Source organism: Vigna umbellata, chromosome 11 (assembly GCF_029865625.1).
Source record: "Vigna umbellata cultivar VRB3 chromosome 11, Vumbellata_1.0, whole genome shotgun sequence".
Taxonomy (NCBI): domain Eukaryota; kingdom Viridiplantae; phylum Streptophyta; class Magnoliopsida; order Fabales; family Fabaceae; genus Vigna; species Vigna umbellata.
In genome coordinates, this window is record NC_142175.1 from 18,442,707 (window position 1) to 18,514,795 (window position 72,089).

The 72,089-nt window shown below is 36.8% G+C and overlaps 1 long non-coding RNA gene and 1 pseudogene across 5 annotated transcripts; one reads left to right on the plus strand and one right to left on the minus strand.

The window, feature by feature from the left end:
- Positions 1-1,011: 1,011 nt before the first annotated feature.
- Positions 1,012-41,487, plus strand: LOC148191076 (uncharacterized; annotated as a pseudogene).
- Positions 5,836-10,129, minus strand: LOC148191077 (uncharacterized). 5 transcript variants are annotated; one of them, XR_015782797.1, is made up of 8 exons: positions 9,685-10,129; positions 8,316-8,395; positions 7,744-7,810; positions 7,224-7,315; positions 7,011-7,128; positions 6,419-6,713; positions 6,242-6,280; positions 5,836-6,115 (listed from the first exon to the last, which is right to left on the minus strand). It is a non-coding gene; the product is annotated as an uncharacterized LOC148191077 (long non-coding RNA). The 5 variants fall into 5 exon arrangements; XR_015782799.1 differs by lacking the exon at positions 9,685-10,129 and adding an exon at positions 8,769-9,677; XR_015782798.1 differs by lacking the exon at positions 9,685-10,129 and having other exon boundaries at positions 6,419-6,480; positions 8,316-9,677.
- Positions 41,488-72,089: the final 30,602 nt, after the last annotated feature.

The window sequence follows — 72,089 nt, forward strand, 5'->3', positions numbered from 1 at the left end:
AAATGAAGATTTATTTTAGTAAACAATATGTGAATTGTGAATGAAGATTGCATTGTATGTGAATGCTCCCAAGTACATCAATTCCCTTCATGTCCCAGCCGGCAGCCTTCAACGTTCTATTAATGCTCTCGTGTTTAAAAGAAAAAACTAAAAATAATTAAAAAGGTAAAAACTTTTGGCTTCCAATACTACGTCTAAGCCCCTTCAAATTCGACGTAACCTTTGCAATTTATAAGAAAAAATTAATAAAAAAAGGCGTGCTGCTTTAAAAGAAAACATCGAATGATTTGGGACTTCGACGTTGTTTGCAAACATAACGTCAAATTTTTATTGTATTCGATGTGAAATTTATTTATTGAGTGTAAAAACATAACACAGTCTCACTATTTTTCGCGGTTCCATTTCTGCTTGAACTTTCTTCTTGGTGGACGACTGCAATAAAGAAAGAAGGTTATTTTTATGTCGTTTCTGTCTTTATAATGTCATTTGGTTCTCATTTCTAAGGTTGACCGATTATTTTTCGTTTATCTTTAGGCTGTTTTTCAAACGGGGTTAGCGAACTTCGTCATCTTCTCTAGTGACACCATTTGAAGTATGTTTTTTTTTCTTAAAATACTCTTACGTATGATGTATGTGCTCGTGTTTGAGTTGTGTTTGTCGATTCTGGACGTATGATATCTATATGTATAATGATACTATGATAGTTTTTTTTTTTCCGTCAACGTATGATATTTGTGTTCGTTCGTTGTCAGCGAACTTCGTTCATCTTCTCCAGTGACACCATTTCAAGTTTGTTTTTTCTTTCCTTCAACATCTCTTACGTATGATATATGTGTTCGTGTTTGTCGATTATGGACGTATGATATATGTATAACGATAGATATTTCTGTTCGTGTACATATACTATGATACTTTATTTTTTTCCTTCAACGTATGATAAGTATTTATTTTTGTTTCTCTACGTAAGTTAGTTTTTTTTTTCCGTTGATTCTTTTCGTTCAGTGTAGTAGTATGCATTGAAGCTAGATTCATCAGTGTCGTATTAGTGAAGAGTATGAGCGAGGGGTTTCTGATTTCATACAATATGTTAAAGAACACGCAAAACCAGTGAACGGGGCATATTTTTGCCCTTGTGTTCGTTGTCTCAATCAAGTATACGAAGACTTGGACAACATCCGTGACCATCTGTTCATCTATGGAATAATGAGAAGTTATACAGTTTGGACTTGGCATGGGGAAGTATTATATAAGCCAACAACTTTAAGAGGTTCATATTACGTTGATAAATGGATGAGTGATCATTTAGACGAAATGGAACGTGACGTTGACGAAGAAAATTTTGGAAGAGCTCATTTATACGATATTCTTAAGAACAATTTGGAGCAAGAGTTGTATCCAGGATGTATTAATTTTACAAGGTTATCGGCTACTTTGAAATTGTTTTGTTTGAAAGAAAGAAACGAATGGACTGATAAAAGTTTCACGGAATTGTTGGAGTTGCTGAAGGAGATGCTACCAGAAAATAACACGTTACCTATGCATAATTACGACGCGAAGAAAATTCTATGTCCAATGGGTTTGGAATAGCAAAAGATACATGCATGTCCCAATGAATGTGTATTGTATAGAGATCAGTATGCTTCAATGAAGGTGTGTCCGACGTGTGGTTCGTCACAATTTAAGAAGAAACTTGATGGAAATAACGATGAACACAATGAAGGTCCACCAGCTAAGGTCATGTGGTATTTACCTATAGTACCTAGGTTGAAACAATTGTTTTCTGTTAAAGAAGATGCGAAGAATCTTATGTGGCACGTTAATGGAAGAAAATGTGATAATCTTCTTCCACACCCAGCTGATTCCCCACAATGGAAGAACATTGACGGCACATTTCCCGAATTTAGTGCAGAGCCGAGAAACTTAAGACTTGTAGTTGCTACCGATGGTATGAATCCTTATGGCAACTTAAGTATTAAACATAGTTCATGGCCAGTTCTTTTGATGATTTACAATCTATTTCCTATGTTGTGCATGAAGAGAAAATACATGATGTTGTCTATGATGATATCGGGTCCTAGACAACCAGGAAATGACATTGATGTTTATCTAAAACCGTTAATTGACGATTTAAAAATGTTGTGGGAAGAGGGCGTTGAGGTCTTCGATTCATATTCAGAAGAAAACTTTTGTTTGCGTGCAATGTTGTTTTGCACCATAAATGATTTCCCAGCATATGGGAACTTGAGTGGTTACCGTGTTAAAGGTCATTTTGCATGTCCGATTTGTGAAGAAAATACCAGCTATCTTCAACTGAAGCATGGGCAGAAAACTGTGTACACAAGACACCGAAGATTCCTTCCTCAAAATCACCCTTACCGTAGATTGAAAAGAGCGTTTAATGGAAGTCCTGATAACAGTTGAAAAACTGTTATTTTCATGCTTAAAATTGATACTAAAAGCAACCTTTAACACTTAGAAACTAGCTTGGAATCATGTTTTTGTTTATATTTTTAGAAATAAGAGAGCTGGACAGGTTTATGCTTGATTTTAGTGTTTTATGCAGGTTTTAAGGTGAATTTGGTGAAAGAAGTGAAGAAGGATAGAGATGGAATAAGAAAAGAACTCAAAAAGTGCAAAAGGAGAAGTCGCAAGTACCGCTTAGCGACAGTTTACCGCTGAGCGGCACTCAGGAAATCAAGTTGGCTCCGCTGAGGGGTGAAAATGCCGCTGAGGGGAAGAATCAACTCACGCACTTACCGCTGAGCGGTAGTTTACCGCTGAGCGGCACTATTTTGGGCTTGGGCCTAATTTTCTGTATATTTTAGAATAGTATATAAGCTTTAGGACGTCCTAGGGTTTGTATCTTTGGCTGGAGACGAAGCAAACACTCTCTTTTCCATCCCTTGGAGGAAGATCTTGGATGCTCAGGCTACCTAGTCCTCTTTCTAGGGTTCTATCTTTCATTCTTTCATTATTGTTCATCTAGTTTCACCATGAATATGGTGAACTAAACCTTGTATTGTTGTTGGGGAATCAATGTAATCTTGTGAAACTCTCATATATGGAATTTGTGTTTAAACATCTTATTTTAAGATACATGCTTTCTTTCATCATTAGTTAGGGTTTTTCCTCTTTGCTCAAAGCATGCATTGTTTAACTCATTCGATGCCTTGATTATTGATTTTGTCGATATGGGAACATACGGGGAAATCTAGATCCGGGGAAAACCTCCCAATAGCATATTGGTTGCCTTTAAGCTTCTATGCTTCAGAATTAATTTTTAGGGATGCTAGGAATTGTATGAACTCGTAATTAAGGATAGGCCTTCTTGCAAGGTGATTTAGAGAATGAGATTAGCATTGATGAAAAGAATGATGAATTCCTAAAAGTATATGAGAGTGGCTAAGATGAAATTGATAACCCCAACAACATACTCATCCATCTAATTCATTAAAGTGTTTATATTCCTCTTTTCCATTGATCAAATTCATGCATACATGTTTAATTATTGTCTTTTGCATTTAAAACCTAAAATCAATTGTTCACAAGTCTTAAATAATCAACGAATCATATAGCTAACTAGGTCGTGAGTCCCTTGGGAGAACGATACTTGGTCTTACCGAGTTTTATTACTTGTTACGATTCGGTCACACTTGCAGAGGGTTAAACAAGTTTGTGGCGCCGTTTTTCGGTGTTCATAAATTTGTCATAAGTTTTTGGCGCCGTTGCCGGGGACTCGTGGTTTAACTAGTTTATTTGTGTGGTTATTGATTATCTTTGACTTGAATTTTGAATTTTGAAATTTGAATTTCTATTTTTATTTTCTGTTTTTATTTTTCGGTTTTTATTTTATTTTATTTTATTTTATTTTATTTTCTGTTTTTATTTTTTTCGGTTATTATTTTATTTGTTTTTATTTTTTTTGTTTTTATTTATTTCTATTTTCTGTTTTTACTTTCTATTTTTATTTTTATTGTTTTAATTTTATCTTTATATCTCTGATTTTATATCTTCTTCTCTATCTTTTTGTGCTAAAAATTTTTTCTAGGGACTTGTTTTCTTGTGTATGCAGGAAGCAATTCGAACTACAAGGAAGAAAACCTCGGAACCTCTTCTTGAAGGCTTAGACTAGAGTAGACGGAGGAGAAGAATTCGTACATCTAGAGAACTTTTCCCTCCTCCGGAAGATCTCTTACAACCATCACCACAAGGTTCTTACCATAGCATTGAGGAGATGGAGAATAATAATGTCAGACGGACTCTTGCAGATTACTCTAATGTAGTTGGACCTCAGCATTTCAATAACATAACAAGACCAAGGGTCAATGCAGCTAATATGGAGGTGAAACCAACATTAATCCAACTAGTGAAGAGTAACCAATTTAATGGGTTGTCTCACGAAAGCCCATGTGAGCATCTCACAACTTTTAATGAGATTTGCAATACAGTGAAGATAAATGGGGTGCCTGACGAAGCAATCAAACTTAGCCTGTTTCCATTCTCATTAGGAGGCAACGCTAAGCTTTGGTTGAACTCTTTTCCAGAAGGAAGCTTTATAGAGTGGGAAGCTGTGGTGACAAAGTTCTTGAACAAATATTTCCCATAATCAAAAGTAAATAAAGGAAAGCAAGAGATTTCATCATTCAGGCAAGGCATGGGACAAATATAGAAGCTTATTAAGAAAGACTCCCACACATGGATTTGACGAAGTGGAAGTAGTCCTGATCTTCCTTGGAGGTCTTGGTTCACAAACCGAGATGATGCTTGACGCCTCAGCAGGAGGAAATATCAAATGGAAAACTCTAGAGGAAGCTACAAAAATAATTGAAAATATGGCTACTAGTGATAATGAACTGAACAGTGAAAGAGGGGCTCCTATTCAACAAAAAGGAGTTCTACAGTTACAAACCAATGATGCCTTGCTAGCACAGAACAAGATACTAACTCAACAGTTGGAGACTCTCACAAAAACACTTGCACAACTGCCAAAAGAGTTAAAGACTGTTGCACAGGTTCAACCACAGTTGTGTGAATTATGTGGGGTTGACCATATCAATGGTCAATGCGCCTTTCCAACAGAAGCTTTAGAGGATGTTAACTTCATGGCCAATCAATTTCCATACCGTCAGGGTGATGAGTCAATATTTTCTTGACTTCACTTAGTTTAGTGTGCTAGAATTAATCAGGGAATTTTGCTTAAATGTGCGGTATTTTTCCGTTTTTGCTAATTGTGCTTAATTTGACCAAAAATTCTTATTTCAATTAATTTGAATTATTTGAGCTAATTATTTTCATTATTACTTGTAGGAAAATTGTTGGATAATATTTGGGACATTTTGGAGATCAAAAGAAAATGTGACATCAATTGTTTAAACTAAAAAGAGAGAGAGGTGTGGATTTACATTTTGGAGGTGCATGCGGTAATTTATGTGCTTGAAAAAATAGAAGAGCTGGTCCAACCACTAGTGGAAAAATGACATTTTATAACGTACAAAAATAATCTTTTATAACGTAGTTTCTAAAATCCGTCATAATATGCGTAGTTTATTATGACAAATTTTCGTTTGTCCGTTATAATAGGTGGAAGGTAACATGACGTAGAAATTTTTGTACGTTATAATATGTGATTTATTATTACCATATATTTTTGTACGTTATAATATGTGATCAACGTATCATGACGTACATGGTTTAGTACGTTATAATATATGTTTTTTTTTTTAAAAAAAATAATTATTACATTTGAAAATTATAATAATATACTTGTATTATCATCTTATTCCATCAATTTATAATCAATATAGCTTCAAATAAAAATATTTAATGAAACTAACAAAATAAAATTCATTTCAAATATTAAATAATGTAATATTTAATACATCATTTATATTATGCATATTTAAATGATTCATATACACTTGTGTTAAATGATTCAGTAGTAGTTGATTCACATCGTCTACCCATGAACAAATCTCTACTCATTGACAACAATTTGCATCCCCAAGCAAATGCCCAGAAATGGAACACTATGTTCTCGGGCATACTTAGTCGCAAGAATTTTCCCTTGCACTCCTCCATCACCAAAACCTCTTGGAACTAGAACACCATCAACGCCCTGCAGAATAAGTCCAATTACAGAAAACCAATAAATAATATATCACTATATGAGATTTTAACATATATATCAATATTAAAGATCTGAAAATGGAATAAATATGTTTAGTCTAAATAGTAGGAATACCTTTAAAAGATTCCATGCAACTTTATATGCCTTAGGATCCTGCAACAATATATTTTAATCAATCGTCAGAGGGTTGCATAAAAGCAAAACCAAAACCAAAATAAGATAAATAAATATCTATACACATGTTTTTTCTTTTTCTTTAGATGATGCATATTTGAGATGTCTGCCACTCACAGTTTCATCACATCTGTCATAAATTTTTTTCCTTGCAGTCGACTCCTTCAAATTAGGCTCTGCTGCAACACTGTAAATGATAAAGGAATTAGTTTGAAGACCCAAACACTTTAGGATAAATTCAAAGGAAAAGGTTTAGGATATTGCATGAACTTAAACCACTTAAAATGCAAAAGTATGAAATTCAATTTTAAAAGAAAAAAGAAAAAAAGAAAACCATCAAGAAATTAACAAATTAAACTGCATAAATACGGTTCGAGTAGTGCTTCAATAAAAGGCATGGACTCAATATCCCCTGCATGAAAGAAAAGTCATTGTAAATTATTTGCTTTAAAATATAGCCGATCCCACCACCAAGTGAGAAGAAACTTGGTGGTTGCCTTAGAATATAGTACTAAAAATATGGATATGAATATTATTTTCTCCCACTGTTTGCTAAGTATAATTCATTTTCAATTTTTAGTTTTCAACTTCCAACTAACCCATAATCTTTAGAATTAAATATGGGAAAAAATTGAATGGATATAGAAATATAATATTGAAAAAGTTTTATCTTAATATTGATTGAAAGTTTTCTTTGAGTATTATTTACCTATAGTTCCACCCAATTCAATGACACAAACATCAGCTGGTCCTTCTTTCCCGTCAACTGGTATCTTTGCCACTCGTTCTATCCATTCTTGGATAGCATCTGTTATGCGTGCAACTACCTAAAAATAAAGCAAAAAACAAAAATGAAAACCAAGGCACCAACAACAATTACAAATAGCTTCAAAGGGAAAGAAGAATCAAAGACTAAGCATACCTTTTCATTAACAACAATTACCTTCCATCAATTTGCAACATCTGACTTAGACATTCTTGAGCTTTTGTTGGCTTCGATATATCTTGATAGAACTGCCAAAAACCTCATGTTCAGATTAAATCTAGCAGCCAAAATAATTTAAATTAAAAGCTTTTCCTATAACATAAAATGAAAGGCCAAAAACTCTATCCCATAGTTAATAGATAATTTTATAAATCACACACTGATAGATCCTGATCAACTACCATCACACATTCAGAACAGGGTTAGTAACAAAGTCATCAAACAAAAAAGCCACCATTAAAAGGCATGAAAGATGAAACCTGTTTTGTAGAGTTAAACCTACAAGTTACTAAAGGAAAAATGCAAATGTAAACTAAGTTACTTGGCTGACATTAAATGAAAACTTTAATTCAAGTAGAATGAGTTAGTAGTATACGGGAAAGAAATTTTATGAATGAAAGAAGTGAGGAAAGATACTATTAGAGACCAGAGAGAAGACTGTCAAAGAAAAAGATACCTCTCTCATGTAAAATATCTGCTGAGTTGGTTTCAAACTCTAAAGCCTTAGTCAAATCTTCAATAGCCTGAGATGTCCAGAAGCAGTAGTCAATGTCACATTATGAATTGTTATGTGTGCAAGAAAATCATTTATAATAAAAAGTTATTCAAGTGAGATCTTACTTAAGTAACTAAAAATTTCAATCACCTTCTTTTCAACTATATATATAATAAGATCACTAGTCAAACAGTTCCTTAACATGGCTCTACATAAGTCTTGACAACTGCACTAGTTTTGCTTAAACAATACATATTTGACCCAAGTGTTAATGCCTAAACCAAATAAGTTTCTACTCCTCATAAGTCAAATCAAACATAAGTAAAAACCAGATTTCAAGATCATTTCATTTTCTGTACCAGAAGAGATCCATTTCATTAAGGGTGGGTGTCAATGGGACATACCTAACATGAAGCATTGATTAACTAAAATACCCAGGTTAAAAAATAAATAAATAAATTCCAATCAGCAATGCAAATTGGGTAAAACTTCAAAAAAATTTACAAATACTAAGATCGAGTAAGCCACCCCACCTCAACAAACTCCCCCAAGGCTGCCCGAGCTTGACCTCTCCTCTTCCATAATCTCCTCTTCTCTCCTTCTCAATAACAAACTATAAACATCCAAAACAAAACAATTAGAAACATCTGGCTCACCTGATACATTTTTCTAGTAGTGATGTTATTGTCGCCAGTTAATTTAATGTCCAAAAATCATTCGTAGTTCCCAAGATCAAGTTCAAGCTTCCACAAACAAAAAAAATAATGAAAATGGCAATCTAAAACTTCAGAGGAAAACAAACTACAGATATCCTCTTTTACTACGACTCAGAAAGTTTTAGCTTGCACTTATGAAGTAAAATGAGAAAATGAAAAGAGCAGGGGAAAGTATAACATAACATACAACCTCAACCTTCCATTGAATTTAGAAGGAAATAAAAAATCTAATGACTGTCATCTTGTTGTAGAAAATTTTCATTTGCTTACCTCTCCGCTATCATCTAAGACGAAAACCTCCGTGATGAGAGGGTCGCACCTCATACAAAAGTTGATTGCAAAATTAATGCAGTATAAACTAGGAAGTGACTCCTAGGTCGTCTCTCCAGGACCAAATGTGGTTCGGGTCTTAGGACAAACACGTAGTGGGGGGTTTTGAAAGTGTTTTTGTGATTCGAAATGAACTAAATTAAAAACTGGAAATTAAAGACAACCAAAAATAATTGAAAGCATTGAAGTAAATTAAAACGTTAAATGCAAATTAAATACTCAACATGACAAATTAAAATGCAAGAAGTAAGCTTGTGGAACTCTCATAAAAAGGCTGAACGTGGTAGCCATGCTCTTTTTCAAAGATAAATCACTCAAATTGAATATATCAGTGTGCTTTTCCTCCCCCAATACGTAACAACACCTCCAAAGTAATGAATAAGCATTTTTTTTTACTAAAAGCAAAAGTGAACTAACACCTCTTTTTAAGGCTTCCATAACCGTGTGTGCATTTCTTAAGGAAACAAAATAAAATGCATCCTAAAGCTAATAAATAAAATGCATCCTAAAGCTAATAAATTAAATGCATGTAATAAAGGCAATGCATCCTAAAGCTAATAAATGAAACGCTAAGTTATCACCTGAAAAATATAAAGAAAAGGACATAGAAATGGAATAGAATCATGGAAAGTTAATGATGAACATTGAAAAACGTGAACGGTGATTCATAACAAATAACTTCAAAACCGGTGGCCCATTGCTTTTAGTAGTTCAACAATTGGAAATTAATATCAAATTCATTCTCAAGCAAATTGGTTCAGCGTTGCAAAGAAAAAAAACATTTAATACTAAATAAAATAAAATAAAACAATGCAAGGTTTTGACGTGACCATAATGAAAAGAGAGAAAACGTTACTTCCAATTGAAATGAGCACCCTTTTTTTTCGTTCCAGCCATGAAGTAATGACGCGCTTCGATCAAAGTGCATAGAAAATAAACAAAATGAAAAGGGCAGAGTGTGCTTCCTCCTTCCAAACTCAATCACAGTTCTCTGCCTTAGCTGTCTGGACCGTAACCCTCAATGCATGCTCCCTCAGTGTGCTTTCAATTCAGCCTATGTGTGTTTTTGAGCTAGCCGTAGCCCTCCATGAATTGATGTCTGTGTTTTCTTTCTCCAAGTTTCTTCTTCTCCCAAAAAGTGAATGAATCCTCTCTCCCTTTTTTCCCAGGTGGCGGCTGCCCTACTTCATATTAATTGGCCCACCTCCACGCTAGACGCTGCTGGACTCTCCTAGGACGCATGTTGCTGCTGTTGTCCATTGAAGAGCGAATCCTCTTCACGTGCACCCCTCTTTTTTGGACGCACCCCTCTGCTGGACCGCTTCCCTCCTGGACGTGTGAAGCTCTCCAAGTTGCTATTGGACCGTGCCTTATTCTTCAAGTTGTTGGAAAGCTTCTCATGAAGGCCTCATCCCTGCTGGGCTTGTTGCTGGAAAATGAAGATACATGTTGGGCCGTGCTGAAGATGCTGGACTGCTTTTTCGGTGCAAGTGTGAATAAAGAAAACTGCAGCACCTCTTGGAGCTCTCCCTCTGCTGGAATATAAATCGAGAATCTCATTTCCATGTGCACACCCACGCTTTGTCTCCATTCCAGCCGTAACATCACTTAACGTGCGTGCTACTGTATGCGTTTAACAGCACCACTTTTCTCAATAGTTTTCACTTTGCTGGATGTCACCCTTTTTCCAATAATAAAGCACCCCTTTCAAAGATTAAAATGACCATAATGTCCTCCTTATTGTAGACACTTCTTTAATGGAGAGTCTTAATTATGTGACAGCCTTCCAAATGTCCTAAATTATATTTCCAAAATTTTCCTACAATCCAAAATGAAAATAATAAGCTCAAATAATCCAAATTAATTAAAATAACAATTTCTGGTCAATTTAAGCACAATTAGCAAAAATAGGAAAATACTGGACATTCAAGCACAATTCCCTGATTAATTCTAGCACAATAGATTAAGTGAAGTGAAGAAAATATTGACTCATCACTCCGCATGCTCGAAAGGAGACATTGTCCCCGCATCAGTGTTCAAGTAGGGGTCTACAAATGATGGAAAAATTAAAACAAAGATAAAAACAATGAAAATAGCATTCATTACTTTACATAATATGATAATAAAAGCAAACATGTTTTATTAAAATTTCTATAAATATGAAAACTAAATTAACAGGATAAAGAGGGGAAAAGTGTTATAGAGAAGAATGTGAACTATAACTACGGTTGGAAGAGCAGCTCTGAGAAGATGACTGTAGGCGCGATGCAAATCATCGAAGCTTCTTCCAGAGAGAAGACGTAGCGAAAATATGACAAAAACTCGAAGAAGAACAAGAAACAAAGGATTAAACTTGATAGAAACCCTAGAAGAAGAAGGAAACCTATTCTGGACCGATTGATCGGTGTAAATCAAAGTTGAATCGGTGGAAAATGTTTCTGATGGTGAAAACAAGGTTTTAATCGGTGGAATCGAAGGGAAATGGTGAAAAGGAGAAGAAACCCCAACAGAGGGTTTAGCTCTATGAATGATTCGGTGAAAAATGAAGGATAGAGGAAATAGAGATGATTCTGAGTGAAGAAGCCTTTCCGTGATGATGAACGACTTGCGACGAGGAGATGTCTCTCGAGAAGGAAGACGCCAGGAAACCGAAATGGAGAGAAATGAGAGTGAGGCTCTCTGATGTGAGAAATGAAAGTGCTCTCTCGAATGTGCGAGAGGAAATGAAATGAGACCTCCAAGAGTGACAGCGAGCGAAGGAATACGCTCCACAACGTGGCTGAAGTTCTGAAAATGATGTGGCTGATGACGGAGATGCCGGGAAATGCAAGTGAGAGGGATGAGACGAAGAGGGGAAGAAAAGAACGAGAGTGAGAGTGAACTTGAAATGAAATCTAGCGAGAGGGAAATGTGAAAAATTAAAGAGGAAGAGATATTATAACTGATTTCTAAAACTCCGTTATAATACATCAATAATAGGTTTTGAACTTATTTACAAGTTTACCACCGCATTTTATATTATAACTGATTTTTAAAACTACGTTATAATATGTCTTACACTTATTTACAAGTTTGCCACCGCGTTTCATATTATAACTGATTTACAAAACTACGTTATAATATGTCCTATTTTTATTACCATCTTGCCACCGGTCAACCTAGTATGACGGATAATTTTTATACGTTATAATAGCTTCGTTATAGAAAGGTATTTTTCCACTAGTGAACAAGCTTGGGGGGTGCACACAGCAGCGGCCTTTTTGGAAGCACATGCATTAACATTCCACAGCCTGGTCCATGTGCAGGAGCTCTTGGAGTAAAGAGCATCCAGCAGCCTTCAAGAGTAGCACACATCCAGCAACGTCCAGCAGCTTGGCTTTGGAGGGAGGTGCACACGGAGATTAGGAGTGTCACGGCCTGATTCTGGAAGCGAGGCAAAAGTAGGGGGCAGGTTCATTAGGTCCAGCATTTTCCAGCAGCACACGCTACCTACATCTTCATTTTTCTAGCAAGCACACACGTCCAGTACACATTCCGTGGTCCAAAGCTTTTGAGGAAGTCCACCACGCGTCAGCACGTAAAGTCCTACAACAAAGCAGCTTCCGTTCTTCATTTTATCATGGCCCGTGCAAGCAAGTTTCGAAGGGGATTTGCTACGTCCAACACACAACAGGCCCAACAGTTTGGAGGTGCATGAAGAAGCATCACTGTCCAGCGTCCAGCAGCATCAATGACCCTGATATTTGGAGGTGTTCAGCCGAAAAAGGGGCATCATCTTTCACTTAAATAAAACACGCGAACAATGAAGAGCATCGGGTGACGGTCAGCAGTTTGGCTTGAAAAGAAAGAAACACACGGACGGCCCATGACAAGTTTTACGGAGCATCCAGCAAGGGCAGGTTTTGTTGGCTTTTAGGAAGCACATTACGGGTGGCATATATATCATCTTTTCTTGCTGCAGTAGCCGACACCGAGATGGGAAGCACACAGATACCACGCATGGAAGGCTACGCACATTGGAGGAAGAACGGACATTTTTAGCTATGGAGGGTTATGGGTGAATTTTAAATTGAAATGCAGTAGCATGTGGTGTCTCGGCTAGCGTGGTCCAGCCGCCACCTGGAAGGAAGCACACGGATTGCTCCAAAAGAAAAATCAACATTTCAGGCCACCTTCATTTTTTGGCTTTTACTGGAACATTTTTTTAGAAGATAGAAAAAAAGACTCACACGGTGATGGAATTTGGGTGATGCACATAGCTTACTTTAGCAAGGCTACATCTTGGAATTTTTATTAATTTCTTAGAAAAGATGAAGGCTATTTACTTTTGGAGCATGCGCTGATTTCAATTGGAAAACGGCGACGCACTTTTCTAGAGCGGTGCACTCATATCTTCTTTGCTTTGCTTTGCTTTTAAAAAAAAGGCAACACGTTGATTTCATATATTATCTTCATTACTATTCATCACAGAAGATGGATTTTATGATTTTACAATTTCGGTTCTAACTTCTACATTGCTGATTTATGCGTTCGTTTACTAGCTGACGCATATATGCGTTTCCTTAAGTTTATTTCCAGCAGCATGGAAGCTTTCATTTTTCTTTCTTAGAATAGGGATAGTGTTTGAAAGAAAGAGAGGCATTGAGAGAGTAGGGTAGTAGCACATGGGATTATTTCTAGAGAATAGGACGATGTTTCATTGATGGAGAAAAGGTGGAGCAAGGGGCTGTTTGAGTTGCGTTCTGGAAGAGGTGTGCACATGGTGATACTGAGAAAGCGCAGAGATTCAATTCTTTTATTGGAGCTGGAGAAGTGCAACACGGGTCTTCGTTTTACTAATGCCTGCAACGTTTTAAATTAATTTCAATGGTTTTTCATTTGGCGTATTTCAATACTTACATTCACGGCTTATGCGTTTCCTAATTGAGAAATTTCAATTCCAACTTACGCAGTTGCAGATTTGTCTTTTCAATTAGCGTTTGATTAGAATTGAAGTCTCGTTTTCGTTGCTTGTTGTTTATCCATTTAATTGGTTTATGCTTTTATTGCTTCCAAGGCTGACGTACACCGTTCGGTCTCATGGCTAGTTCTTTTATCACAGTCGGAAGGTGTTTTTAGTTACTAGTTGTTCGGTTTATTTTATTTTATTAGCTCACTCATTTTTCAAGCCCAATTTAATTAGCTGGCTGATGTGCACTGTTCAGTTTAGGATTGTTCGTGTTTTAATTTAGTTCACTCGCATTCCCAAAATCTTCAAAAACCCCCCCACTATGTGTTTGACCTAAGACTCGAACCACATTTGGTCCTTGAGAGACGACCTAGGAGTCACTTCCTAGTTTATACTGCATTAATTTTGCAATCAATTTTTGTGTGAGGTGCGACCCTTTCAACACAGGGGAATTTCAATCAAGGGTGGAAACCACTCCCAAGCATTGGTCAAGGACAAAGTGCGCAAGCTGGACAAAGTGGGCAATTTAACAAGCAACAACAACAACTAACCTTATGGCAACAGATTTCTATACTTAATGAAAGATCAATAAGGATGGAAGAAACTCTTCAGCAATTCATACAGAAAATTGAATCTTCGCAAAAGAGCACTGAAGCTGCTATTAAAAACTTGGAGATTCAAATGGGTCAGATTACTAAGCAGTTGGAAGAAAGGCCTGACAAAAATTTTGGGGCTAATACTGAGGTTAACCCCAGGGAAGAATGTAAAGTGTTGGAGAGTACAAATGATGAAACAGTTGAGTTAGACAGAGAGAAAGAAAAAGAAGAGAGAGAAAAAGAAGAGAGAAAAGAGAAAGGAGAGAGAAGAGAGATAAAGAGTGAAGATATTTTTCCTTTTCCATTAAATCATGAGAAACAATTTGATTTTACAGAATTATTCAATATGGTGGACAATGATGTACCTTGGAAGGAGATATTACAGCATATTACAGTTTATACAAAACCTGAAGAAGAAGTCTCTACAAAGAAAAGACGTAGAAATGATGATACAAAGAAGTATAAAGTTGTTAAAAAGGAGCCATTTCCTCCAAAAGCAAAAGATCCAGGAGGTTTCTCCATTCCATGCACAATAGGGAAGAAAAGGATTAAGAAGGCTTTACTTGATTTAGGATCAAGTGTTAACTTGATACCTTATTCTTTACTTGAGCAGATTGGTGATGTTGATGTGAAGCCTATAAAGGTTAATTTAGTAATGGCAGATGGATCTTCAAAGAAACCCTATGGAATAGCAGAGGATATTATAGTTTGTGTAGGCAAACTACAGTTCTTGGTAGACTTTGTGGTGATGGAGATGGAGACTGAAAAGATACCCATTATTCTCGGAAGACCGTTTATGAAAACGGCCAAAGTCATCATTGATGTGGATGAAGGTATAGTGGTGCTCCAAGACCGAGAAGAAAGAGTTGTTGTAGATGTGCTCAAAGAAAAGAGGCAGATGCAGGAGGAAGAAGCTAGTCATAAAGCTTCATTTCAAGATGTACTCATGACTAGCCCTGAAGATGAAAAGCCCAAGGTTAAAGGTAAACATTATTTGTTGTTTCAGGTACAGGAAGAAGAAAATATTGGAAGAGGAAGAAAAGTCCATGATGACTGGATGAAAAAATGACTCCAACTTGGTACACCTGTGAGATTCAAAAACAAGTTGTGGGTTGTGAAAGGCTACAAAGAAAATGAGATGATAGAGACAGAGTCTCCACATTCCAGAAGAGTCAAAAAAGTGGACAGGAAGTAGTTGATGAGTTGGTGTGATATGAACATCAACCATGAAGAAGGAACTTGAGCTTTATTGGGTCAAGCTAATGACGTTAAAAGAGCGCTTGCTGGAAGGCATTCCAGTGATTTGAGGACAATTTTTCTTTTGATTTTATTTTGGTTTTATAAATTTTTATCAGTTGGACATTACTTCTGTAAATTTTTGGGTATAGCATCTACTGAAGGATGCTAGGTGGTTAAGTATCTACTGAAAGATACTAGGTTTGTTACACCTATTGATGGGTGTTGGTGGATTTTGGGTCAGGCTCGTGACGTTAAACAAGCGCTACCTGGGAGGCAACCAAGTTGATTGATTATATTTTTGTTTGTTATACTTTAGTTGCATGATAGGGATTTGCATGAGTGATCTGAGAACTTAATTGCAGGGAGCAAGTGAGGGGCATGAGTAGAAGGCACCTAGGGTAAGCTAGGAAGAAGAAGAGCACTTCACGAAAGTGTCACAGAGCGGCAAACTACCGCTGAGCGGTGGTGTCGTAAAATGGGTTAAGTTGCCCCTTAACGGAACCCGAGCCCATTAGGGTAGTTTTATACCCCAAGTCACGCTTTGGCCTCTATTTTCATATTCTTCTCTGCACACACACTCCTAAACACTTTTCCAAAGGTTCTCTACATTTTTCCTTTCATTCCTCTTTAGAAAATCTCCCTTCCACTCACTTTCTCACTAGTTTTCCATCTAAGTTTGGGGTTGGGAGAGAGCATCATTGTTGGGGCTGAGTTTTTCAAAGCACTAGAGCAGGATTTGTTTTATCATTCACTTTTGTTTTTAGAATAGGGTTTGATGTACTCAATTGGAAATTTTGTCTGTTATGATGGTTTGCTTATGATTGTGATTGTTTGATAAGTAATGCTTGATGATGCTTTGATATTGATTGATGTTGAGATGTGCACATTACATACGTATACAGGTGGTTCACAAGCTTTATGAACAAATGCATGATGTTGTGATTGTGATTATGATACTAAGCAGGATGTGTATGTCAAATGTGAATGAGCTTATATGTGAGGTTTTGAGCTTCAGAGTTCGTGTGATTAAATGCTATTACTGTGAAATCATGAATGACTTTGCGCAGGTTTTCTATGATTGAATTACTTGCTTGTTTGCATCATATGATCAAGGCCATTTTTTGGTAATCCTTGTATTAGCCAACTTCATGAAATTAGCCACTAAAAGAGAACACTATGTGTTCTATCCTTTGAACCCTTAGCCTTGAACATGATTTGAAAACCCTCGTTGAAAAGTTTTACCTTGAGTTAAGATGAGAACATTCTGTGGTATTGATAAATGTTCAAGTTTGGGGTTGTTGGAAAATAGAAAGGGAAATTGAAAGCATTGAGCTAAGAGCTAAGAATTAAGTATGTGAAAAGAAAAAGAAAAAGAAAAGAGAAGAAAAAGCAAAGCTCAATGCAAAGGAAAGTTGGGAAAAAGTAAGAATGATTGTGTTTATATGATTCTCTTAACTCAAGGGTTTTGTGATCTAGAAAAACCAATTTTCTTGTTAGCCCAGTGATGAGTCAATATTTTCTCAATTTCACTTAGCTTATTGTGCTAGATTTAATCAGGGAATTGTGCTTAAAAGTCCGGTATTTTTTCGTTTTTGCTAATTGTGCTTAATTTGACCAAAAATTCTTATTTTAATTAATTTGAATTATTTGAGCTAATTATTTGCATTGTTAATTGTAGGGAAATTGTTGGATAATATTTTGGGACTTAAAGAGAAATGCCACATGAATTATAGTTTAACCTAAAATGATTGAGGAGGTGTGGATTTCAATTAGGGGGTGCAAACGGATGAGATGGAACGTTGGGATGAAGACGTGGTGCACAGAGCAAACCTCGGCCTAGCTTGCTTTCATGTGAAGAACATCACGTTCCAGCTGCCACCGAGAAGACTTCTTCAATTTTTATAAGTTCACTCACCGGTCCAGCAAATGGGAAGTTGCCACGGCCCAAAGAAAAAAAAAGGGGGCTGCACGTTAAGAAGAAGGTGGTGTCACGGAGTGGGCTGGACGGGTGGAAGGAAGCTTTCATTTTTGAAGAGGGGTGCACACGGGATCCCAGCAGAGGCAGCAGCCACAGCCCAATAAAAGCAAGCTCCACAGTAGCGGTGCATCCAATAGCGTCCAGCAAGCCTTCAATTCCAGCATTCCAGCACACGCCCAAGTCCACGGTCCAGCAGAGAAATGTGTGTGGCTAGAAGCATGTGAACAAAACAAGGTGGAGAATGGAATGGTGAAGGGAACCCACTCGAAGGATATTCACGTGAGTTGGAAAGAAGAGGGCCCATCTTATTTTTATTTGGCACATGGGGTTTAAAAACAAACCCTTGGAGGAAATAGGGACACACGTCCAGCCGCCACGGAGGAAGAGCTGGAGAAAGAAAAACACATATGGAGGGTTAAGGTTGAGGAAGAGAGCGTGATTGACTTTGGAGGAGAAAGCATGAGTAGAAGTGGTGCCACAGTAGATTAGAATGGAATAAAAAGAAGTGGAATATGTAGGTATCCGTGCACGGTAATGTAATGCTGGAATGGTTTAATTTCTTTTCTTTATTTTGCTGGAAGAAGTGCTTCATTATTGGAGAGCTGCCACCAGGGATGAGAGTGAAATGTTGATTCATTGGGAGAAGAGCACATGCGGTGCTTGATTTTGGGAGAGTAGCACGCTGATTTTTAAATTGTTTTTAGGTAGGAATAGCTCATTAGTTTTACTAGAAAGAATAGTATTACGGTGACAGGGAGTAGTCACATCACAATTTGCAATGAAGAACACATTTCATTTTATTACATCTTGGGATAGGGGACACATTAGGTTGATTGATAGGAGAACACAGTACCTTTTATTCACTTTGGAATTATTCACTTTGGAGCTACACACGCTTACTTCTTGTATTTTAATTTATCATGCAACTTGAGCATTTAATTTTACTTCCAAGCTACATTGCGCATTTAATGTTTTAGCTTAATGATACATTTGAATAGCATTAGAAGTGTTTCTTTATTTTCTGTTGCATTTTACTCTTCAATCTCGGTTTGCTTTTACTGATGCTTCTATTGTTGCGTTTAGACTTTAAGTTCATTTGGTGCATTTCAATTAGGTTGCTGTTATGTTTTCTGCGCGTTTACTTTTCCAGAGTTTTATTTTCAAATCCTAATGAATTCTGCATTCTTTTATTTTGGTGTCTTTTACCGTTCGGTTTTTACTGTTTTGAAATTTATTTCAACGCTTTTAATTTTGGTTACATCTTTATTTAATTTCTAGTTTTAATTTATTTCAATTGCATTCACAAAACATTTAAAAATCCCCCCACTACGTGTTTGACCTAAGACTCGAACCACATTTGGTCCTTGAGAGACGACCTAGGAGTCACTTCCTAGTTTATACTGCATTCTTTTATGCACAACTTTTGTGGGAGGTGCGACCCTCTCAACAAAATGGCGCCGCTGCCGGGGACCAATGGTTCGGTCTTAGGTCTTTTGTTGTGTGTGTTTTGTCTCGTGTTGTGATGTGATGTTCTGTTTTCTGTATGCGTGTTGTATGTGTTTTGTCTGTCATTTAAAAAAAAATTGTCTTGTGTTTTATTTGTTTCGTAATTTTTTAGTATTTTTATTTTTCCATGTCTACCAATTTTGATTATGTGAATACTGCTTATTCTGTCGATGCCTCTAGCTATGACTCTTATTCTGCATATTACTCTGATTGTAATTTATCTGACTTTTATGCTGAGAACAATATGGCTCATCCTCCAACTTCTGAGAGCTCTCTTTGGGAGCCGGTTCCACCTAATGAGGATGGTGATCATTTAGTTCTCACCACTGGACTGATGAATTTGTTGCCCAAGTTTTATGGTCTTGCAGATGAATGCCCACATGAACATTTGGATAGGTTTTATCGAATTTGCTCTTTAATGAAACTTCCAAATGTCCCGGATGATCTAGTTTTCTTAAGGGCATTCCTGCACTCATTAGAAAGAGAAGCAAAAGATTGGAAAGACTCTCTTCCTCCAGGATCCATTACCAGATGGGAAGATCTTGAGCATAAATTTCTGAGCAAATTCTCCCATGTGCAAGATGGATACAACAACGGTCCTGGATGGAATGACCCTACCTTGGGATGGTACAATGCTCCACAACATCAATATCAAGAACCACCATTCCAGAGTACTTTCATGCCTCCACCAGTCTAGCAATATCAGAGTCAGCAATATGATGCTTCTGCCGAAATAGCTCCTCAGCCTTCTACTTCTGAGCCTACATTGCAGGAGTTGTTGGAGCAGTTGACCATGCAGAACCTGCAGTTTCAGCAAGAGACCAGAGTGTCCATTCAGAGCTTGAATGACCAGATAGGGCAGATGGCTACTCAATTAAATCAGGAACAGTCTCAAGATTCAGAGTTACCATTTCAGACTGTTCAGATTCCAGATGATGATGTTAGTGTCATCAGCATAGGAGATGGGGAGCAGAGTCATGAGCTTAGTATTGCGCCACCTACTTTCCCATCGCCCTATGTCCCCACTCTTGCACCTGAGGAGACTGTTGAAGATCTTGAGGACCAGGCAGGTATAAGCAGTAATTTTGAATCAGGTAGACAATTTTCATCTTCCACCACTTTTCCAATCTTTAGGGAAGTGGAGGAAAACATACTTGATGGACAAATTTATGATCACCAAAATATGATGTCACAAACTTGTTGAACAATCGGCAAGTATGACCGAATCGTTTCAAGTAATAAACTCGGTAAGACCAAGTATCGTTCTCCCAAAGGACGCACGGCCTAGTTTAGTTATGTGATTTGTTGATTAGCTAAGACTTAAGAACAAAATAATTGGATTTTACTATGCAAAAGACGAAAATAAACATGTATGCATGAGGTTGATCAATGGCTAAAACAAAAGACAAGCACTTTCAAAGAAATATATGGATGAATATGTTGTTGGGGTTCAATTTCATCTTATCCACTCTCATATATTTTAGGAATTCAACATTCAAATCATCATTGTTAATGCCATTCTCTAAAGTACCTTTCAAGAAGGCTTCTCCCTAATTACGAGTTCATACAATTCCTAGCATTCCTAATAATTAGTTCATCAAGTGCAGGAGCTTAACGACAACCAATATAATATTGGGAGAAATTCCCCGGATCTAGACTTCCCCGTACGTTCCCGTATCGACAAAATCAATAATCATGCATTGAATGAGTTAAACAAAGCAAGCATTAGGCAAAGAGGAAAAACCCTAACTAATGATGAAGGAAAGCATAAATCTTAGATTAAGATGCAAGCACAAATTCCATATATGAGAGCTTCAAAAGATTACATTGATTCCGCAACAAACATACAAGGTTTAGTTCACCATATGCATGGTAAACCTAGATGAACAATAATGAAGGAATGAAAGATAAAACCCTAGAAAGGTGAAGAGGTAGCCTGAGCATCCAAGATCCTCCTTCAAAGGGGTGGAAGAGAGAGTGTTTGCTTCGTTTCTGCCAAAGATACAAACCCTAGGACGTCCTAAAGCTTATATACTATTCTAAAATTACAAAAAATCTAGGTCCAAGCCCATAAGTGTGCCGCTCAGCGGTAAGTGCGTGAGTCGTTTCTTCCCCTCAGCGGCCATTTTGCCCCTCAAGGGTCCTCCCGTGAGCTCCTGAGTGCCGCTCAGCGGTAAACTGCCGCTGAGCGGTACTTGCGGCTTCTCCTTTTGCACTTTTTGATGTTTTTTCTGGTTCCATCTCTCTCCTTCTTCACTTCTTTCACTAAATTCACCTTAAAACCTGCACAAAAACACTGAAATCAAGCATAAGCCTGTCCAGCTCTCTTATTTATGAAAATATGAATAAAAGCATGATTTCAAGCTAGTTTCTAAGTGTTAAAGGTTGCTTTTAGTATCAATTTAAGCATAAAAATAACAGTTTTTCAACTGTTATCACAACCCCAAACTTAGAACTTGGCTTGTCCTCAAGCAAACAAGATGTAACTCAATCTTCTACCAATTCATATGATGGTTCACTCATTCAAAAATCTTCTTTTCAAGATAAGTAAAGACTTCAATGAAACTTATGACCAAGATTTCAATCAAGATGTGCACATGCTTTAGTGTTCACAAAGTTATTTAATATCCAACAAAGGCTATTTTTCATGAATGATTAATCAATTAAGCATGGATGTTCATGTGCTCATGGAATACTTCCTCACCAGGTAAAGTGTTTCACTCACACTCAAGTGTATAAGAGGTAAAGTGTTTCGCTCATTCACTCCACTATCACAATGTTACATGAATCAACTTTGCCTTTCATTTTACCACAATCAAAAACATTCACAAGCATGCATCATCACAAGGACTTTTCAATGGCTTATAATGTGGCTGGGTTAACAAGAAAATTGGTTTTTCTGGATCACAAAATCCTTGAGTTAAGAGAATCATAACAACACAATTTTTCTTATTCTTCCCAACTTGCCTTTGCATTTGCATTGAGCTTTGCTTCTTTTTCTTTTCTTTTCTTTTTCTTTGCATATTCTTACTTTTTAGCTCTTAGCTCAATGCTTTTCCTTTTTCATGTTTTTCCCAATAACCCCAAACTTGAACACTTAACAATACCACACAATATCTTCTACTTAACTCAAGGTAAAGATTTTCAATCAAGGGTTTTCAATTTATGTTCAAGGCTAAGGGTTCAAAGGATAGAACACAAAGTGTTCTCTTTTAGTGGGCTAACTTTATGAATTTGGCCAATAAAAAGGGTTCCAACAAACGGCCTTGATCATATGATGCAAAACAAGCAATTGATTCAATCATAGAAAACCTGGGCAAAGTCATTCATGCTTTCAAAGTAATAGCATTTAACAATAACAACTCTGGAGCTCAAAACCTCACATATAAGCTCATTCACATTTGACATACACATCCTGCTTAATCTCACAATCACAATCATAATATCATGCATTTGTTCACAAAGCTTGCGAATCACCTGTATAAGCATTTTAATGTGCACATCATCTCAACATCAATCAATCACTAATCATCATCAAGCATTACTTATCAAACAACCACAGTTAATAGCAAACCATCACACAAACCAGGTTTCCAATAGAGTAAATCAAACCCTAATCTAAAAACAAAAACCAATAAGTTCAGAAAACTTAAACCAACAAACGCATAAGCATATGATAACATTCATCAGTAAATGTTATCTCAGCTCCTCATTAATCTGAGCTGTCCTCTGTATCTTCCTCTTCTTGGATCTTATAGTCTTGATTCTTTTTGCCCGACGAGGAGGCCATCCCTGCATCAAACATAATTCACAAAACCAAAAGATACATTGTTAAGCATTAGTAAACCACAATGAAGAAATTAGCCCCTTCAATGATGCTCTCTCCCAACCCCAAACTTAGATGGAAAACTAGTGAGCAAGTGAGTGGAAGGGAGATTTTCTAAAGAGGGATGAGGGAAAAGTTGTAGAGAACCTTTGAAAAGGTATGTAGGAGTGTGTGTGCAGAGAAGAGCCTGAAAATAAAAGCATTTGCGCAGCTTAGGGTATAAAAATACCCTAATGGGCTCGGGTTTCGCTAAAGGGTAACCAAATCCCACTCTGCGATAGTACCGCTCAGCGGCACTTTCGTGAAGTGCTCTTCTCCTTCTTTTCTTAACCTACGTGCCTCCTAGACATGCCCCTCACTGGTTCCCTGCAATTCAATGTTTAAAATACTTATGCAAACCCTAACAAAAATAAAACAAACAAAAACAATCAATCAACTGGGTTGCCACCCAGATAGCGCTTGTTTAACGTCACGAGCCTGACCCAAAATCCACCAACACCCATCAGTAGGTGTTACAACTTACCAACACCCATCAGTAGGTGCTAAATTTTCTCACCAACACCCATCAGTAGGTGTTACAACTTAGCATCCTTCAGTAGATGCTATGTCAAACTAGCATCCTTCAGTAGATGCTATCTCCAAAAATAATGACAAAGTAATGTTCAACAGATTAAAAATTTACAAACCAAAGAAAAATTAAAAAGTTCTTAAATCCACTGGGTTGCCTCCCAGCAAGCGCTCTTTTAACGTCATTAGCTTGACCCAATAAAGCTCATGTTCCACCTTCTTTTTCTTCTTTCTACTGAACTTCTTCAGAAATTTGATCAAACCAGGAACCTGTTGCAATGTCTTAATCATAGGAACTTTAATCTCCAATTTCTTGAAGATTTCCATGAGGCACTTAAATTTCTTTTCCGTCCTATGATACTTCTTTGGATGAGGAAGAGATTTTTCATATGATTCTTTCTTTTTTTCTCTCGTCCTCTTTTTCTTTTCTCTCACTTTCTTTTTTTCTTTTCTTTTTCTACTCACTTTCTCAATCTTCAGACAAATTTTCTCTTCTTCTTTCTCTTCTCTCTCTTTTCTCTCTTCTCTCTCTTCTTTTTCCAACTCAACCTTTTCAACATTTACACTCACTAGCACTTCACACTCTTCCCTGGGGTTAACCTCAGTATTAGCCCCAAAATTTTTGTCAGACCTTTCTTCCAATTGCTTGGTAATCTGACCCATTTGAATCTCCAAGTTCTTAATAGTGGCTTCAGTGCTCTTTTGAGAAGATTCAGTTTTCTGTATGAATTGCTGAAGAGTTTCTTCCAACCTTGTTGATCTTTCATTAAGTGTAGACATTTGTTGCCATAAGGTTGGTTGTTGCTGTTGTTGCTTGTGAAATGGCCCTGATTGTCCAGCTTGCCTACTTTGTCCTTGACCAATACTTGAGTGTGGTTTCCACCCTTGATTATAGTTCCCTTGACGGTATTGATTGGTCATGTAGTTTACATCCTCTACGGCTTCTACTGGAAAGGCACATTGACTATTAATATGGTCGCCTCCACACAATTCACACATCTGTGGTTGAACCTGTGCAACAGTCCTTAACTCTTTTGGTAGTTGTGCAAGTATCTTTGTGAGATTCTCCAATTGTTGAGTTAGTATCTTGTTCTGAGCTAGCAAGGCATCATTGGATTGCAATTGTAGAACTCCTTTTTGTTGAATAGGAGCTCCTCTTTCTCTGTTCAGCTCATTATCACTAGTAGCCATATTGTCAATGATTTCTGTAGCTTCCTCTGGAGTTTTCCATTTGATATTTCCTCCTGCTGAGGCGTCAAGCATCATCTTGGTTTGTGAACCAAGACCTCCAAGGAAGATTAGGACTACTTCCACTTCGTCAAATCCATGCGTGGGTGTCTTTCTTAATAAGCTTTTATATCTTTCCCATGCATGCCCGAGTGATTCTTCCATGCCCTGCCTGAATGAAGAAATCTCTTGCTTGCCTTTGTTGACCTTGGAAGAATTGAGTGCCCATATAGTTAAATTCTTGACCGAATTGCATCCTACATGCATTAGGCACAAAACTCTAGAAAATATTTATTAGCACAAAAAGATAGAGAAGATACAAAGAATAAAAGATAATAAGATAAATGATAGCAAGATAGAAGATACAAATAAAAACAGAAAATAGAAAAATAAAAATAGAAAACAGAAAAACATAAAAAGATAAAAAATATAAACAAAAAACGAAAAAAAATAAATAAAAATAAAAACAGAAAAAAATAAAAAATAAAAACAGAAAAGAAAAAAAAAATAAAAAATAAAAAATAAAAATAGAAAACAAAAAATAAAATAAAGAAAAACAGAAAAATAAAACAAAATAAAATAATAACAGAAAATAAAATAAAATAAAATAAAATCAAATCAAATAAAATCAAATAAAATCAAATCAAATAAAATCAAAATCAAATAAAATCAAAACAAAAAATAAAACAAAATAAAATAATAACCAAAAAATAAAAACAGAAAATAAAATAAAATAAAATCAAATAAGATAAAATAAAATAAAATCTAATCTAATCAAATAAAATAAAATAAAATAAAATCTAATCTAATCAAATCAAATAAAATCTAATCTAATAAAATAAAATAAAATTAAATCAAATCAAATCAAATAAGATAAAATAAAATAAAATAAAATCAAATAAAATAAAATCAAATAAAATCAAATAAAATATAACCAAATCAAATAAAAACCGAAAAAATAAAAATAGAAAATAAAAACAGAAATTCAAAATTAAAGTCAAAGATAATCAATAATCACACAAATTAACCAGTTAAACCAGAGTCCCCGGCAACGGCGCCAAAAACTTGATGGACAAATTTATGATCACCAAAATATGATGTCATAAACTTGTTGAACAATCGGCAAGTATGACCGAATCGTTTCAAGTAATAAACTCGGTAAGACCAAGTATCGTTCTCCCAAAGGACTCACGGCCTAGTTTAGTTATGTGATTTGTTGATTAGCTAAGACTTAAGAACAAAATAATTGGATTTTACTATACAAAAGACGAAAATAAACATGTATGCATGAGGTTGATCAATGGCTAAAACAAAAGACCAGCACTTTCAATGAAATATATGGATGAATATGTTGTTGGGGTTCAATTTCATCTTATCCACTCTCATATATTTTAGGAATTCAACATTCAAATCATCATTGTTAATGCCACTCTCTAAAGTACCTTTCAAGAAGGCTTCTCCCTAATTATGAGTTCATACAATTCCTAGCATTCCTAATAATTAGTTCATCAAGTGCAGGAGCTTAACGACAACCAATATAATATTGGGAGAAATTCCCCGGATCTAGACTTCCCCGTACGTTCCCGTATCGACAAAATCAATAATCATGCATTGAATGAGTTAAACAAAGCAAGCATTAGGCAAAGAGGAAAAACCCTAACTAATGATGAAGGAAAGCATAAATCTTAGATTAAGATGCAAGCACAAATTCCATATATGAGAGCTTCAAAAGATTACATTGATTCCCCAACAAACATACAAGGTTTAGTTCACCATATTCATGGTGAACCTAGATGAACAATAATGAAAGAATGAAAGATAAAACCCTAGAAAGGTGAAGAGGTAGCTTGAGCATCCAAGATCCTCCTTCAAAGGGGTGGAAGAGAGAGTGTTTGCTTCGTTTCTGCCAAAGATACAAACCATAGGACGTCCTAAAGCTTATATACTATTCTAAAATTACAAAAAATCTAGGTCCAAGCCCATAAGTGTGCCGCTCAGCGGTAAAGTACCGCTCAGCGGTAAAGTACCGCTCAGCGGTAAAGTACCGCTCAGCGGTAAGTGCGTGAGTCGTTTCTTCCCCTCAGCGGCCATTTTGCCCCTCAGCGGTCCTCCCGTGAGCTCCTGAGTGCCGCTCAGCGGTAAACTACCGCTGAGCGGTACTTGCGGCTTCTCCTTTTGCACTTTTTGATGTCTTTTCCGATTCCATCTCTCTCCTTCTTCACTTCTTTCACTAAATTCACCTTAAAACCTGCACAAAAACACTGAAATCAAGCATAAACCTGTCCAGCTCTCTTATTTCTGAAAATATGAATAAAAGCATGATTTCAAGCTAGTTTCTAAGTGTTAAAGGTTGCTTTTAGTATCAATTTAAGCATGAAAATAACAGTTTTTCAACTGTTATCAATACCTAAAATTGATTATTTCTTTGATGAATGTGCTATTCATGATTATGTTGTTGATAGGTATGTTGATGATTATATTGTTGATGAGCATGTTTTTAATTCTCCCTCTCTGCATGATGAGAACCAATTTTTGCTATCACATCCGAATGTTTATTCTCCATGCACTGAACTTGAATCTGAGTTTGTGGTTGATATTGTTTCTAAATTTGAAAGTGATTCATGTTCTGAGAGTATATTTGAGGTTCAGCCTGTTACACTAGGATTGGGTGTTATACCCCTGCATATCATTTCTTTGGAGACACATCGCACTAACCATGTTGCAGGAGGTACACATGAATTTGATAGACAAACACCCACAGTGGAAGAAAAAGGTGCTTACATACACAACAGTTTCAACATCAATAGGCACCAGCTGAACCCGCTCATCAACAATCACTTCTTCTTAGATCCAGCTGTGGAAGACATTTCCCTGCTTGATCAAATATGGAGGATGAAGCAGTTTTTCCTCAAAACTTCCTGGCTGGATCCTGTGGTGGAAGACATCTCCCTGATAGTCCAAAATTGGCAACTGCCACCATGACCAGGGGAGTTTTCTTTCTCTCTTCTCCCCCTTTCCGTACTTTTATTGCACTTGTCCATGATTTGTTCACTGTTCTGATTTCTGATCTTATTGTTTGTGACACATTGAGGACACTGTGTAGTTTAAGTGTGGTCTATTAGGGGAGATTTTTATTTTTCTTTGTTAGTTTTTGTTTTTCGTGTTAAATTTTTTCTTTTCTAGGTAGTTTTGTTTTATCTTGTATACAATTTTGCATGATTCTCTTCATTTCTGGACTGTGTTAAAATTGTAGACTCGTCTTTCACTTCACTTGATTGATACTTATTGGTTTGAAATCCCTTGCTTTTCTTTGCTTGGGAAGATGATTATGATGTTTGAGAGGTTGAATTGATTGTGACAATTACCTTGTGTGAGATTTGAGCCACTTTATGTTCTTTCTTGTGTGTGATATGTCTCTTGATTGCTTGCGCATATGCCTTGGTTTGACTCTTGTTGATAATTCTTGATTGATATGCATGTTTGGAAGTGATAAAGGCAGTTTTGTTCTTGAGCTTCTGTAGCCAAATAAGCTTACCTTGTTCTGATCCTTTGAAAACCCCTTTTGAGCCTATACTTTCCTCATTTCTTTGTTTTGAAGTTCATACACTAGCCCTAAGTGAAAAACCATGATTACCTTAACCTTAGGGAATTTTGGAGCTTTGGAAGTGTTTTGGGAATAAGTGTGGTCTTTTGGGGGTTTCTGATGAATTGGCTGGTTGGTTCCTCTTCTTGTTTTGTTTTCGGAAATATGATTTATATTTTATCTCTGACAGTTGTGTGCTAAAAAGAGAAAAGAAAGGAGACAGGATGAAAAAAAAAAATGAAAAAAAAAAGTGAGAAAAATGAGAAAAATAAAAAATTTTTGAATAATGGAGTCAAGAAGAGGATGGAATTAGAGGTTGTGGGTGTGTTTGAATGTGTTTACACTTGTTCCCCATTGCTCCTCTGTTCCTTATGGTTTGTAGCTTCTTATCCAGATATATCCTCCCTTGTCCTTGGCCCCATTACATCCATTAAAGACCTTTTGATTTGAACATGCATATGTTTTGAGTGTTGATATTAGAGGCTTGCCAAGTCTATTTGTGTTTGCTTTCTTGAGTGCATTGAGTGACATTGATTTACCTTAAACACTTGAGAGAGACACTGATTGTGTGCATCTGTGAGGCTCTGTTGCTTTTGATTCATCTCTTGAACTGATTGATTGTTTTCCTTGTACTGAACTTTTTGGATGATTCTTTGAGTATCTGCTTTCATTGACTCTGTGTGGGATTCTGCCTATACCTTTTACTGTCCAGATTTTGTGAGAATTGTGCAACTGTGTTCCTGTTTTGGAGTCTTGTTGTCTGTCTGTCGAGTCTGTGTCACCTCCCTGATGTTTGAGTAGTTCCCTGGTTTTCGTCTTGATTTTGCCCAGGAGTGCAAAAGACTAAGTGTGGTCTATTTTGATGAGTCAATATTTTCTCAATTTCACTTAGCCTATTGTGCTAGATTTAATCAGGGAATTATGCTTAAAAGTCCGGTATTTTTCCGTTTTTGCTAATTGTGCTTAATTTGACCAAAAATTCTTATTTTAATTAATTTGAATTATTTGAGCTAATTATTTGCATTGTTAATTGTAGGGAAATTTTTGGATAGTATTTTGGGACTTAAAGAGAAATGCCACATGAATTATAGTTTAAACTAAAATGATTGAGGAGGTGTGGATTTCAATTAGGGGGTGCAAACGGATGAGATGGAACGTTGGGATGAAGACGTGGTGCACAGAGCAAACCTCAGCCCAGCTTGCTTTCATATGAAGAGCATCACGTTCCAGCTGCCACCGAGAAGACTTCTTCAATTTTTATAAGTTCACTCACCGGTCCAGCAAATGGGAAGTTGCCACGGCCCAAAGAAAAAAAAAGGGGGCTGCACGTTAAGAAGAAGGTGGTGTCACGGAGTGGGCTGGACGGGTGGAAGGAAGCTTTCATTTTTGAAGAGGGGTGCACACAGGATCCCAGCAGAGGCAGCAGCCACAGCCCAATAAAAGCAAACTCCACAGTAGCGGTGTATCCAATAGCGTCCAGCAAGCCTTCAATTCCAGCATTCCAGCACACGCCCAAGTCCACGGTCCAGCAGAGAAATGTGTGTGGCTAGAAGCATGTGCACAAAACAAGGTGGAGAATGGAATGGTGAAGGGAACCCACTCGAAGGATATTCACGTGAGCTGGAAAGAAGAGGGCCCATCTTATTTTTATTTGGCACATGGGGTTTAAAAACAAACCCTTGGAGGAAATAGGGACACACGTCCAACCGCCACGAAGGAAGAGCTGGAGAAAGAAAAACACATATGGAGGGTTAAGGTTGAGGAAGAAAGCGTGATTGACTTTGGAGGAGAAAGCATGAGTAGAAGTGGTGCCGCGGTAGATTAGAATGGAATAAAAAGAAGTGGAATATGTAGGTATACGTGCATGGTAATGTAATGCTGGAATGGTTTAATTTCTTTTCTTTATTTTGCTGGAAGAAGTGCTTCATTATTGGAGAGCTGCCACCAGGGATGAGAGTGAAATGTTGATTCATTGGGAGAAGAGCACATGCGGTGCTTGATTTTGGGAGAGTAACACGCTGATTTTTAAATTGTTTTTAGGTAGGAATAGCTCATTAGTTTTACTAGAAAGAATAGTATTACGGTGACAGGGAGTAGTCACATCACAATTTGTAATGAAGAACACATTTCATTTTATTACATCTTGGGATAGGGGACACATTAGGTTGATTGATAGGAGAACACAGTACCTTTTATTCACTTTGGAATTATTCACTTTGGAGCTACACACGCTTACTTCTTGTATTTTAATTTATCATGCAACTTGAGCATTTAATTTTACTTCCAAGCTACATTGCGCATTTAATGTTTTAGCTTAATGATACATTTGAATAGCATTAGAAGTGTTTCTTTATTTTCTATTGCATTTTACTGTTCAATCTCGGTTTGCTTTTACTGATGCTTCTATTGTTGCGTTTAGACTTTAAGTTCATTTAGTGCATTTCAATTAGGTTGCTGTTACGTTTTCTGCGCGTTTACTTTTCCAGAGTTTTATTTTCAAATCCTAATGAATTCTGCATTCTTTTATTTTGGTGTCTTTTACCGTTCGGTTTTTACTGTTTTGAAATTTATTTCAACGCTTTTAATTCTGGTTACATCTTTATTTAATTTCTAGTTTTAATTTATTTCAATTGCATTCACAAAACATTTAAAAATCCCCCCACTACGTGTTTGACCTAAGACTCGAACCACATTTGGTCCTTGAGAGACGACCTAGGAGTCACTTCCTAGTTTATACTGCATTCTTTTATGCACAACTTTTGTGGGAGGTGCGACCCTCTCAACACCCAGCCACATTATAAGCCATTGTAAAGTCCTTGTGACGATGCATGCTTGTGAATTTATTTGATTGTGGTTAAATGAAAGGTAAAGTCAAATTCATGTGACATTGTGATAGAAGAGTGAATGAGTGATTACCTCTTATACACTTGTGTTTGAGTGAAACACTTTACCTAGTGAGGAAATATTCCATGAGCACATGAACATCCATGCTTAGTTGATTGATCATTCATGAAAAATAGCATTTGTTGGATATTAAGTGACTTTGTGAACACTAAAGCATGTGTATGTCTTGATTGAAGTCTTTGTCATGAGCTTAAATTAAGTTTTTACTTATCTTGAAAAGAGGATTTTTTTTTGAATGAGTAAACCATTGTATTGATTGGTAGAAGATTGAGTTACATCTTGTTTGCTTGAGGACAAGCAAAGTTCTAAGTTTGGGGTTGTGATAACAGTTGAAAAACTGTTATTTTCATGCGTAAAATTGATACTAAAAGCAACCTTTAACACTTAGAAACTAGCTTGGAATCATGTTTTTGTTTATATTTTTGGAAATAAGAGAGCTGGACAGGTTTATGCTTGATTTCAGTGTTTTATGCAGGTTTTAAGGTGAATTTGGTGAAAGAAGTGAAGAAGGATAGAGATGAAATCAGAAAAGAACTAAAAAAGTGCAAAAGGAGAAGTCGCAAGTACCGCTGAGCACCAGTTTACCACTGAGCGGCACTCAGGAAATCATGTTGGCTCCGCTGAGGGGTGAAAATGTCGCTGAGGGGAAGAATCACGTTGGGCTTGGGCCTAATTTTCTGTATATTTAGAATAGTATATAAGCATTAGGACGTCCTAGGGTTTGTATCCTTGGCTGGAGACAAAGCAAACACTCTCTCTTCCACCCCTTTGAGGAAGATCTTGGATGCTCAGGCTACCTACTCCTCTTTCTAGGGTTCTATCTTTCATTCTTTCATTATTGTTCATCTAGTTTCACCATGAATATGGTGAACTAAACCTTGTATTGTTGTTAGGTGATGACAAATTTATGAACACCGAAAAACGGTGCCACAAACTTGTTTAACCCTCGGCAAGTATGACCAAATCATATCAAGTAATAAACTCGGTAAGACCAATTATCGTTCTCCGAAAGGACTCACGGCCTAGTTAGTTATATGATTTGTTGATTATTTAAGACTTGTTAACAATTGATTTTAAGTTTTAAATGCAAAAGACAATAATTAAACATGTATGCATATAATGGTTCACCACATTCAAAACTCCCTTTTCAAGATAAGTAAGTACTCAATTAAGCTCATTGCAAAGATTTCAATCAAGACATGCACATGCTTTAGTGTTCACACAATCACATACTATCCAACAAATGCTACTTTTCATGAATGATCAATCAACTAAGCAAAGATGTTCTTATATGTTCATGGAATCTTTCCTCACTAGATAAAGTGTTTCACTCAAACACACAAGTGTATAAGAAGTATTCACTCATTCACTCTATTATCACAATGTCACATGAATCAACTTTGCCTTTCATTTAACCATAATAAAAACACTTACAAGCAAGCATCATCACAAGGACTTTTCTATGGCTTATAATGTGGCTGGGATAACAAGAAAATTGGTTTTTCTAGATCACAAAACCCTTGAGTTAAGAGAATCAAATAAACACAACCATTCTTACTTATTCCCAACTTTCTTTTGCATTGAGCTTTGCTTTTTCTTCTCTTTTCTTTCTCTTTTTCTTTTTCTTTTCACATACTTAATTCTTAGCTCTTAGCTCAATGCTTTCAATTTTCCCTTTCTATTTTCCAACTACCCCAAACTTGAACATTTATCAATACCACATAATATTCTCATCTTAACTCAAGGTAAAGCTTTTCAAAAAGGGTTTTCAAATCATGTTCAAGGATAAGGGTTCAAAGGATAGAAGACATAGTGCTCTCTTTTGTGGGGCTAAAATCATGAATTTGGCTAATGAAAGCATTACCAACAAATGGCCTTGATCACATGATGCAAACAAGCAATTGATTCAATTATAGAAAACTTGGGCAAAATCATTCATGCTTTCAAAGTCATAGCATTAAATCACAAAAACTTTGGAGCTCAAAAACCTCACATATAGGCTCATTCACATTCCACATATACACATTATGCTTAGTATCATAATCACAATCACAACATCATGCATTTGTTCACGAAGGTTGTGAATCACCTGTATAAGCATATAATGTGCACATTTCAACATCAATCAATATCAAAGCATCATCAAGCATTACTTATCAAACAACAATCATAAGCAAACCATCATAACAGACAAAGTTTCCAATTGAGTGCATCAAACCCTATTCTAAAAACAAAAGTGAATGATAAAACAAATCCTGCTTTAGCGCTTTGAAAAACTCAACCCCAACAATGATGCTCTCTCCCAACCCCAAACTTAGATGGAAAACTAATGAGAAAGTGAGTGGAAGGGAGATTTTCTAAAGAGGAATGAAGGGAAAAATGTATAGAACCTTTGGAAAAGTGTTTAGGAGTGTGTGTGAAGAATCTGAAAATAGAGGTCAAAGCGTGACTTAGGGTATAAAAATACCCTAATGGGCTCGGGTTCCGCTAAGGGGCAACCTAAGCCCATTTTACGATACCACCGCTCAGCGGCACTTTCGTGTTATGCTTTTCTTCTTTCTAGCTTACCCTAGGTGCCTTCTACTCATGCCCCTCACTTGCTCCCTGCAATTAAGTTCTCAGAACACTCAAACATTCAATTCCTATCATGCAACTAAAGCAGAATCAAAACAAATAATACAGATAAAATCAATCAACTGGGTTGCCTCCCAGGTAGCACTTGTTTAACATCACGAGCCTGACCCAAAATCCTCCAACACCCTTTAGTAGATGCAAATTTTTCTTACCAACACCCATTAATAGGTGTATACAAACATAGTATCCTTCAGTAGATACTCTTCCGCCTAACATCCATCAGTAGATGTAAACCCTGTAACAGACTTATAACGAAAACAAAAATACCCAAAAGTTCAATATTACATCACCAAACCAAAAATTAAAAGTTCTTAAATCAATGGGTTGCCTCCTAGCAAGCGCTCTTTTAACGTCACTAGCTTGACCCAATAAAGCTCATGTTCCATCTTCTTTTTCTTCTTCTTTCTACTGAACTTCTTCAGAAATTTGATCAAACTAGGAACCTGTTGCAATGTCTCGATCATAGGAACTTTAATCTCCAATTTCTTGAAAATTTCCATAAATCACTTAAATTTCTTTTCCTTTCTATGATACTTCTTTAGATGAGGATGGGGTTTTTCATATGATTCCTTCTTCTTTCCTCTCATCTTCTTTTTCTTACTTTTCTTCTCCCTAAATTTTCTCTTTTTCTTTTCTCTTATTTTTTTCTTCCCTTCTCTTTTTCTTCTCAACTTCTTTATTTTCACACAAATTTTCTTTCTCTCTTCTCTTTCAACCACTTCTTTTTCTTTTTCTTCATTTTTATCTTTCTCACTCAACTCTTCTTTTTCTTTTCTCTCTATCTTTTCCTCATCTCTCCCTATTTTTTTCTCATCAAAAATTTTGTCACTTTCAGTGACAATGGCTTCACCTTCCTCGTTAGGGTTAACTTCAGTATTAACCTTAAAATCGTTCAATCTCTGAATAATGTAACGAAGGTTCATCTCCATCCTTTTACATGATGCTTCAATGTTTTTCTGAGTGGAGCTGGACACCTGCAAAAACTGTTGAAGTGTGTCCTCCAATGTTGGCCTTCTTGCCGATAGAGAGGGTTATTGTTGCCATTGTTGTCATGGTTGATTCTCAAATTGTCCGATAGCTTACCAAAATTGACTTTGATCCATGCTTGAGTGAGGTTCCCACCAGTGGTTGAGATTACTTTGGTAGAATTGAGTGCCATATAGTTAAATTCTTGTCCGAATTGCATCTGTAAGCATTAGGTACAAAACTCTAGAAAATATTTGTTAGCACAAAAAGATGGTGAAGATAGATAAAGAATCAAAAGATATAATTGAAAAGATAGGAAGATAGGAAATAAAAACAAACAAAAACAAAAAAAATAAAAAAAATAAAAAAATAAAAAAATAAAAAAATAAAAAAATAAAAAAATAAAAAAATAAAAAAATAAAAAAATAAAAAAATAAAAACAATAAAATAAAAACAGAAAATAAAATAAAATAATAACTGAAAAAAAAACAGAAAATAAAATAAAATAAAATAAAATAAAATAAAATAACATAAAATAAAATAACATAAAATAAAAAAAATAAAATAAAATAAAATAAAAACCGAAAAATCAAAACAGAAAATAAAAACAGAAATTCAAATTTCAAAATTCAAAATTCAAGTCAAAGATAATCAATAATCACATAAATGAACTAGTTAAACCACGAGTCCACGGCAACGGTGCCAAAAACTTGATGAAAAATTTATGAACACCGAAAAATGGCGCAACAAACTTGTTTAACCCTCGACAAGTATGACCGAATCGTATCAAGTAATAAACTCGGTAAGACCAAGTATCTTTCTCCGAAAGGACTCACGGCCTAGTTAGTTATATGATTTGTTGATTATTTAAGACTTGTTAACAATTGATTTTAAGTTTGAAATGCAAAAGACAATAATTAAACATGTATGCATGAATTTGATCAATGGAAAAGAGGAATACAAACACTTTAATGAATTAGATGGATGAGTATGTTGTTGGGGTTATCAATTTCATCTTATCAACTCTCATATACTTTTAGGAATTCATCATTCTTTTCATCAATTGCTAAAGCCACTCTCTAAATCACCTTGGAAGAAGGCCTATCCTTAATTACGAGTTCATACAATTCCTAGCATCCCTAATAATTAATTCTGAAGTGCAGAAGCTTAACGGCAACCAACCCTCATATTCCTATGTCTAGGCAATATGCTATTGGGAGAGATTCCTCAAATCTAGATTTCCTCGTACGTTCCCATATTAAGAAAATCAATAATCATGGCATTGAATGAGTTAAACAATGCAAGCTTTAAGCAAAGAGGAAAAACCCTAACTAATGATGAAAGAAAGCATGTATCTTAAAATAAGATGTTAAAACACAAATTCCATATATGAGAGTTTCAGAAGTCTACATTGATTCCCCAACAACAATACAAGGTTTAGTTCACCATATTCATGATGAAACTAGATGAACAATAATGAAAGAATGAAAGAGATAGAAAAACCCTAGAAAGAGACGAGGAGAGCTGTCACCATCTCCAGATCAACCCCCAAGGGGTGAAAAGTGTGTTTATGCTTCCTCCCAGCCAAAGATACAAACCCTAGGACGTCCTAAAGCTTATATAATATTCTAACAATATAGAAAATTACGCCCAAGCCCATAAAAACAAAAGAAAACCGGTCCAAGCCCACTTAGAATGGCGCTCAGCGGTATTTTACCGCTGAGCGGTAATAGCGCATGATCCATTTTGCCCCCAACTGTTGTTTTTGCCCCTCAGCGATGATTTTGGCACCTGAAAAGTGCCGCTCATCGGTATTTTACCTCTCAGCGGAACTTTTTCTGTATTCTTGTTGTCTTTTCAGCATTCTGGTTAACTAGTTGACTTTTCTGGTTGACTGGTTGACTTTTCTGGTTGACTGGTTGACTTTTCTGGTTTCTGGTTGACTTTTCAGCATTCCAATGATTCGGTATTTCAATTATTCTTTCAAATTATTCAATTAGCCTACAAATCAAGGGAATCTTGCACAAAGCCATTAAATTCACTTTTAACTTTCTTATTGACAAAACTAAAGCAGAAATATGAGTTCAAGCTAGTTTCTAAGTCTTAAAGGTTGCTTTTGGTATCAATTTTAAGCATAAAAATAACGGTTTTTCAACCGTTAGCATTGGGGAATCAATGTAATCTTGTGAAACTCTCATATATGGAATTTGTCTTTAAACATCTTATTTTAAGATACATGCTTTCTTTCATTATTAGCTACGGTTTTTCCTCTTTGCTCAAAGCATGCATTGTTTAACTCATTCGATGCTATGATTATTGATTTTGTCGATATGGGAATGTACGGGGAAATCTAGATCCGGGGAAAACCTCCCAATAGCATATTGGTTGCCTTTAAGCTTTTGTGCTTCAAATTAATTATTAGGGATGCTAGGAATTGTATGAACTCGTAATTAAGGATAGGCCTTCTTGCAAGGTGATTTAGAGAGTGGCATTAGCATTGATGAAAAGAATGATGAATTCCTAAAAGTATATGAGAGTGGATAAGATGAAATTGATAACCCCAACAACATACTCATCCATCTATTCATTAAAGTGTTTGTATTCCTCTTTTCCATTGATCAAATTCATGCATACATGTTTAATTATTGTCTTTTGCATTTAAAACCTAAAATCAATTGTTCAAAAGTCTTAAATAATCAACAAATCATATAGCTAACTAGGCCGTGAGTCCTTTGGGAGAACGATAATTGGTCTTACCGAGTTTTATTACTTGATACGATTCGGTCACACTTGCGGAGGGTTAAACAAGTTTGTGACGCTGTTTTTTGGTGATCATAAATTGGTCATCAAGTCCTGAGGATGATGTAGTGTGTAGACCATGTAACGGGGAAGAAGTATACGACCAGGTGAGGAACATTGATGTTGTCTTCGGAAAACATAAAAAGAAGACCATTGAGAAAAACATTTGGAAAAAGCGATCAATATTCTTTAATCTTCCATATTGATGTAAACTTGATGTGCGACAGTGTATGACGTGATGCATGTTGAAAAAAATGTATGTGATAGTGTTGTTGGGAGTTTACTAAACGTTAAAGGGAAGATAAAAGATGGAGTGAAAGCATGACAAGACTTGGTTGACACGGGAATTCGTTTTGAGTTACATCTGCAATCCATAGGAAGACGCACCTATCTTCTTCCAGCTTGTCACACTCTTTCAAAAAAAGAAAAACAAACTTTTTGTCAATGTTTACATAGTGTGAAGATTCCACAAGGTTATTCGTTGAATATTAGTAGCGTTGTTTCTATGAAAGATTTGAAGTTGGTTGGTTTAAAGTCTCACGATTTTCATGTCTTAATGCAACAAATTTTACCAGTAGCTATTCGAGCCATATTACCTGCCTCTGGTAGAGGTATTCTCACACGTTTGAGTTTGTTTTTCAATGTCATTTGCAAGAAAGTTATTGATCCTTGATAGTTAGATGATTTGCAAAATGAGGCCATCAGACTATTGTGCCAATTGGAAATGTATTTCCCACCCTTATTTTTTGATATCATGGTTCATTTGATTGTCCATCTAGTGAGAGAGATTAGAATATGCGGGCCGGTTTTCTTGAGGTGGATGTACCCGGTTGAAAGATACATGAAGATCTTAAAGGGATATGTTAAGAATCAATTGAGACCAGAAGCTTTGATTATAGAGCGCTACATTGCAGAGGAAGCCATTGAATTCTGCTCAAGTTATATGCCAAGTTGTGACCCAATAGGACTTCCAAAGAAAATACATGAGAACAGACGTGAAGGAAAAGGAGTTCGAGGTGTAAGGATTGAAAGTGTTAGTGGAAAAGATGTTAATCAAGCACATTTGTACATTTTAAACAACACAAAGGATGTTATTCCTTACATTTCACAACACATTGATGAAATTAAGTCAGCACATCCACGTATGAGTGAAAAGTGGACACTTAATGAACATAACAAATCCTTTTTAGCTTGGTTTAAGAAAAATATTTATGCGACTCCGAATGTTTCTGAAAATCTATTGAGACTAGCTCATGGACCTAACACTGATGTGATCATTTTCGGCGGCTATTACATAAAAAAATTACTTGTTCTATTCAAAGGAGGAAGACGATAAAAGTAGAGTTCAAAATAGTGGAGTTACCCTACAAGCTGAGGCTGTACACTTTTCAAGTTCCAAGGATAAGAATCCAATTACAACATCAATAATTTATTTTGGAATAATACAAGAAATTTGGGAAATTGATTGTCACTTTTAGAGTTCCAGTTTTCAAGTGTAAATGGGTTGATAGTAATTGTGGTGTGGTGACAGAAGACTTCGGATACACTTTGGTGGATCTTAACAAAATGAGTTACACGGATGAACCATTTATTATGACTAGTCAAGCAAGACAAATATTCTATGTCATTGACCTAATGAATCAGAAATAGTCAGTAGTATTGGAAGACAGAGCCATGCACACAACTGATGATGAAGACTCTCTAGATATACTTGAGACAAGCTCCTTCTCATCAAGAACTATTGAAAATAAGGTTGATGATGTACCCGATGGAATACATGCAACTCGATGTGATCACAACGAAGGCATATGGGATAAAAAGGTGTCTTAGCATTGTTTTAATTACTTGTACAATTTATTTATTTTGTCTGTTCTAAATATAATGAACTAAAACTTTGTAAATAGGTATGACGAGCTCTGGATCAGGTCCGACGGGAGGAGGGGGTAGATCTGTGACTCGGATGCCTGATGCCACATCCTGTCGGGTTAATAAGAAACCAGTGACGGTGGACTTTGATCCCCAAACATTTGTGCCTATTGGGGCACATGCAACATCGTTCCAAAGTTACTTGGGCGTGATGGCGAAAGCACATGTCCCTATTCTCGCTACCTATTGGGATGATGTCCCACAACTTGACAAAAATCTACTATGACAGGATATTTTGGTATGTTTAAGATGTTTTACTTCCATCATTGACTTATTTTTGTTGATCATGCTTTAACATTAATTTTGTTTTTAACAGGAAATTGGAATATCCCTAATGATGAGAGGATAAGGAAGAAGAATTTATCCCACATTGCAGTCCGATGGAGGGACTTCAAGACGAGAATGACACGTGAATATGTCTTTGGCGCTAAACAGAATGACACTCCTTGTACAAAATATAAAATAACTAAGGAGGAGTGGGTGTAGTTTAAAGAATCTAGACTTACTCCTAAGTGACAGGTATGTTTTTTAATATTTTGCTCTAGTCATACAAGATGTTAATTTGTGATTTATGCTTAATGATTTTCATTTTTTCATAGGTGAAAAGGATAGCCGCCCAACAGAGGCAGAAGCTTAATGATACACCACACGTACTATCACGTGGTTGTTATGCGTTATTAGAGAAAAAGATGAGAAAACGTCACGCTGAGGAGTTAGGTCTTTAGTCACTTGATCTAGCACCTCCACCAGCCATACATGAATTGTGGAAGGTTGCACGGACAAAGTCCAATGGCCATTTTATATCCCAGTCTGCTTAAGAGATATCCCAGAGAATTGTAAGTGGAAACTTTTAACTGATTATCATAGTTCATAAAAAATTATCTAACAAACTTTTTAATGTGTCTAGCTTCATTATGATATGCAGGATGACTTGGTTGATAAACAGAGTCAAGGCACATTTGTGGCACAAGGTATGGAGGACCTCCTAGTAGCAGCCACAGGTCGACTAGACCGTCCAGGTCGTGTGCGTGGTGTTGGAGGAGTTGCTGGATTGAGGGACTACTTTGGCCTTAAACCAAGAAGCACAAAAGCCGTGACTCAGGAAATGGTTAGTAGCATCAGGCAACAGGTGCAAGTCGAATTAGAGTAAAGCATGGGTGAACGCTTCAGAATGCTCGAAGAAAAACTTGCGATGATCACCCAACAACAACAATAATAACAACAACAACAATAGCAACAACAACAACAAGATCAACAACAAGAGCAACAACAACAGTCACAGCAGGAGGACACCCCTACAGATGATCCTACTACACCTCGTGTGAGCACCAAAGGCTCATGCTCTATTGCAGATCATACTGAATACAATATTCAGTATGAGTTTTTGGTTGATGAAGATCCTTCGCGCATAGTGGTCGTGGAACGACAGATTGCAGGAGGCCAGACGATCCATGCTGCTCCTTTATTGCCCACTCACGCGCAGGTAATGATTGATGATCCAAGAGACCCCGAAGCTCGAGTGCCATTGCCTACATCTGAAATCCAATTCGTGGGGTAGGCCTTAGGCACATTCATAGCTTGGCCTAAGGCTATGATCATGCCATATTTTGGCCCACCAACGGTATTATATTCTTCTTTTTATTATCTTAAATCTTCAAGTTATAATTAAACGATTCCTAACTTTTGTAAAGGTGAGTTGCAGGTCTACCGTCTTGAGAAACAACCAATTGCTCAACCTGTGAATGAGGCTCGTGAGGAAGCAGAAGACCATGATGCTATATCCATATTGACCTCCAGATTAAATAAGTTGAGAAAAGGACTGGTAGAGATGTTGTGGGAGTTAAGAACATTTGGCCTCGAGTGCCATGTTCCATTGTATATTAATTTTGATGATGCTTATGAGATCATTGGTGGAGAAAAAATGCTCAACATTTCATGCATACAACTATGGTGCATGTAAGTTTTTTATTTGTTATTTTCCAATTTGTATATTAGTATTATTACTTTTTAATAAATATACTTAACTTTATTCTTGTAGGTACATGGACACCATCGTAGTTGAATCAGGTCAGGCGTCAACTTATGGCTTTCTTGAACCTCAGACCATTCAACCATCTGGAAACACATTAGATTCTAGAAAATCATATATTCAAACATGGATGACTAAGTCTAATAGAGATATATATCGCGCCATACATTGATGCGTACGTGTTTCCCAATATTGTCAACTTTTATCAAATTTTAATCATTAAACTAACTCATTAGTTGTTGGTACATGACAGGGGCCATTGGCAACTCATGGTGATCATTCCAAAAAAAGCACAAGTTGTATGGTTTTTCTCTCTTCATAGGAAGATTAAAGCGGAGTTGAAGTCCTTGATACAAACGTATGTATTACATTCATTCGTATCAATTGATTATGATATTAATATATTAACTTATGTTTCTAATGTTTCAAATTTGTTTAGAGTTGTGACTAGGACCAGAGGACAACAACTTGAAATTATATATCCTAAGGTTGGAATTTGTTTATCTTTAACCTTTAATTTTCGTAGTCAAATTTAAACCATTACATTTGACTAAGTTCTTTCACATGTTTAGTGTAATAAGCAGAATGATTCGTGGGCATGTGGCTACTACATCATGTCATGGATGAAGGCAATCATCCGAGTAGAAATCAGAGGGGAATGGACTGAGGTAAAAATTTACATTTGAAAATCTTAGAAATATCAATAAACTTTTGACATTAAAATGAATATAATATAGTAAAGTTTCCTTGATTATGCAGTGGTTCAACAGTACCACTCCACTGTCCACTTCAATAATAACGACGATAAGAGAGGATTGGGCACGATATTTGAATAAACATTTTAAATAGCTATATAGCTTAAGGTTTTTCCTTTCATGATAGTAGCATTTGCTTACTTGTGCAACTTTTAAAATGTTAATAAATTATTGTGAATAGATGAATACTGTGAATAGATGAATGGAAAACTGGGTTCTTTAAAGTTTTGATGATAGCATCAACGTCTTTTAGTTTTACTATTTAATTGGAATTGATGAATTGATGATAGCATGGTTTAAATTAATTAATTTTGTGAATATATATGAATTGGAAAACTGGTTGTTGTATTTCAGGTTTGGTTGAATGAGCTAAACCGAATCAAATCCAAAAAAAAAACACTGAATGTAACGTCGAAGTGTACACCATTTGACGTTCAAACATCGACAATAACGTCCCATAAATACAACTTCGATGTTAATCTTATGTCCATCCCCTTATGCTCGACGCCAAATATTCTTTTATATATGAATATTTATTCAAATATTACTCAAAAATTGACATCTTCTTTGAACTTCGATGTAAACATTATGTCCTTTATCAGCCGCATGGACGTTAAGTTTACGTCCATTCCCTACTACATAAGACGACAAATCTTACTATAAATATAAATATTTATTCAAATATTGAACGTCAATCTCTTCACTAACTGATATAACTTGACCTTGTTGCACAAACTAGACGTTACGTTTACGTCAAATATCGATATAATCGACGTGAAATTGTCCTATTAACGTCACCTCTTAATCTTCGACGTAAACGTTACGTCACGCGCTATGACGTTGGTGTCTAATTTGTCGTTAAAAGCAAAAAATAAACGACGTAATATGTTGTTTTTGCAATAGTGTAAACAATGCATGCTTAGAGCAAAGAGGAAAAACCCTAACAATTAATGAAAGAAAGCATATATCTTAAAGATCTTAAAGAACAAATTCAATACATGAGAGTTTCAAAGGATTACATTGATTCCCCAACAACAATAAAGGTTTAGTTCATCATATTCATGGTGAAACTAGATGAAATACAATGAAGGAATGAAAGATAGAACCCTAGAAAATTGAGAAAGGAGCTTTAGCATCCAAAGTCCTCCTCCAATGGGTGAAAGAGTGTGTTTCTGCTTCGTTCCAGCCAAAGATACTAACCCTAGGAAGACTAAAGCCTTATATAGACTTCTAAATATTACAGAAAAATAAGCCCAAGCCCATAAGAATGCCGCTCAGCGGTAAGTACGTGACCTCTATTCTGTCCCTCAGTTGTAGTTTTGCCCTTTAGAGGTGACTGCGGGTATTCAAAGTGTCGCTCAGCGCCATTTACCGCTGAGCGGTACTTGCGGCTTCTTCCTTTTATGCACTTTTTCTTCTTTTTTTGAATCAAACTCCTAGCTCCTTTACTTCTTTCACTCAATTCATCTGAAAACCTGCAAAAACAAAGAAATCAAGCATAACACCTGTCCAACTCTCTTATTTCAAAAACTTCAACAAAAACATGATTCCAAGCTAGTTTCTAAGTCATAAAGGTTGTCTTTAAGGGCAAATTTAAGTATAAAAATAACAATTTTTCAACTGTTATCAGGTGGACACCTAAGGTTAGGTGGACCTGCGAACTCGCCTCGGAACCGGACAAAACAACGAGGAAAGAAGAGTTTAATATTTTTTGGGAGAGGCTAACACCTCGTACAATGTGCTTCTCGATCGACCGTGCCTCAACGCTTTTGGAGCCATCATATCAACTCCACACCTGAAGATGAAGTATCCAATAGACGAATGGACTATTTGCACCGTCCGTGCTGATCAAAAGACGACACGTGAGTGTTATGCCACATTACTTAAGTTGTATCCCCGTACAGTCAAAAGAAGGGTAACGCCTTCAGAGGTGGAAATGGTAGATCTGGATTTGCGGACAAATAAAGAGGACCAAATGAAACTTTTGGGGGATGTACAACCGATTAGAGTGGGTAAGAAAGACTCCTAACTTACCACCATAGCTAGAGGGTTGGAATCTAACACCGAGCAGGGCTGAAGTCCGTCCTCTAGCGCAATCAAAACCTTTTTTCTTGGACAACAACTGATATGCTCAAAATCACCCCTTGGTCATGTCACCTAAGCTGGCGCTTTTTAAGGAGGCAAGGTCAATCGCTCAAAAGAAGAGAAAAATGGAGGAAGAGAAGAGAACAGCGATCGAAGAGGAGGTTGGTGATAACAGTTGAAAATACCATTATCTATAATTCAATTTTGATATTATACCAACTCTTTCTAACTTAGAAGCTTTCTTGAACTCATGTTTTTAGTATAGTTTTATGAATAAGTGAGTAGAGGGTATACTTGATGATTTTATCACTAAATTCCTTTGATTTTGTAGGTTATTGGAATGATTTAAAAGAGGAGTTAAAGTACCAAGGAATGGGAATGTAGAAACAGAGAAAAAGACACATTGCATAGAAGTAAAGTTGAGGCTGAGCGCCAGTTTCATGTATCGCACAAAGCTTGAGTGCCAACGATGTTGGTCCACAATCTAAGTCAGCTATCTTTTGACAGAATTGACACAAACTCAGATTTTTCCAACTCTCTGGAGGTAGAAGTGGATGCGAAAGCTCTCTTCTTCGATTTTTAGGGTTTATCTTTCATTCTCATTCAATTGTCCATCTAGTTTCCCCATGACAAGGGGAACTAAATTCAATTTGTTGTTGGGGGATGATGTTACCTTGTGAGCTCTCATGTATTTGTATTGATTCCAATTTATTTATGCTTCTTTAATTAATTGTTAGGGTTATTCTTCTTTGCTCTATGCTTGTTATGTTTAACTCATTCATGACATGATCATTGGTATTCGTGAGATGAACACATACGAGGAAACCTAGATCTGGAGAATTGCCCCCAAAAGCAGTATTGCCTAGACATAGAGATATGAGTTTTGATTATCTTAAGCTTCTAATCGTAATGTAGAATTAATTACTAGTGATACAAGACATTGTGATCTAGTAATTAAGGATATAATTTCTTCGCCGAGACATCAGGTTTTAAGTAATTTAGAAAGTGATATTAACATTAATGAAGAAGAAGAATTCATATATGAATGGGAGTAAACTAGGTGAAATCTAAACCCCAACAACATATTCATCTCATATTTTCAATATCATCCATTCATCTTTGTGTTTTCTTTATTTGATCAAATTTGCATTCATATTTACTTTCTTGTTTTGCATTCAAAACCCTAAAATTGTTCTTCAAAGTCTTAATTAGTTAAGTAATTACATGACTGTTTAGTGTCGTGAGTCTCTTGAGAAATGATACTTGGTCTTACAAATTATTATTACTTGATGCGATTCGTTACACTTGCCGACATCTTAACAAGTTTTTGGCGCCGTTGCCGGGAACTCGTGGTTTAAACTATACGTTTATGTCATTTTTAACCGATTAAACTTTATCTTTAATTTTATCTTTTTATCTTTAATTTTATCTTCTTTTTTATCTTTAATTTTATCTTCTTTTTTATCTTTTTGTGCTAATTGGGTGCTCTAGTGTTTTGTTCTCTAGTGTATGCAGGGTACAATTTAGACTAGAAGCACAAAAGTCTCTGAACCTCTTCTTGCAGGTCTGGACAATAGTAGAAGAAAAAGAAGGAACAAGACGTCTAGAGAACTTTTCCCTTCTCTTGAGACTCTTTAACAACCTTCACCTCAAAGATCTGACTAGAGAACATAAAATATGGCTGAAGAACAGAATGGTAGACGTACCCTGGTAGATTACGCAATAGTCATTTACCCTCATCATTTTAATAGCATTGCAAGGCTGAGGGTTAATGCTGCAAATATGGAGATGAAGTCTGCTTTGATTCAATTGGTGAAGAGCAACCAATTCAATAGATTATCTCATGAAAATTCATATGAGCATCTGACCACATTCAATGACGTATTATACTGTGAAGATCAATGGAGTGTCAAATGAAGCTATTAGATTGAGCTTGTTTCCTTTCTCTTTGGGAGGCAACGCTAAGATCTGGTTGAACTCTCCCAAGGGTAATATTTCTCAGGGATGAGGTATGAGTACTTGGTCATCTTAATCTCTTGATCTTCAAACTTAATTTTCTAGGAACGCTAGGAATTGCACAAACTAGGAATTAAGGCATAAAGAGGAATTCTTATATACATGAGAGGGAACTTGGTGAAATCTAACCCCAACAACATATTCATCTCATATTAAACAACATTCGCTCATCTTTATGTTACTCTACTGTTGATCAATTTGCATTCATATTTAATTTTCTGTCTTTGCATTTTAAACCAATGATCTCATTTATTTTAAGTCTTAATTAATTAATTTATCACATAAATGAAGTTATTAGATTGAGCTTGTTTCCTTTCTCTATAAGAGGCAATGCTAAGATGTGATTGAACTCTTTTCCAGAAAACAACTTTACTGAGTGAGAAGCGGTGATTGCAAAGTTTCTGAACAAATACTTCCCACAGTCAAAAGTAAACAAAGGTAAGAAGGAAATTTCTTCTTTCAGGCAGGTCATGAATGAAACATTAGGTCAAGAATGGGTGTTGATGGATCGACAAGTATACCGAATCACACAAGTAATATAAAATGGTAAGACCAAGTATCGTGTCCCAAGGGACTCTTGGCACTAAACAGTCATGTGATAACTTGATTAATCAAGACTTAAAGAAAACGAGATCATTGGTTTCAAATGCAAAGAGAGAAAATTAAATACGAAATTGATACTAAAACTGTTATTTTAGCAGCTGATAACAGTTGAAAAACTGTTATTTTCATGCTTAAAATTGATACTAAAAGCAACCTTTAACACTTAGAAACTAGCTTGAAATCATGCTTTTGGTTATATTTTTAGAAATAAGAGAGTTGGACAGGTTTATGCTTGATTTCAATGTTTTTGTGCAGGTTTTAAGGTGAATTTGGTGAGAGAAGTGAAGAAGGACAGAGATGGAATCAGAAAAGACATCAAAAAGTGCAAAAGCGGAAGCCGCAACTGCTGCTCAGCGGTAGTTTACCGCTGAGCGGCACTCAAGCAGTCACGTTGGATCCGCTGAGGGGTGATTTGGCCGCTGAGGGGAAGAAAACAACTCACGCACTTACCGCTGAGCGGTAGTTTATCGCTGAGCGGCCCTATTTTTGGGCTTGGGCCTAATTTTCTGTAATTTTAGAATAGTATATAAGCTTTAGGACGTCCTAGGGTTTGTATCTTTGGCAGAGACGAAGCAAACACTCTCTTTTCCACCCCTTGAAGGAAGATCTTGGATGCTCAGGCTACCTCCTCCTCTTTCTAGGGTTTTATCTTTCATTCTTTCATTATTGTTCATCTAGTTTCACCATGAATATGGTGAACTAAACCTTGTATTGTTGTTGGGGAATCAATGTAGTCTTGTGAAACTCTCATATATGGAATTTGATTTAATGTCTTATTTTAAGATATATGCTTTCTTTCATCTTTAGCTAGGGTTTTTCCTCTTTGCTTATTGCTTGCTTTGTTTAACTCATTCATTGCCATGATTATTGATTTTGTCGATACGGGAACATACGGGGAAGTCTAGATCCGGGGAATTTCTCCCAATAGCATATTGGTTGCCTTTAAGCTCCTGCACTTTAAGAACTAATTACTAGGAATGCTAGGAATTGTATGAACTCGTAATTAGGGATGGGCCTTCTTGCAAGGTAATTTAGAGAGTGGCATTAGCATTGATGATAATAATGATGAATTCCTGAAAATATATGAGAGTGGATAAGATGAAATTGATAACCTCAACAACATACTCATCCATATAATTCATTGAAGTGTTTGTTTTGCTCTTTTCCATTGATCAAACTCATGCATACATGTTTACTTATTGTCTTTTGCATTTGAAACCTACAATTAATTTGTTCTTAAGTCTTAAATAATCAACAAATCACATAGCTAAACTAGGCCGTGAGTCCTTTGGGAAAACGATACTTGGTCTTACCTTGTTTATTACTTGATACGATTCGGTCACACTTGCCGATTGTTAAACAAGTTCGTGGTTTAACTAGTTCATTTGTGTGATTATTGATTATCTTTGACTTGTTTTTGAATTTTGAAATTTGAATTTCTGTTTGTTATTTTTTCTGTTTTTATTTTTATTTTATTTTATTTTATTTTCTGTTTTTATTTATTTTCTGTTTTTATTTTATCTTCTTATGTCTTATCTTATATCTTCTTTTATATCTTTTTGTGCTAACCAATTTTTCTAGGGTTTTGTTTTCTTGTGTATGCAGGAAGCAATCCGAACTAGAAGCAAGAAAACTGCAGAACCTCTTCTTGAAGGTTTAGACGAGAGTAGACGGAGGAGAAGAATCCGTACATCTAGAGAACTTTTTCCTCCTTCGGAAACTCTGTTACAACCATCACCACAAGGTTCTAACCATAGCACTGAAAATATGGAGAATAATAATGCCAGAAGAACTCTTGCAGATTACACAAATATAGCTGGACCTCAACACTTTAACAGCATAGCAAGACCAAGGGTCAATGCAGTCAACATGGAGGTTAAGCCAGCATTAATTCAACTGGTGAAGAGTAATCAATTTAATGGGTTGTCTCACGAAAGCCCATATGAGCACCTTACAACTTTTAATGAGATCTGCAATACGGTGAAAATAAATGGGGTGCCGGATGAAGCAATCAAACTTAGCTTGTTTCCATTCTCACTAGGAGGCAACGCTAAGCTTTGGTTAAATTCTTTTCCAGAAGAAAGCTTTACAGAGTGGGAAGCAGTGGTGACCAAGTTCCTAAACAAATACTTTCCAAAATCAAAAGTAAATAAAGGAAAGCAGGAGATTTCATCATTCAGGCAAGGCATGGACGAATCACTGGGGCATGCATGGGACAGGTATAAAAGCTTATTAAGAAAGACACCCACGCATGGCTTTGATGATGTGCAAGTAGTCCTAACCTTCCTTGGAGGTCTTGGTCCACAAACCAAGATGATGCTTGACGCCTCAGCAGGAGGAAATATCAAATGGAAAACTTCAGAGGAAGCTACAGAAATCATTGATAATATGGCTACTAGTGACAATGAGCTCAACAGTGAAAGAGGAGCTCCTATACAACAAAAAGGAGTTCTACAATTACAAACCCATGATGCCTTGCTAGCACAAAATAAGACACTAACTCAACAACTAGAGATTCTTACGAAAACTCTTGCACAACTACCAAAAGAGTTAAAGACTGTTGCACAGGCTCAATCACAGTTGTGTGAAGTATGTGGAGGAGACCATATCAATGGTCAATGCGCTTTTCCAGGAGAAGCATTAGAAGATGTAAACTTCATGGCCAATCAATACCGTCAAGGGAATTTTAATCAAGGGTGGAAACCACACCCAAGCATTGGTCACGGACAAACTGGGCAAGTTGGACAAACTGGGCAATTCAATAAGCAACAGCAACAACCAACCTTATGGCAACAGATGGCTATACTAAATGAAAGGTCAATAAGGATGGAAGAAACTCTTAATCAATTCATATAGAAAACTGAGTCTACTCAAAAGAGCACTGAGGCTTCTATTAAGTATTGGGAGACTCAAATGGGTCAGATTACCAAGCAATTGGAAGAGAGGCCAAATAAAAATTTTGGGGCTAATACTGAGGTTAACCCCAGGGAAGAATGCAAAGTGGTGGAGAGTACAAATGATGAGAGAGTTGAGTTAAAAGAAGAGAGAGAAAAGAAAGAAAAAGAAAAAGAAGAGAGAGAAAAAGAAAAAGAAAAAAAAGAGAAAGGAGAGAGAAGAGAGATAGAGAGTAATGATATTTTTCCTTTTCCAATGAATCAAAAGAAGCAATTTGATTTTACAGAATTATTCAAGATGATGGAGAATGATGTACCTTGGAATCAGATACTACAACAAATTGCAGTTTATACTAAACCTCAAGAAGAAGTCTCCACAAGAAAAAGACGTAGAGAGGATGATACAAAAAAGTATAAAGCTGTGAAAAAGGAGCCATTCCCTTTAAAGGCAAAAGATCCAGGAGCTTTCTCCATTCCATGTACAATAGGGAAGAAGAGGATAAACAAAGCCTTACTCGACTTAGGATCAAGTGTTAACTTGATACCTTATTCTTTACTGGAGCAGATAGGTGATGTTGATTTGAAATCTGTAAAGGTTAATTTAGTAATGGCAGATGGATCTTCAAAGAAACCCTGTGGAATAGCAGAAGATATTATAGTTTGTGTGGGCAAGCTCCAGTTCTTGGTAGACTTTGTGGTGATGAAGATGGAGACTGAAAAGATACCCATTATTCTTGGAAGACCGTTTATGAAAACGGCCAAAGCTATGATTGATGTGAACGAAGGTATAGTGGTGCTCCAAGACAGAGAAGAGAGAGTTTTTGTAGATGTTTTCAAAGATGAGAGGCAGATGCAGAGGAAGAAGCTAGTCATAAAGCTGCATTTCAAGATGTACTCATGACTAGCTCTCAAGATGAAAAGCCCAAGGTTAAAGGTAAGCATTGTTTATTGTTTCAGGTACCGGAAAAAGAGAAGATTGGAAGAGGAAGAAAAGCTCCTGATGGCTGGATGAAAGAACAACTCCAACTGGGTACACCTGTGAGAGTCAAAAACAAATTGTGGGTTGTGAAAGGCTATAAAGAAAAAGAGATGATAGAGATAGAGTCTCCATATTCTAGAAGAGTCAAAACAGTACACAGGAAGTAGTTGAGGAGTTGGTGGAAATTGGACATCAACCAGGAAGAAGGAACTCTAACTTTATTGGGTCAAGCTAATGACGTTAAAAGAGCGCTTGCTGGGAGGCAACCCAGTGATTTAAGGACTTTTAATTTTTGTTTTGGTGATGTAATTTTGAACTTTTGGACATTATTTCTGTAAATATTTTGTTGGGATATAGCATCTACTGAAGGATGCTAGGTTTGTTAGCTGGTGGATGTTGGGTCAGGCTCGTGACGTTAAACAAGCGCTACTTGGGAGGCAACCCAGTTGATTGACTATATTTTTGTTTGTTCTGCTATAGTTGCATAATAGGATTTTGCATGATTAATCTAAGCATAATATTGCATGAAGTAAGTGAGAGGCATGGGTAGGAGGCACCTAGGTTAAACTAGGAAGAAGAAGAGCACTTCTCGAAAGTGCCGCTGAGCGGCAAACTACCGCTGAGCGGCAAACTACCGCTGAGCGGTAGTGTCGCAGACTGGGCTTAGGTTGCCCCTAAGCGGGACCCGAACCCATTAGGGTATTTTTATACCCTAAGCTGCGCATTAGTGTCTCTTTCCAGATTTGTCTTTGCACACACACTCCTACATACTTTTTCAAAGGTTCTCTACAACTTTTCCATCATCCTTCTTGAGAAAATCTCTCTTTCACTCATTTTATCACTAATTCCATCTAAGTTTGGGGTAGGAAGAGAAAGCATCATAGCTTGAAAGCATTCTCAGTTCATCTAGCATCTCCACCCAAGTAAGTCAAGCATTTTTCATTCTAGGGTTCTTGAATTTGAAATTGATTGTTAAACCATGAATCTTTAGGGGTTTTGATTTCTATGCATGATTTGATTATTTAATTGAAGTTTGAACCGATTAAACTGAATGATTTTGATCTGAAAGACTGAAAATTGCATATGGGTGGAGTTAGGGCAAATAAAAATGAATTTTTCAAAAATCTGCAGAGTTACAGCTCAGCGGTAAACTGCCGCTGAGCGGCACTCTGACAGACAGGTTGTTTTTGTTGAATTGTGTTCTGGATTGCTACACTGGTGGCGCTAAGGGATGATTTTGACCCTCAGCAGTGGTTTAGCCTCGAAATTAGGTGTTTTCTGTATTTTTACTAATGATTAACAAAATGTTTTGTGGTTTGGTATCTATGTTTGATGTAGGAATGACATCCTCTTCAGGCAAAAGATTTAAGACCATGGCATCCAAAAGAAAAGAAAAGGAACCAGAACAACCTCATTCTAGTAGGTTCCTATCTCGTAAACATGAGAAGCACTTCAAGGTGGTCCAAGATAGGAGGTTACTGATGGAGAGAAAGGTGGGAATGATACCTAACTTCGCTCCTCAATTTGGAGAGCAATTGTTAGGGAATGATTGGGGAAAGCTAACCACCTACCCTTCACCTGCCAATATAGCTGTGGTAAAAGAATTCTACACTAATGCAAGAAAGATTAGTGATTATCCAACTGAGAATTACTTGGGTTATGTCAGAGGCCATGCTATCAGGTATGATCCTGATTCCATCAACAACTTCTTGGATACTGTGTGGGCTGGTGAGCAGTGCCAGTTTGCTCTCTGTATGGAAGAAGGAGCTGATTTTGAGGATGTAGAGAGAGTTTTATGTGTGCCTGGAGGACATTTTCAAAGGAATAGAACTGGCGATGTGGTAAACATTAGGAGAACTGACTTGACTCCTCTTGCAAAGTATTGGATGGCATTTTCTCATGCCAACATTCAGCCATGTTCTCATGTGTCAGACATTACTCTTAGCAGGGCACTCCTCCTTTATTGTGCAATTACGAACTTGAATGTCAATATTGGACAGGTAATAGTTGATGAGATAAGGGTGTGTGCTAACACAACAAACAACAAAGCACCCTTAGGACATCCTGATGACAAATTTATGGACACCGAAATACGGCGCCACAAACTTGTTGAACAATCGGCAAGTATGACCGAATCGTTTCAAGTAATAAACTCGGTAAGACCAAGTATCGTTCTCCCAAAGGACTCACGGCCTAGTTCAGTTATGTGATTCGTTGATTATTTAAGACTTAAGAACGAAATAAGTGAAGTTTAATATGCAAAACAGAAAATAAACATGTATGCATGAATTTGATCAATGGCTAAAACAAAATACAAACAGTTCTATGGAATATATGGATGAGTATGTTGTTGGGGTTATCAATTTCATCTTATCCACTCTCATATACTTTAGGAATTCAACATTCTTTTCATCATTGTTAATGCCACTCTCTAAATTACCTTTTAAGAAGGCCTATCCCCAATTACGAGTTCATACGATTCCTAGCATTCCTAATAATTAGTTCTTTTAGCGCAGGAGCTTAAGGCAACCAATATACTATTGGGAGAAATTCCCCGGATCTAGACTTCCTCGTACGTTCCCGTATCGACAAAATCAATAATCATGCATTGAATGAGTTAAACAAAGCAAGCATTGAGCAAAGAGGAAAAACCCTAACTAATGATCAAAGAAAGCATGTATCTCAAATAAGATGTTTAAACACAAATTCCATATATGAGAGTTTCACAAGATGATGAGAGGGTCGCACCTCTCACAAAAGTTGTGCATAAAAGAATGCAGTATAGACTAGGAAGTGACTCCTAGGTCGTCTCTCAAGGACCAAATGTGGTTCGAGTCTTAGGTCAAACACGTAGTGGGGGGTTTGATGGTTTGGTTGCAAATAAATAAAAAAAGCGTTTTAAATAAAATTCAAAATAGTAAAACTAGATTAAGACAGTAAAAACGAAATTGATACATTAAAATGGAATTACAGCAACTTGAAATAGTAAAATCAATCCGAAACATCTAAAATACAGAAAATGAGTTCAAAATATGATATAAAATATTTTAAAGCAAAGGAAATGAAAGAAAATAAAACTTATGACCCATTCATTTACCAAAAGAAGTTAAACAATGAAAGAAAATAAAACTTAAGAACTACCTCCTTAACCGTGACACCACATCTCCAACGTACCCTACTTCTTTTCCCAAATAAATAGAAATAAACTACTAAATCAATCACCGCTACTGCCCTTTAAAGAAAGAAAAACCACATCCTTGCTGCTGGAATGACTCATCACTTCTCCCTGCTTCCAGCTCCACTCTCCGTGCAATTAACATGTGCTACCTTGAAATCACCGTTCCAGCATCCACCTTCCGTGCACACCAACGCTTTCTTGCTTCCAGCCGTGAAGATGAATTCTCCCCTCTTCTCTTCGTGACAGCTGGACCACGCTTCAATAAGCACACTTGTGCCTTCCTTCCACCATGAATCAGCGCCTCCTTCAAAGTTTCCAGCCGTGACTCCAATCAAAAAGAATTAACGTCTCCTCTTTAAAAGAAAGAAAATTTGAGTAACTCTACTGGACGGTGCTAGCTGGAATGAAGCTTCCAAAGTGTAAAACCCAAACGAAAAGGGGCAATGAGAAATCAGCAAAAATAATCACCATCATCTCTTCATTCATTCATTGCAAAACGCGTTCAGCCCCCCAGAAAAATTCAAAAATACAGTAGCCTCAAAACTAAGAGCCGAGAGAGTAAAAATGAGTCAGTGATGTGTGGCGGCTGGCTCTTTCCTTTAAGGCCGTGTGTCCTCTTTTTTTAGGGTAGGGTCCACACAATAAAACCCTAGGGTGCCAAGTCACTAACTTCTAATTTTGGGTCTAATCTAATTTACCAAAAATTGACCCAAAATATAAGAGTTGATTCAAAAATTCTAAACTACTGAATTACAATTTAATTAATTCAAAAATATTTGTGTGGAGAGTCTTGAATTTATTTGGCATTCTTCTTGATGTCCCAAAATGTATTTCCGAAATTTTCCTGCACTTCAAAAATGCACTTAATCAGCTCAGAAAACCCAAATTAGCACAATTACAAATTTCCGACCAAATTAAGCAGAATTCGAAAAACGGGGAAATAACAAACAATTAAACACAATTCCCTGGTTTATTTAAGTGCAATAAACTAAATATAATTCAAGAAATAATGACTCATCAAAATAGACCACACTTAGTCTTTTGCACTCCTGGGCAAAACCAAGACGAAAACCAGGGAACTACTCAAACATCAGGAAGCTGACACAGACTCGACAGACAGACAACAAAGACTCAACAAGGACAGAAACAAAATTGCACAGCTCTCCAGGAATCTGGACCAAGAAAAGAAGTAGACAATATCCCACACAGAATCAATCAGAGAAAGCAGATACTCATGAAATCATCCAAGCAATTCAAGACATGGCAAAATGATCAATCAGCTCAAGAGGTGAATCAAAAGTAACAAAACCTCACAGATGCACTATCAGTGTTTCTCTCAAGTGTTTAAGGTAAATCAATGTCACTCAATGCACTCAAGAAAGCAAACACAACTAGACTTGGCAAGCCTCTAATATCAACACTCAAGCACATACGCATGTTCAAATCAAAAGGTCCTTTCATGGTTGTAATGGGGCCAAGGACAAGGGAGGATAAAATATGGATAAAAAGCTACAAACCAAAAGAAATAGAGGAGCAATGGGGAACAAGTGTAAACACAGTCAACTCACACCCAAAACCTCTAATTCAATCCTCTTCTCAACTCACTGTCCAATTATCAATTCCTAGCCACCACAAGTACCCAACAGCAAGCAAATGCAAACAGATTAGAAATCACTCAAACAGTAAGCATTGGACTGACATAGGGGAGTCAAAAAAATACTGGGAACAGCACAGAACGAATTTGAACAAAATAAAAACTATACGTGAAAATAGACATCCATACGAAACTATGAAAAAAAAATTCATGGAAAACGGATAAGAATTGAACTCAAACGAGGACACACAACTTGACACAACATTCACGCAGCACTGTGCGAAAATTTAAATGACTGAGATGCATTGGGCTCAATTGCCATTTCTCATTTAACCTTCGAATGTCCCAAATTGTATCTCCAAGTTCTCCTTGTAAAATAATTAGCTCAGATAATTCAAATTAGTTAAAATAAGAATTTCCGATCAAATTTAGCACAATTAGGAAAAATAGGATAATATTGTACATTCAAGCACAATTCCTTGATTAAATCCGGTACAATAAACTAAGTGAAATCAATAAAATATTGATTCATCAAAATAGACCACACTTAGTCCTTTGCACTCCTGGGCAAAATCAGGACGCAAATCAGGGAATAGTTCAAAGGACTTTTAGGGAGGTGACACAAACTCATCATACAGAAAACAAAGACTCAAGAAGGACAGAAACAAAATTACACAGTTATCCAGGAGTCTAGACCAAGAAAGGAAGTAGACAATATCCAACACAGAATCGATCAGAGAAAGCAGATACTCATGAAATCATCCAAGCAATTCAAGACATGGAAAAATGATCAATCAGCTCAAGAGGTGAATCAAAAGTAACAAAACCTCACAGATGCACTATCAGTGTTTCTCTCAAGTGTATAAGGTAAAGAATTTCAACTCAATGCACTCAAGAAAGCAAACAACAACAAACTTGGCAAGCCTCTAATATCATCACTCAAAACATATGCATGTTCAAATCAAAAGGTCTTTTATGGATTTAATGGGGCCAAGGACATGGGAGGATAACATATGGATGAGAAGCTGTAAACCAAAAGAAATAGAAGAGCAGTGGGGAACAAGTGTAAACACAGTCAGATCACACCCAAAACCTCTAATTCAATCCTCTTTTTGACCCCATTATTCACAATTTTTTTTTTCATCATTTTTTTTTATATATTTTTTTTTCTTCATCCTGTCTCTTTTCTTTTCTCTCTTTTTAGGACACAACTATAAGAGACAAGATACACAACATATTTACAAACATAAAACAAGAAAAGGAACCAACCAGCCAATTCATCAGAAACCCCAAGGAGACCACACTTGTTCCCAAAACACTTTCAAAGCTCCAAAATTCCCTAGGGTTAAGGTAATCATTGTTTTTCACTGAGGGCTAGTGTATGAGCTTCAAAACAAGGAAATGGGGGAAAGTATAGGCTCAAAATGGGTTATCAAAGAATTAAAACAAGGTAAGCTTATTTGGCTAGAGAGGCTCAAGAACAAAATTGCCTTTATCACTTCCAAACATGCATATCAATCAAGAACTATCAACAAGAGTCAAGCCAAGGCATATGCGCAAGCAATCAAGAGACATATCACACACAAGAAAGAACATAAAGTGGCTCAAATCTCACACAGTGTAATTATGTCACAATCAATTCAACTCTCAAACATCATGATCATCTTCCAAGCAAAGAAAAGCAAGGAATCCAACATCTCAGAGTATCAATGAAGTGAAGGAAAACTGACAACCTAACCACAATCCAGAATTCACGAAAAGCATGCAAAACTGTACACAAGACACAACAAAAACTACCTAGAAAAGAAAAAAAAAATTAACACGGAAAACAAAAATTAACAAAGAAAAATCAGAATCTCCCCCAATAGACCACACTTAAACTACACAGTGTCCTCAATGTGTCATAAGCATAAGATCAGAAATCAAAACAGTCAACAGATCATGGACAAGTGCAATAAAAGTAGGGAAAGGGGGAGAAGAGAGAAAGAAAACTCCCCTGGTCATGGTGGCAATTGCCAATTTTGGACTATCAGGGAGATGTCTTCCACCACAGGATTCAGCAAACAAGTTTTGAGGAGGAACAACTTCATCAGTACTGCCATATCATCCACAACGAGATGTTTCTTCTTTCTTTTCCCAGCAAACTGTTCCATCAGTAGCTTTCTTTCCACTGGCAGTTGTTCAGTGTGTGACACCGGAACGGAGATCTCTGGCTCAGTCAAAGAAGTAGCAGTACACTCTCCTTCATTAATCATGATTTCCTTAATGTCAGCACCTGTATTCTCATTTAATCCTGCAGCATGGTCATCAAACTCACAATCAATAGCATCTATTATACGCTTAGAATCTGTCTGTAACACATAATCAATTTCAATACAAATCGGGCAAGAACCAGATTCACAATCACATTCAAAGTTCTTAGAGAATTGTATCAGATCAAAGTTCAGTCCTAACTCTATAGAGTTATCAGATTGCACAGTTTCTACCTCAAAATCAATATTGATATATGCATCATCAACAGAATCAAAGGTCAGTTCAAGGCTATTATCATTCAAAATTTCATCACGGCAATCATGTCCATTCAAAACAACCTTTAGACCAATGGGTTCAATGGCTGATACTGAATAAAAAATTTTAGAATGGTTAATCAACTCTGAATCAGTATGAGTCATGAATCCTATAGAATCAGTGTGCATCAAATCACAGGCATTTGAATGTATAAGCAAATCAGGTAAAGTGTTTGGAATCTCAAGTTCAGAATAAACCTGTTTTTGCTCATTGAAAATTTTCTTACCAATCTCCAAGTCATCAACTGCATCCTCAAGGCTATCATTTAAATCAAGATCAGTGCAAGGATAGTGAACATCAGGTATGTCAATGTGCTCTACAGGGAATAATGAATCCACAACATGAGTGTGCACATGTATATCAATATCAGAATCCAGAACAGGCTTAAATGGTTCAAGTTTTACCAATTCAAAAACATTAAAATTTACTTGAACCTCAGATACATGAGTAGGGATTTCGAGTTTACAGTAAACCTGCTCAGGTTTTTCATTTACTACCTCACTTGGATTTTGACCCGCCAGCTTGCAGAGCAACTTCTTTGCCTCTGTTGGAGTTCTGTCCATCAAAGATCCACCAGCAGCTACATCCACTAATATCCTTTCATTGTCCAGGAGCCCTTCATAAAAGTAAATCAAGAGCAAATGCTCTGAAATTTGGTGGTTTGGACAGGCTGTGTAGAGCCTGTTAAACCTCTCCCAATAATCTGCCAGGCTTTCTTCTTGAAATTGCTCAATGGTAGTGATCTCCCTCCTAATGCTGATTACCTTTGCTGCTGGAAAGAACTTGTTGAGGAATCTCTGTTGTGTTTCCTGCCAACTATCAAAAGGATTCTGGTATAGGAACCAGTCTCTTGTTGCACCTTGAAGGGACATTGGAAACACTTTCATCAACACTGTCTCCTTTGAAACACCAGGAGGCCTCATCGACAAACACACCAAACAAAACTCCTTGAGGTGCCTGTATGGATCTTCATGTGCCAACCCATGGAATTTCGGAAGACTCTTGATCAGATCATATATCCAGTCTTGAGAATCTGTCATCTCCTCTATTGTAGTGCAAAACCTATCTCAGACCTGGACTTCCACTTCAAACAAAGATTAAACCAAACATATAGAAACATAACATGGGGGAAAACCATTATTTACATAATTTGAAACTTCCAAAAACAACAACTAAATGCACAAAATACAAAAAATGATAAAAATCTAAAAACACAAAAATTGATAAAAGAAGTAAACCCAAACAAGACTAACTAAACATCCTAAAACACATCACACAACACAACACTAACACAAGAAAAGACCTAAGACTGAACCGTTGGTCCCCGGCAACGGCGCCATTTTGATGAGAGGGTCGCACCTCTCACAAAAGTTGTGCATAAAAGAATGCAGTATAGACTAGGAAGTGACTCCTAGGTCGTCTCTCAAGGACCAAATGTGGTTCGAGTCTTAGGTCAAACACGTAGTGGGGGGGTTTGATGGTTTGGTTGCGAATAAAGAAAAAAAGCGTTTTAAATAAAATTCAAAATAGTAAAACTAGATTAAGATAGTAAAAACGAAATTGATACATTAAAATGGAATTACAGCAACTTGAAATAGTAAAATCAATCCGAAACATCTAAAATACAGAAAATGAGTTCAAAATATGATATAAAATATTTTAAAGCAAAGGAAATGAAAGAAAATAAAACTTATGACCCATTCATCTACCAAAAGAAATTAAACATTGCAAATGCTTATAAAGAACTACCTCCTTAACCGTGACACCACATCTCCAACGTATCCTACTTCTTTTCCCAAATAAAAATTCCACACTTCTGCACCATCTTCCTTCAATGATTAACTAAAGAGAATAAAACTTTCTAGCCTCTTGAAAGTGCTCCATCACCGTGCACACTATGGTCCACATTCACGTGAATCACTCTTCACGGTTCCAGCCCTTTTGCTTTCTAAAATGTATGACTTCTTCTCCACATGGCAGCTGCATTCTCCACATAAAAATAGTTAAACATTCTATTCTACTGCAAATTCAATGTCACACCTTCACGTGGGCATCAAACGGCTTGGACACCACTGCACTTCTTCCTTCCAGCCGTGGCACATCACTCCTCCAACACGTTTCAACAGCTTCCAATATGTCCAGCCACCTCAAGCATCCTCTCATTCTCTATTCCAGCTAAGCTAAATAGAAATAAACTACTAAATCAATCACCGCTACTGCCCTTTAAAGAAAGAAAAACCACATCCTTGCTGCTGGAATGACTCATCACTTCTCCCTGCTTCCAGCTCCACTCTCCGTGCAATTAACGTGTGCTACCTTGAAATCACCGTTCCAGCATCCACCTTCCGTGCACACCAACGCTTTCTTGCTTCCAGCCGTGAAGATGAATTCTCCCCTCTTCTCTTCGTGACAGCTGGACCACGCTTCAATAAGCACACTTGTGCCTTCCTTCCACCATGAATCAGCGCCTCCTTCAAAGTTTCCAGCCGTGACTCCAATCAAAAAGAATTAACGTCTCCTCTTTAAAAGAAAGAAAATTTGAGTAACTCTACTGGACGGTGCTAGCTGGAATGAAGCTTCCAAAGTGTAAAACCCAAACGAAAAGGGGCAATGAGAAATCAGCAAAAATAATCACCATCATCTCTTCATTCATTCATTGCAAAACGCGTTCAGCCCCTCAGAAAAATTCAAAAATACAGTAGCCTCAAAACTAAGAGCCGAGAGAGTAAAAATGAGTCAGTGATGTGTGGCGGCTGGCTCTTTCCTTTAAGGCCGTGTGTCCTCTTTTTTTTAGGGTAGGGTCCACACAATAAAACCCTAGGGTGCCAAGTCACTAACTTCTAATTTTGGGTCTAATCTAATTTACCAAAAATTGACCCAAAATATAAGAGTTGATTCAAAAATTCTAAACTACTGAATTACAATTTAATTAATTCAAAAATATCTGTGTGGAGAGTTGATAACAGTTGAAAAACTGTTATTTTCATGATTAAAATTGACACTAAAAGCAACCTTTACACTTAGAAACTAGCTTGAAATCATGCTTTTCTGTATATTTTTGGAAATAAGAGAGCTGGACAGGTTTATGCTTGATTTCAGTGTTTTTGTGCAGGTTTTAAGCTGAATTTGGTAAAAGAAGTGAAGAAGGAGAGAGATGAAATCAGAAAAGACAATAAAATGTGCAAAAGGAGAAGCCGAAGTCACCGCTCAGCGGCAGTTTACCGCTGAGCGGTACTCTGGAGGTCACGGGAGATCCGCTGAGGGGCAAAATGGCCGCTGAGGGGAGAAAACAAGTCACGCAATCACCGCTGAGCGGTAGTTTACCGCTGAGCGGCACTTTAATGGGCTTGGACTTGACTTTTTGTAATTTACGAATGATACATAAGCTTTAGGGTTTCCTAGGGTTAGGTATCTCTGGCTGGAACGAGGCAAACACTCTCTCTACCACCCCTTTGAAGGAGGATCTTGGATGCTGAGGCTTCCGCTTCACCTTTTTAGGGTTTATTCTTTCATTCTTTCATTGTAATTCATCTAGGTTCACCATGAATAGGGTGAACTAACCTCTTTATGTTTGTTGGGGAATCAATGTAGTCTTGTGAAACTCTCATATATGGAATCTGTTTTTACATCTTTTAATTAAGACTTATGCTTTCTTTCATCATTAGTTAGGGTTTTTCCTCTTTGTTTAATGCTTGCATGGTTTAACTCATTCGATGCATGTTATTGGTTTTGTCGATACGGGAACGTACGGGGAAGTCTAGATCCGGGGAATTTCTCCCAATTTTATATTGGTTGTCGTTAAGCTCCTGTACTTATGAACTAATCATTAGGAATGCTAGGAATTGTATGAACTCGTGATTAGGGAGAAGCCTTCTGGAAAAGTACATTAGAGAGTGGCATTAACAATGGTGATTTGATCGTTGAATTCCTAAAATATATGAGAGTGGATAAGATGAAATTGAACCCCAACAACATATCCATACATAAATTTCATTGAAAGTGTTTATCTTTTGTTTTTTGCCATTGATCACAATTCATGCATACATGTTTATTTTCTGTCTTGCATTTTAAACCCCAATTAATTCGTTTGTAAGTCTTAGTTAATTAAGAAATCACATAACTAAACTAGGCCGTGAGTCCTTTGGGAAGAACGATACTTGGTCTTACCAAGTTTTATTACTTGAACGATTCGGTCATACTTGCCGATTGAAAACAAGTTTGTGACATCATAATTTGGTGTTCATAAATTTGTCCATCAAGTTTTTGGCGCCGTTGCAGGGGACTCGTGGTTTAACTGGTTAATTTGTGTGATTATTGATTATCTTAGACTTATTTTTTTATTTTATTTTTAAATTTCGAATTTTTATTTTATTTTATTTTTTTTTCTGTTTTCTGTCTTTATTTTCTGAATCTTATATTTTCTTTTATATCTTTTTGTGCTAACCAAATCTTTTAGGGTTTTGTGTTCTTGTGTATGCAGGAGGCAATTCGAACTAGGAGCAAGAAAACAACAGAACCGTTGCTTGAAGGATTAGAAGACAGTAAACGGAGGAGAAGAATCAGAACATCTAGAGAACTTTTCCCTCCTCCGGAAACTCTGTTGCAACCATCACCACAAGGTTCTGACAATAGCACAGAAAATATGGAGAATAATCATATCAGAAGAACTCTTGCTGATTACACCAATGTAGCTGGACCTCAACATTTTAACAGCATAGCTAGACCTAGAGTCAATGCAGCCAATATGGAGGTCAAACCAGCATTGATTCAACTGGTGAAGAGTAATCAATTCAATGGGTTATCTCATGAAAGCCCATATGAGCACCTTACTACATTTAATGAAATTTGCAACACAGTGAAAATCAATGGGGTGCCAGACGAAGCAATCAAACTTAGTTTGTTTCCTTTCTCATTGGGAGGCAATGCTAAGCTTTGGTTGAACTCTTTTCCAGAAGGAAGTTTCACAGAGTGGGAAGCAGTGGTAACAAAGTTTTTGAACAAGTACTTTCCACAATCAAAGGTGACAAAAGGCAAGCAAGAGATATCTTCATTTAAGCAGGGCATGGAAGAATCACTGGGGCATGCATGGGATAGATACAAAAGTCTGCTAAGAAAAACACCCACACATGGCTTTGAAGAACAGGAAGTAGTCTTAACTTTCCTTGGAGGGCTTGGTTCACAAACCAAGATGATGCTTGATGCCTCAGCAGGAGGCAATATTAAATGGAAAACTCCAGAGGAAGCTATAGAAATTATTGACAACATGGCTACTAGTGATAATGAGCTCAACAGCGAAAGAGGAGTTCCTATGCAACAAAAAGGGGTTCTCCAATTACAGACACATGATGCCTTGCTAGCTCAAAATAAAATTCTAACTCAACAGCTGGAGACTCTGACTAAAACTCTTGCACAATTACCTAAAGAGTTGAAAACTGCTGCACAGGTGCAAACTCAGTTGTGCGAATTATGTGGAGGTGATCATATCAATGGTCAATGTGCTTTTCCAGTGGAGGCCTTGGAGGATGTTAATTTCATGGCTAATCAATTTCCATACCGTCAAGGGAATTACAATCAAGGGTGGAAACCACATCCAAGCATTGGTCAAGGACAAACTGTGCAAGCAAATCAATATAATAAGCAGCAGCAACCAACCTTTTGGCAACAGTTATCTATGCTTAATGAAAAATCAACAAGGTTGGAAGAAACTCTTCAGCAATTCATACAGAAAACCGAATCTTCTCAAAAGAGCACTGAAGCTGCTATAAAGAATTTGGAGATTCAAATGGGTCAGATTACTAAGCAATTGGAAGAAAGGCCAAATAGAAATTTTGGGGCTAATACTGAGGTTAACCCTAGAGAAGAGTGCAAAGTGGTAAAGAGTGTGAATGAAGAGATAATTGAGTTAGAAGAAAGAGAAACAGAAGAAAGAAGAGAAATAGAGAGCAAAAACAATTTTCCTTTTCCAATAAATCAAGAGAAACAAATGGATTTCACAGAATTATTCAGAATGGTGGATAATAAAGCACCTTGGGAACAGATTTTACAGAAAATTGCAGTTTACACAAAATCTGATGAAGAAATTTTTACAAAGAAGAGATGTAGAGATGATGAGGCAAAAGAGTGTATAACTGTTAAGAAAGAGTCATTCCCTTCTAAAGCGTCAGAACCAGGTAGTTTTTCTATCCCTTGTACTATAGGGAAGAAAAAGGTAAAGAAAGCTCTCCTTGATTTAGGTTCAAGTGTTAACTTGATACCTTATTCTTTACTGGAGCAAATCGGCAATGTTAAAATGAAACATGCAAAGATTAAAATAGTAATGGCCGATGGATCTTCAAAGGAGCCATGTGGGATGGTAGAGGACATTATAGTTTGTGTTGGCAAACTTCAGTTCTTGGCAGACTTTGTGGTGATGAAGATGGAGACTGAGAAGATACCTATCATACTTGGAAGACCGTTTATGAAAACGGCCAGGGCTATCATAGATGTAAATGAAGGTATAGTGGTGCTCCAGGATAGAGAGGAGAGAGTGGTGGTAGATGTTTTCAAAGATGAGATGCAAGCAAAGGAGGAAGAAGCTAGTTATAAAGCTGCATTTCGAGATGCACCCATGACTAGTTGATAACAGTTGAAAAACTGTTATTTTCATGCTTAAAGTTGATACTAAAAGCAACCTTTAGACTTAGAAACTAGCTTGAAATCATGCCTTTTGTTTATATTTTCAGAAATAAGAGAGCTGGACAGGTTTATGCTTGATTTAAGTGTTTTTGTGCAGGTTTTGAGGTGAATTTGGTGAAAGAAGTGAAGAATAAGAGAGAGGACATTAGAAAAGACAAGAAAGAGTGCAAAAAGGAGAAGTCGAAGGCACCGCTCAGCGGCAAACTACCGCTGAGCGGCACTCAAGAGGTGACGTTGGAACCGCTGAGGGGCAAAATGGCCGCTGAGGGGAAGAAAGAAGACGCGCAATCACCGCTGAGCGGTAAATACCGCTGAGCGGCACTTTTTGGGCTTGGACTTTTGTAATCTTTTGTAACTCTAGATTAGTATATAAGGGCTTGCACGTCCTATAGTTAGGCATCTTTGGCAGAAACGAGGCAAACACTCTCTCTTTCACCCCTTTGAAGGAGGATCTTGGATGCTCAGGCTACCTCTTCACCTTTATTGGGTTTATTCTTTCATACTTTCATTGTAATTCATCTAGGTTCACCATGAATATGGTGAACTAAACCTTGTATGTTTGTTGGAGAATCAAAGTAATCTCTTGAAGCTCTCATATATGGATTTGTTGAGTACATCTTTGAATTAAGACATATGCTTTCTTTCATCATTAGTTAGGGTTTTTCCTCTTTGCTCAATGCTTGCATTGTTTAACTCATTCTAATGCATGATTATTGGTTTTGTTGATACGGACACGTACGGGGAAATCTAGATCCGGGGAATTTCTCCCAATATTATACTGACAATATTATATTGGTTGCCTTTAAGCTCCTGCACTCATGAACTAATCATTAGGAATGCTAGGAATTGTATGAACTATTTGATTAGGGAGAAGCCATCTAGAATGGTACATTAGAGAGTGGCATTAACAATGATGATTTGAATGTTGAATTCCTAAAATATATGAGAGTGGATGAGATGAAATTGACCCCCAACAACATATTCATTCATATATTTCCTTGAAAGTGTTTATCTTTTGTCTTTGTCATTGATCAATTCATGCATACATATTTAATTTTCGTCTTTGCATATTAAACTTCAATTATTGTGTTCTTAAGTCTTAGCTAATCAACAAATCACATAACTAAACTAGGCCGTGAGTCCTTTGGGAGAACGATACTTGGTCTTACCAAGTTTATTACTTGAAACGATTCGGTCATACTTGCCGATTGTGAAACAAGTTTGTGACATCATATTTTGGTGCTTACAAATTTGTCCATCAAGTTTTTGGCGCCGCTGCCGGGGATTCGTGGTTTAACTGGTTAATTTGTGTGATTATTGATTATCTTTGACTTTAATTTTGAATTTCTGTTTTTATTTTTTCTGTTTTTATTATTTTATCTTTTTAGATTTTATTTTTATCCTTTAGGTTAGATTTTATTTTTATCTTTTTAGATTAGATTTTATTTTAATTTCGAATTTTTATTTTATTTTATTTTTCTGTTAATATTTTTCAGTTTGTATTTTATTTGATTTTATTTTATTTTTTCTGTTTTCTGTTTTTCTGTTTTCTGTTTTTATTTTCTGTTTTTTATTTTTCGGTTTTTATTTGATTTTATTTTATTTGATTAGATTATATTTTATTTTATTTTATTTTATTTTATTTTCTGTTTGTATTTTATTTTATTTTATGTTTTTATTTTTCTGTTTTTATTTCCTATCTTCTTATCTTTTCAATTATATCCTTTGATTTTTTTTCTTTTCTCTATCTTTTTGTGCTAACAATTGTTTTAGGGTTTTGTGCCTAATGTCTGCAGAATGCAATTTGGTCAAGAGTTTAACTATAGGGGCACTCAATTCTACCAAAGTAATCTCAACCAATGGTGGGAACCTCACTCAAGCATGGATCAAAGCCAATTTTGGCAAGCTGCTGGACAATTTGAGAACCAACCACAACAACAATGGCAGCAACAACCCTTTCTATCAGGAAGTTTGGATAGGTTGGAGGACACCCTTCAACGATTTTTGAAAAATTCCGACTCTACTCAGAAAAGCATTGAAGAATCATGTAAAAGAATGGAGATGCAACTTCGTCACATTAGTCAGATATTAAATGATGATGTTAATACTGATGTTAACCTTAAGGAGGAAGGGCAAGTCATTATCACTGAAAGTGACAAGATTCTTGATGAGGAAAAATTAGAGGGAGATGAGGAAAGGGTAGAGAGAAAAGAGAAAGAAGAGTTGAGTGAGAAAGATAAAGATGAAGAAAAAGAAAAAGAATTGGTTGAGAGAAAAGAGAGAAAGAAAATTTGTGTGAAGATAAAGAAGTTGAGGAGAAAAAGAGAAAGGAAGAAAAAAATAAAAGAAGAGAAAAAGAGAAAATTTAGGGAGAGAAAAAGGAAGAAAAAGAAGATGAGAGGAAAGAAGAAGAAATCACATGAAAAATCACATCCTCATCTAAAGAAGAATCATAGGAAGGAAAAGAAATTTAAGTGCTTTATGGAAATCTTCAAGAAATTGGAGATTAAAGTTCCTATGATTGAGACATTGCAACAGGTTCCTGGTTTGATCAAATTTCTGAAGAAGTTCAGTAGAAAGAAGAAAAAGAAGAAGGAACATGAGCTTTACTGGGTCAAGCTAATGACGTTAAAAGAGCGCTTGCTGGGAGGCAACCCAGTGGATTTAAAAACTTTTGATTTGGTTTTGTAACTTTTAAATTGTGGATATTATTCTGTAATTATTTTTGTTGGATCCAGCATCTACTGAAGGATGCTAGGTGGTTAAGCATCTACTGAAGGATGCTAGGTTTGTAACACCTGCTGATGGGTGTTGGTAAGAAAATTTTGCATCTACTGATGGGTGCTGGTGGAATTTGGGTCAGGCTCGTGACGTTAAACAAGCGCTACCTGGGAGGCAACCCAGTTGATTGATTGTTTTCTGTTTGTTTATTTTTAGGATTTGCATAAGCATTTTTAACATTGAATTGCAGGGAACCTATGAGGGGTATGCTAGGAAGGCACGTAGGTCAAGAAAAGAAGGAGAAGGGCACATCACGAAAGTGCCGCTGAGCGGCAATTACCGCTGAGCGGTACTATCGCAGATGGGCTTAAGTTCCCCTTAGCGGAACCCGAGCCCATTGGGGTATTTTTAAACCCTAAGCTGCGCGTTTTTATATTCTTTCAAGCTCTTCTCTGCACTAAGACTCCCACATATCTCCTCTTAGGTTTCCCACATCTTTTTACTCTTCCCTCTTTAGAAAATTTCTCTTCCACTCACTTTTACACTAGTGTGCTATCAAAGTTTGGGGTTGGAAGAGAGCATTCTAGTTTGGAAGCATTCTCATATCATCTAGCATCTCCACCCAAGTAAGTAAAATGCATTTTGTTCATTCTAGGGTTCTTGAAATTGACTGTGATTGTCAAAGCATGAATATTTAGGGGTTTTGATTTCTATGCATGATTTGATGATATATTTGATGTTTGAACCGATTAAACTGCTTGATTATGAACTGGAAAACTGAAAATTGCATTTGGGTGGAGTTAGGACAGTTTAAAAACGAGATTTGCAAAAATCTGCAGATCACCGCTGAGCGGCATTTACCGCTGAGCGGCACTCTGCCAGATTTGCTTTTTCTGGTTTGTTGCGTGTTTGAATGTGGCACTGGTGGCGCTGAGGGGAAATTCTGGCCCTCAGCGGTGGTTTAGCTTCAAAAGGAGTTTTGTTTTGTGTTTACTAATGATTAACATCATGTTCTGTGGTTTTGGATTTATGTTTGAATGCAGGAATGGCATCCTCTTCAGGAAAGAGATTGAAAACCATGGCAACCAAGAGAAAGAAAAAGGAACCAGAGCAGCCCCATAATGGCAGGTTCCTCTCTAGGAAACATGAGAAGCACTTTAGGGTGGTTCAGGACAGGAGACTTCTAATGGAGAGAAAGGTTGGAATGATACCTAACTTTGCTCCTCAATTTGGGGAGCAAGTGTTAGGGAATGATTGGGGGAAGCTAGCCACTTATCCAGCACCTGCCAACATAGCTGTGGTGAAGGAATTCTACACCAATGCAAAGAAGATTGGTGATTATCCAGTTGAGAATTATTTGGGCTATGTTAGAGGCCATGCTATCAGGTATGATCCTGACTCCATCAATAACTTTCTGGATACTGTGTGGGCTGGTGAGCAATGCCAGTTTGCTCTTAGCATGGAGGAAGGTGCTGACTTTGAGGATGTTGAGAGAGTATTGTGCATACCTGGAGGACACTTCCAAAGGAATAGATCTGGCTCAGTGGTTAATATTAGGAGGACAGATTTGACTCCTCTTGCAAAGTATTGGATGGCATTTTCTCATGCCAACATTCAGCCATGTTCACATGTGTCAGATATTACTCTCAGCAGGGCACTCTTCATCTACTGTGCTATCAGAAACTTGAATGTTAATATTGGGCAGGTGATAGCTGATGAGATTAGTGTGTGTGCTAACACTTCAAACAACAAAGCACCACTGGGACATCCTTCTTTGATCACTCACCTTTGCAAGCTAGCTGGGGTGGACACTTCTGTTCCACCATTTGAGAGGCCAAGAAAAGCTATAGATGAGGCCTATTACAGACAGTACTGTGGAGGTGAGGAGGCAGCCCAGCCAGTGCCACCACGCCAGGCTCGTAGAGAGAGAAGGCCAGCACAGAGTAGGACTTCTGCTGATACTCATGAGGCAGAACCATTCCAGATGAGGGACATGTATATGTCTCTTATAGGTGCTCAGTTGCAGTCCATCCACAGAGGGCAGGTGGCCACGACTGAGATGATAGTGGGGATGTATGATACCCCTCCAGCACACAGGTGGACTATGGATGAATTCCATAATGTGGTAGCTTGGCCAGAAGAACCATGGCATGGAGGAGCTGAAGCAGCTGAAGCTTCAGCCCGAGACATGGATGAAGATGAAGCTGAGGAGGAGGATGCATTTGATGAAGATGATGATGAAGAGGAAGAGGAAGATACAGAGAGCTCGGACTGATAAGGAGCTGAGATAGCATTTACTGATGAATGCTATCATATGATTATGCTTTTGTGGTTTAAGTTTTCTGAACTTATTTGTTTTTGTTTTTAGATTAGGGTTCGATGTACTCTATGTGAAACCTGGTTTCTTGTGATGGTTTGCTATTAACTGTGATTGTGTGATAAGTAATGCTGAATGATGCTTATGATTGATTGATGTTGAGATGATGTGCACATTAAAATGCTTATACAGGTGATTCACAAGCTTTGTGAACAAATGCATAATATCATGATTGTGATTGTGAAATTAAGCAGGATGTGCATGTCAAATGTGAATGAGCTTATATGTGAGGTTTTGAGCTCCAGAGTTGTTATTGTTGAATGCTATTACTTTGAAAGCATGAATGACTTTGCCCAGGTTTTCTATGATTGAATCAATTGCTTGTTTTGCATCATATGATCAAAGGCCGTGTTTTTGAAACCCTTTTTATTGGCCAAATTCATAAAGTTAGCCTTCTAAAAGAGAACACGTTGTGTTCTATCCGTTGAACCCTTAGCCTTAAATATACACTGAACACCCTTGATTGAAAATCTTTACCTTGAGTTAAGTAGAAGATCTTGTGTGGTATTGTTAAATGTTCAAGTTTGGGGTTATTGGGGAAACATGAAAAAGGAAAAAGCATTGAGCTAAGAGCTAAAAAGTAAGAATATGCAAAAAAAAGAAAAGAAAAAGAAGCAAAGCTCAATGCAAATGCAAAAGCAAAGGCAAAAGAAAGTTGGGAATGAATAAGAAGATTGTGTTGTTATGATTCTCTTAACTCAAGGATTTTGTGATCCAGAAAAACCAATTTTCTTGTTAGCCCAGCCACATTATAAGCCATTGAAAAGTCCTTGTGATGATGCATGCTTGTGAATGTATTTGATTGTGGTTAAATGAAAGGCAAAGTTGATTCATGTGACATTGTGATAGTGGAGTGAATGAGTGAAACACTTTACCTCTTATACACTTGTGTGTTGAGTGAAACACTTTACCTAGTGAGGAAATATTCCATAAGCACATAAACATCCATGCTTAATTGATTGATCATTCATGAAAAATAGCATTTGTTGGAATTTAAATGACCTTGTGAACACTAAAGCATGTGCACATTTTGATTGAACTCTTGGTCATAAGTTTGAGTGAAGTTGTTACTTATCTTGAAAGAGAGGATTTTTGAATGAGTGAACCATCATATGAATTGGTTGGAGATGGAGTTACATTTTGTTTGCTTGAGGACAAGCAAAGTTCTAAGTTTGGGGTTGTGATAACAGTTGAAAAACTGTTATTTTCATGCTTAAAGTTGATACTAAAAGCAACCTTTAGACTTAGAAACTAGCTTGAAATCATGCCTTTTGTTTATATTTTCAGAAATAAGAGAGCTGGACAGGTTTATGCTTGATTTAAGTGTTTTTGTGCAGGTTTTGAGGTGAATTTGGTGAAAGAAGTGAAGAATAAGAGAGAGGACATTAGAAAAGACAAGAAAGAGTGCAAAAAGGAGAAGTCGAAGGCACCGCTCAGCGGCAAACTACCGCTGAGCGGCACTCAAGAGGTGACGTTGGAACCGCTGAGGGGCAAAATGGCCGCTGAGGGGAAGAAAGAAGACGCGCAATCACCGCTGAGCGGTAAATACCGCTGAGCGGCACTTTTTGGGCTTGGACTTTTGTAATCTTTTGTAACTCTAGATTAGTATATAAGGGCTTGCACGTCCTATAGTTAGGCATCTTTGGCAGAAACGAGGCAAACACTCTCTCTTTCACCCCTTTGAAGGAGGATCTTGGATGCTCAGGCTACCTCTTCACCTTTATTGGGTTTATTCTTTCATACTTTCATTGTAATTCATCTAGGTTCACCATGAATATGGTGAACTAAACCTTGTATGTTTGTTGGGGAATCAAAGTAATCTCTTGAAGCTCTCATATATGGATTTGTTGAGTACATCTTTGAATTAAGACATATGCTTTCTTTCATCATTAGTTAGGGTTTTTCCTCTTTGCTCAATGCTTGCATTGTTTAACTCATTCTAATGCATGATTATTGGTTTTGTTGATACGGACACGTACGGGGAAATCTAGATCCGGGGAATTTCTCCCAATATTATACTGACAATATTATATTGGTTGCCTTTAAGCTCCTGCACTCATGAACTAATCATTAGGAATGCTAGGAATT